Here is a 63,924-nt window from a genome sequence, read left to right on the forward strand (position 1 = left end):
GTGAGAGGATTACCTGAGCCCAGGAGGTTGAGACTACAGTGAGCCCTAATCATGCCACTGTACTCCAACCTGGGCAACAGAGTGAGACCCTGACTCAAAAAGAAAAAGAAGAATAAAAAAGACACAGAATATACCCTAAATCAGTGACCATCATAAATGCTGTCTCCAACTGATCAAATGCTTGTATCTGTGAACCCAAGGGTAGAAGTAGAACAGCCCCCCGACCATCAACCCTGGGACTCCATTTGGAGATTTTATACTTCTCATCCCCCCACGTTGGGCTTTGTAGATCCTGAGGCTTGGTCCCCAGTGGAGAAACACTTTCACTAAGGGACATGGTAAAGGGTCCGTTGAACTGTAAGCTATGGCTGTCACCAGTCACTTCAGGCTCTTTGTGCCAAAAGACCAGTGGACAAGGAAAGGAGTCAGAGTCCTGGCAGGGGTAATTGACTCTGACCCTAAGAAGCAGTTGGGGTTTCTAGAACCGGAGTGAGGGAGAATAAATCTAGTACCCGGGTTGCCCTGAGGCATCTCTTGGTACTCTCCTGCCCAGTGTTGGAAGAAAATGGATGAGTGCAGCAGTTACAGCCTGAGAAGGGTGTGGTGACCGAGATGAGGGTCTGTGTCCTCCTGCCAGGTAAGTGGCCAAGAAATGCTAGCTGAGGGAGCAGGGAATCTAGATTATGCAATGGATGACGAGAATCAGTTGAGACCTGAACATCAACTATGGTGGCAGGCTGCGCTTCATCCCACTAACCTTCCTTCTATCTAACCCAGGAAAGAGACAAACCAGAGTTTGTCTGGAGGAGATGCCTCCAGATGGGGTCGTGGAAATTTTCCAGAAAGAAAGGGGGTGAGATTTCACTGGAGAGCCATGGCCGAGCTTCCTTCCTGCCCTAAGACTTTATCACTTCTCTGAAGCATAAACCCAGCCCAACTGGAGACTTGTTTCAGGCCTTCTATACAAACCAAACAAAGGCTTCGTCAGCTACAAAAAGGTTGTTATGGAAAATGGGTCAGTCTTTTGAAGCCAGTGAAAGATGCTGGTCCCTGGTAATAGGCACACAACACACACATCCACACTGGGCTGTGTGGCTCTAGGCCCAGAGCGACAGGGACAGTCAGGGATCTCCTAGGGTCACATGACCTTGGCCTCAGCATCCCCTAAACTCTGGAGGGACAATTTCCAGTAGAAGCTCTGCCTGCAGTGACTTCTTCCTGATGCAAAGCAGCAAAGGTGGCTGGGCTCTGTTGGCTGTCACAGAATGTCATAAAGGAAAGTTTATCTCTGGAGTTACATAAACACAACCTGAAATCATGATGCCCTGAATATTGAGGGGAGGGAGGAGAAACGGGGAGTAAACAGTAAAAACAACAACAACAACAAAAACTTGGGTAGGATTAGGTGAAGCTCGTTCTTAGGAAAAGGGGGAAATAATTCTTATTTTGAGTGAGTTCTGATCTAGGGGACACTCCTAAACCATAGTCCAAGGTGACAAGGGCTTGATTCCTAGGAATAAAAAAGGCTCCCTTATCCCAGGCATGGGATGTCATCAAAAGTTGCCTAAAGGGATCAATTGTATGATGAGTTTTGAGTTTTAGAAGAACTCAGATTCCAGAGTAGGCCGATAGAGAGGAAAAGGAAGAACGGAAGTTGGGAAACTGGAGTGTGAGGCATTGTGAGACTCAAGTCGCTGGTCTCAAACAATGGCAGAAAGAGAATGTTGGGGTTAGGTGAAGTCCTTTCACATCTTGCGCCAGCCAGGACTCTAATCAGCTCCACCCAGCACTGACAGACATCATCGGTTCAGGACTCAGTGTCCACATGGATGACACATGGAGCAAGAGCTAATTTCACTGATGGAACACATGAGCTCTGGGGAAGGGCAGCCCCATGTTCAAACCTGGGCTCCTCTGGGCGGCAGAGAAGGACAGGGCCCAAAGTGCCTTGCATGCACACTTGATCCAAAGAGCTCTACAGCTTTGCTGGGGGCATCATTCAGAGTCCTGAATAGGGGCAGGGACACCTCCACACTGGTTCAGAAAGAGCCTCAATGCCACATCTCTACCTCAGAGATACATAACCTTCAAGCAAATATCCTTAGAAGGTTTAAAAAAAAAAATCCAGGTGAGAAAGAGAGCACAGGAATTAACAACACCCCCACTTCACCTCACCCTGCAGCCCCCCGCCAAATTGCTTGTATAGAGAAAACAGAAGAATACATGGAGAACCTGGAATACAAATGAGGAAGACACTACCCTCCTTCCACCCAACAGAAAGATATGCTTTTACATATCCCCTTCTGATTTCCACTGGCACGTATTTTTATATGGTTGTACAAATATGATGCAAGCTGAGAAAAGCAAAAATTTTGCTTTTTATCTCAGCTATATTACTACCTCTGCTTTCTTTTTTGTTTCACAGATAGAACCATGCCTGTCACTTTATTTTTTATCTTTCTGTATCATTTTTGCCTTGGCATGACTTCTAAAGACTCTCAAATATTGACTGTGTTCAATCCCATCTGAGAGCTCACAACTCTTTTTTTAGCCATTTGTTTGTTGCTCTCACAGTCATGCCTGGTCTATATCTGTGAAGCTGTTTTCTGTGGTTTGTTTATTTGTTTTGATTATCTGACTTTTGCTCTATAAACAATTTATTTGTTGGTGATTTTTGCAAAGGTTTGGATGATAAATATAAGCTTGGTAAATCTCCAACAATGGTTGTTCAAAATAACATGAAAGTCATATCTAACTATTGAAGACAAAAACTGGGAAATGAATAAAAGTCAAATAGAAATAACTGCACAATATGAAGAATTCAGTGTTTTGCTTTTTACTGCTCTAGTTCTGATTTTCCATCTTAATTAACAAAGCATGCCATTTTAAACTGATATTAAATGTCCTAGTCAAAATAAATGTTTTCTTTTATAGTCAATAATTTATAACATTTAAACCATATTTGTTTTCTAATTACAAAATGCTTATTACATTATATAAATGTATATTATGTAGAATATTAAATTGATATATTATATATAATAAATGCTTAGTATAGAATATTTGAAGGATACTGAAAAATATAAAGAAAACTAACGTCACTCATATTCCACCACCCAGCATACAGCAGTGTAAAAGTTTGGGCAATCCTTTAAGTTTTTCTTCTAAGTATACATTCATACAAACACATCCCCCTAAAAACATAGGCTGTTAATTTAGGTACCTCATCTATAAGGTAAGTTGTATTATTATTATTATTGGAGTTGGGGGTCTCACTTTGTTACCCAGGCTGGAGTGCAGTGGCACAATCAGGGCTCACTGCAGCCTCAACCTCCTGGGCTCAAGTGATCCTCCCATCTCCACCTCCCAAGTAGCTGAGACTACAGGTGTGTGCCACCATGCCCAGCTAATTTTTTGTAGAGAAAAGTTCTCAGTATGTTGCTTAGGCTGATCTCAAATTCCTGGCCTCAAGCAATCCTCCCACCTCAACCTCCCAAAGTGCTAGGATTACAAGTGTGAGCCACCACGACTAGCCAAGTTCATGTTTTTAAAAATAAATTACAAATCTGAGTTTCTCAGGCTAACATTTGGCATGAAGAGCAGCGGGATCTCAGGCTCATTATGTCTACGGCTGGCAACGCTTACCCTCCCTACACCTGTGAAATAATCCAGCATGGCACAAATACTTCTGAGTCTTATGGTGATCTACATCTGGCCTTTGATCCTGAGGGATGGAGTAGGTTTGGGATTAAAATGCTGAAGTCAGCCCAGGCTTTTGACTTGTCTCACTCAGACAGAACCTGCATCCTGAAGTGCTGAGGAGGGCCGGCAAAATGTCCCACATGGGATGGGTCATTTTTAGAGGATGAAACAAGGATTCCTAACAGCCATCCTTCACTGGCATCCTAATGGTTTACATCAATACTTGGGAGAGCCACACTAACCAGGTCCTCATGCAGCAGACAGCAGCCACATTTGTGTTGACAGTAGGTTTTATGGCCACAAAGAAGAGGAGTGGCTTGACCCAGAAAGTTCAGTCTCAGCCACAGTGTCTCAAGAGCAACAATTACAAATCCAAACTGATCATTTTTGTGGATGGCCTCCAATATAAACTGACTTGATTTGGCCAGAGGTCTCAATAACCTTGAGCAGTATTTTACAATGAACACTTTATTGAGATTATTTGGTAACAACAGCCCTTTTAAAAATCTTCTAAACAGAGAGTTTGGAAAAATAGTCTTCTAGATGTGGAATTTTGGGAGATCCAGTTCTCCCTGTGACTGGGAGGATCCAAACTCTATTTTCTAAGAAAACACAGGTTGGCCATGTTGGTTGAGCCCAGAGTGAGGATGGAGGGCTTCTTCTCTTCATGCACGGGGACTTGTTTGGCATCGCCACTTTCATAAGGGGTTCGTGGTGGTAGCTTGAAATTGGCCACATAGCCAGGCTTGGTGGCTCAGCCTGTAATCCTGTGCCTTGGGAGGCTGAGGTGAGTGAATTGCTTGAGCCTGTGGGTTCGAGACCCACCTGGGCAACTTGGTGAGACCTTATCTCTACAATAAATAAAAAAATTAGCCGGGTGTGGTAGCGTGCGTCTGTAGTTCCAGCTACTTGGAAGGCTGAGGCGGAAGGATCACTGGAGCCCAGCAGATCGAGGCTGCGGTGGCCGGGCAGCCACTGCACTCCAGTCTGGGCGACAGAGTGAGACTCCAACTCAAAAAAAAAAAAAAAAGAAAGAAAGAAAGAAATTGGCCATATGGGAGTATTTACATTGTAGAAATTAGCAAATGCTACAAACCTTTTTTTTTTCTTTTCATTTTCAGAGAGCCAGTTGTTAAACATTTACTAGCACATAGCTGGAGTCAGCCCAACAAATGATTATAATCAGTTACTGATGTCCTTGCCAAAACATTGAGTTTTAAATTACAGATGAGTGCTTCTATGCCAATAAATTCTCCTCTAGCCACCGATCTAGCCATATACTCCTCCCCTCCACACACTCTGGAGACGCACTGTCATCTGTGTTCCTTCAGATCTTGCTGGTACATGCTAGCTGTGCAATTCCTTTGGTGAATAGACTGACTCTTACCAGGGCAGAGTTTTTGCCTGCCTATTTCCGCCTGTGTTGAGACCTGACCTTGGTTGAAAGTGTGGAGTCAAGGAGGGGTGTTAAGGGCAGGTCTTGAGGAAAACAGATGGCATCTTGCAGGGCACCTGTTCCAAATGAGATATCTAGTAAGGACAATCTATTCTTGAACAAAAGGGAGGTGACTGCTTCTGCTGGCTTAAAGCCTTTCAGGGAATTTGGAGTTTGAGATTCTCAGTTCATCTACCCAGTTGTGCATATCCATGATCTCAAAATCATTCACTATCTGGCTCTGACCTTGATGTAGGAGGCCTCTCGGGGTTGTAATTTTTTTTTTTCTTTGAGTCAAAATCTCACTTTGTCGCCCAAGCTAGAATGCAGTGACATAATCACAGCTTCTGCAGCCTCAACCTACTGGGCTCAGGCAATCCTTCCACCTCAGCTTTCCAAGTAGCTTTGACTACCTGGCAAATTTTTTTATTTATTGTAGACATGAGGTCTTGCCATGTTGCCCAGGCTGGTCTCGAACTTCTGGGCTCAGGCAATCCTCTCTCCTCGGCTTCCCAAAGTGCTGGGATTACAGGCATGAGCCAGTGTGCCCAGTCAGTTTTATTATTTTGGTCTCCTTTGTAGCTCTATGTCTCTTATCAGACTATAGGCCTGATTGTCAGCAGTGATTTCCTCTAATGCGGTCCATGGTCTGGACCACAATTACAAATCCAAACTGATCATGAGGTTACAGGGGCTGTGAATCTCCTGAGCTGCCAGTGGGCCTTCAGACTTTCAAGCCTGCCTTAAGTTGACAATGAGCTATCTATCAAATTCTTTCTGCAAGGTGTCCAGCTCTAACATAAGGAGTCCCTCTTCTTAGGCATTATTGTTATGTACTCCTTATTAGCTTTATTGTAGTCTCCCGCTCACAAAGCACCACCTCAACTTGATCTCCCAATGTTTTGCTCTCCAGTTGCATCCATCATAACTGACCACAGGCAAAAATCTCAGCACTTATAATGGCACTGTATGATAGGTCATTACCAGGGGTTAGCACACTTTTCTCATAAAGGGCCAGATATTAAGTTATCTAGGCTTTGTGGGCCTTGTATGATCTCTGGGGCATAGTCTTTGGCTTATTTTTTCCCCTTTTTTCCTTTAGCTCACAGGTCATACAAGAACAGACCATGGACCATATTTGGCCTATAGTTTTCTGATCCCTGATCCCACTTACCACAAGGAATGGGGACCTTATAACTTTGAGACAAGTGGGCAGATCAATTTCAAAATGAAACCATGAAAGGGATTCCTGGGACAGAATCCCAAGGATCTGCTTTCTACAACCATTTCCAGCATCTGATGTCTCCACTTAGGTTTCCTAGAAAACAGAGCTGGGATATAGGCTTAAGAACAAAAGCTTTATGGGGAAGGGCAAACTCAGGACAGTGAGAGTGGAGAAAAAAAGGAATAAAATGCAATGTGAGGCATCCCCATGCTGGCCAATGTTTCCCAATGTGTCACACGAGGCAAACCAGACTTTCAGCGGGCCCACACTCAGTCCCATGGACTTCTCTGAAATGGCTGAGTGGAAAACCATACCTTGGATTTTTGCCCAACAGAGGGCAAAGACCAAGGGAATTATCAGCTGGCTCTCTCCTGCCTTCTGCTTTCCCCTGAGGGACTTTGGGAAGAGTCTTGACAGCACCTACAACAGTGACCTTTCTTGGGCCAGCAGTGACAGCCACCTGGGTTCCGCATCTGACAAGTCCAGGACTATCTGGGGTTCCTGCCTTATGTGGCCTGGAGCACATTCTGCATCCCCTCTGAAGGGAACTCAGAGGACAGGGTGTCATTCTTCATCTAATTGTGATTTGAAGACTCAGGCAGGGTGTAAGGAAACCTAGATCAAGATGAGCCTCACAGAGTGGACCCAATAGCCACAAGAGTTCTCAACAGAAATCCCATTTTAACATCATCTTCATTAAAAGAATTTTTTAAAAATCAATGACTCATCTTCTGAGTCCTTTTCAGAGGATTCAGAAGGACATGAAGTCTTTCAGGGTGGACCATAGAGGTGAGAATAAATGACTCTAGTCTTAAAACTCCCATCCTAGGACCTCCTGGTCCCACTTTCCTCTTGTGTCCCTCCTGTTGGCACCTTCTCTAGTTTTCACATAATTCTTCCTGCCCTGTCTCTCCCCTGCCCACACAATCACTTCTGTCCCAGGAATCACTTTCCTACAACTGCCATAGGCCCCTTTGTCATTCCTCCTGGTCCACTAACCTCCCATGGTTTGGGGTTTAGAGGCCACCATTTTCCTCATTAGCTCCCATATCCACAAGCCACAGCCACAGCATGTAGGGTATACATGGTGTGTATGTGGGGGAGGTCTGCAGGAGAAGGTCAGCCTCTGGTCCTCCCTGTTTGTTACTCCTTCTTTCTATCTGAAGCAGAGGTCTAGACCACCTTCTGAGTTCTTTATTTCTGACTTTTCCATTAAGGCCAGGTGCACACCAGCCTGGAAAGATTGCTCCAGCCCCAATAGGTGCCCTGGAGCAACAAAGTCAAAGACATCACCAATGTTATAGCCTACAGTGAGTCACTCGGCATTTGCTGATCCAGCACATGTTGCCAGAGATTATCTCTGGGTTCTCATATAACCACTATAACCTAACGAGCTCACCCAGAGTGGCTATAGCCTCAATGGAGTTGCCAGGTTTATGCTTACAGTCTCAGGAAACTCCCCCTGGGACAGCTATGCCAAATCCCATTGCACACCCACTCTAAGAAGTGGACGGGCATGTCTGCCCATTATTGTCAGTCAGTCCACACTATTGACTCTTCACCAGGGGTCTCATATTGGTACCCAGGGCACCTCTGCCATTTACTTTACTCAGCAGCGCTGATGTCACCCTTCATTGAGCAATCAAACCATCCACACTTTGGAAGACCCCTGGGTGCTGGTGGCAGCAAGGCCAGAGGAGCCCATTTCTCCTTCTTTGCACCCAAAGAGTCCCACCTGCAGAGTGGGACTGTAACAGAGACCCAGCAGTTTCAACAATGGCCTGGGAGTAGGGGGGTAGGGGAGTCTCCTCTTTGCCCGTCCTCCTCCTCATAGGACTCCATGGTTGAGGAGGAGGAGTAGGAGGTTCTGTCTACAGGCAGCCTTCTCTCCCCAGCTGCTCTTACGATGGAACAACTGCAGGCTCCAAAGCTGCTGCCATCACAGATATAAGTCACTTGGGCTCTTGCCTCTGCCTTCAGCCATCAGCACCCCTAGAGGGGATGTTCCCACCCTAAGAACAACCCAGTCAATCACCCTCGTTGCTTCCAACAAGCCTTGATCCAGGGACAAGTGGTGTTTTTTCCTCAAGTTGGGCACTAGGAAGAAACCAGAAGGAGACAATAAACACTACAAGCAGCACGTGGTGAGACATTGAGTAGCATTTACTGCAGGACAAACTTGTAGGCAGAAGATCAGGCAGGATGCACAGGGCCCCCAACTTCTCATCCCCCCCAAAGAGACCACTGTGAGTCAGGCTGTGATTTGCACTCCCAGCCACTCCCACCTGTGAGTCTTTGTGGATTTAGAGAGGAGTTAGGAGAATGCAAGGGAACACCTGGCCAGCCAAGGGGAGCTCTTGGATGAGAAGAATGTTTGGGGAACAAGAAGGACATTGGGGTCAGGTGCGGTGGCTCATGGCTGTAATCCTAGCACTTTGGGAGCCCGAGGTGGGAGGATTACTCAAGGCCAGGAGTTCGTGACCTGTCCAGGCAAAAAAGCATAACCCAATCTCTGCCAAAAAAAGTTAGAAAATTAGCTGAGTATGGTGGCTCAAGTATGTAGTCCCTGTGAGGCTGACGCAGGAGGATCACTTGAGCCCAAGAGTTGGAGGCAGCAGTGAGCTATGATCATGATGCTGAAGTCCAGCTTGGGCAACAGAAAGAGACCTTGTCTTAAAATTGAGAGAAAGAGAGAGAGAAAGAGAGAGAGAGAGGTTGGAGCTAGGACTTTGGTAGCTTCAGACCTTGTGTCCTTCCTAGGCTCCATAGGGGCAGAGCAGTGAGAGTGAGAGTAGCCATGAGATCATACAGCAGACAAAGGTTGTCTCTCTTTGATGACATAAGACACAAACCCATGTGATTTATGTTGTGTTGTGATGTTGAGGACGTCTTTTGCAAGGGGCAGTGGGGATGTGGGCACATACCATGTAGAGTTGCAAGGATTAAATGAAAGACTGTATGTCAAACACTAAGTGTGATACCCAAACACAACAATCACGTGCTTCATCATAGCTCATCCACAGACAAGGGGATGCCCTGAGGGCCATACCCATCTACAAATGTGCAGCTCCAAACTCAGCCTTCTGTATTCTTCTTGGTGTCAACCCAGGATCTGAGAGCCTGCTGATGCCAGGCCTTGTTGGTCCCCAGTTCCAGGAAGGCCATGTGCTGCCCCTAACAATGGTGGCAGAACCATGCTGAGGTGACAGCAATTGGGGACACACACTAGACAGAGAAGGACAGGGCATGAAAGCCTGCTGCAGGGACCTTTCCAGGCAAGGTCTATGGCCCAGAAGACCAGCAGGATAGCACCCTGACTGTGAGAGAGACTTGCACCCTGTGAAGGAAAAGGACCCTCAATATGGGGGATTACCTCAAAAACAGGGTGTCATCCTGGAAATGGGGGATCACCTCAAACAGGGGGATCATCTGAGGCATGGAGGATCACCTCAAACAGGGGTAGCACTTCAGCCAGGGGCATCACCACAGACGGGAGGAGCAAGGTATGTGCCCACCACACAGGGGTATCATCTCAGACAGGGTGGATTGCCTGAGCAGGAGGATCACCTCAGACAGAGGGGAGCACCTCAGACCAGGGAGATCACTTCAGGTATAGGGAATCACTACAGACAAGGGGCTATCACCTCAGATGGGAGATCACCTTAGACTGGGTAATTACTCAGACAGAGTAATCCTTTCAGCTAGGGGACTATTACCTCAGGCACAGGGGATCACTTCTGACAAGAGGATATCTCCTCAGACAGTGGGGAATACCTCAGAGGCAGGGAATGTCTCAGACAAGGGGGATCGCCTCAGACAGGAGGCATCATCTCAGAAAGGAGGCTATCACCTCAGGCATGGGAGATCACTTCAGACAGGGGCATATCACCTCAAACAGGAGGCAACACTCAGATGGAGGGAATATCATAGACAAGAGGGATCACCTTAGACAGGAGGAATCACCTCAGACTAGGGGCTATCATCTTGAATGGGAAGGATCACCTCAGACTTGGGGGATCACCTTGGACAAGAGAGATCACCTCAGACAAGAGGGATCACCTCAGATGGGGGATCACCTCAGATGGGAGGCATCACCTCAGACGGGAGGGATCACCTCAGACAGGAAGGATCACTTCAGACATGGGGGATCACCTTGGACAGGAGGGACCACCTCAGACAAGAGGAATCACCTCAGATGGGGAGATCAGCTCGGATAGGAAGGATCACCTCAGATGGGAGGGATTATCTCAGACAGGAGGAATCATCTCAGACAAGGGGTTATTACCTTGGATGGGAGGGATCACCTCAGACATGCATCACCTTGGACAAGAGGGATCACCTCAGATGGGGGGATAACCTCGGATGGGAGGGATCATCTCAGACAAGGGGGATCACCTTGGACAGGAGGGATCACCTCAGACAAGAGGGATCACCTCAGATGGGGGGATCACCCCAGTTGGGAGGGATCACCTCAGACATGGGAGATCACCTTGGATGGGAAGGATCACCTCAGACAGGAGGAATTACCTCAGGTTGGGGTTTATCACCTCGGATGGGAAGTATCACCTTGGACAGGAGGGATCACCTCAGACAAGAGGGATCACCTCAGATGGGGGGATCACCCCAGTTGGGAGGGATCACCTCAGACATGGGAGATCACCTTGGATGGGAAGGATCACCTCAGACAGGAGGAATTACCTCAGGTTGGGGTTTATCACCTCGGATGGGAAGTATCACCTTGGACAGGAGGGATCACCTCAGACAAGAGGGATCACCTCAGATGGGGGGATCACCCCAGTTGGGAGGGATCACCTCAGACATGGGAGATCACCTTGGATGGGAAGGATCACCTCAGACAGGAGGAATTACCTCAGGTTGGGGTTTATCACCTCGGATGGGAAGTATCACCTTGGACAGGAGGGATCACCTCAGACAAGAGGGATCACCTCAGATGGGGGGATCACCCCAGTTGGGAGGGATCACCTCAGACATGGGAGATCACCTTGGATGGGAAGGATCACCTCAGACAAGAGGAATTACCTCAGGTTGGGGTTTATCACCTCGGATGGGAAGTATCACCTCAGCCATGGGGGACCACCTTGGACAGGAGGGATCACTTTAGACAAGAGGGATCGCCTTAGATGGGGTTATCACCTTGGATGGGAGGGATCACCTCAAACAGGAGAGATCACCTCAGACAGGAGGGATCACACCAGACAGAGGGTTATCATCTGGATGGGAAAGATCACCTCAGACATGAGGCTTCACCTTGGACAAGAGGGATCACCTCAGACAGGAGGAATCACCTCAGACATGGGAGGGGGTCACTTTTGGTGTAGGGGATCACCACAGGGGTGGGAATAACCTCAGTTGGAAAAAATCATCTTGGGTGTGGGGAATCACCTCAGATGAGGTGGGCCTTGTTGGCAAGCTGCCTTTCCTTGGGCCATTTCAGTGCAGTGAGGGGCATTGGTGTCCCAGAACCTCTGGAAGGGACTCAAGCTGCCAGAGACCAGACAACCTGATCTACAGTGAGCCTACACATTCTTGAGATAAAGATTTGACCTGCAACTGAAACCATAAGCACCCTGTGGCATTACTACCCATTGCTATTCCCCTCCCCCACCAAAGGACACAGTTTTCATCTCGGTTAAACTCTTGGTTTTTCTTTTAATGACATCATGAGAAAGGTTGAAAGGTTGAAGTTTTTACCCATAAGAGAAATAATAACAAATAGCTTTTTGGCTTCAGTCAAAACTATGTTGGCCAGGAGCGGTGGTTCAAACCTGTAATCCCAGCACTCTGGGAGGCTGAAGAGGAAGGATTGCTTGAGCCCAGGAGTTCATGACTAACCTGGGCAATGTAACAGGACCTCGTCTCTGCCAAAAAAAAATTCGCTGGGTGTGGTGGCACACGCCTGTAGTCCCAGTTACTTGGGAGACTGAGGCAGAAGGATCACCTGAGCCCAGGAGGTTGAAGCTGTGGTGAACTGTGATCATGTCACTGCACTCCAACCTGGGCAACAGAGTGAGACCTTGGCTCAAAACAAAACAAAACAAAAACAAACAAATAAACAAAAATCCATGCCTTATATTTGCAAAACTGATAAGTCAGTTAGGTACATATTTAATTATTGAATTCTTGTAGCAGTAAAGAAGAGATGTACAACATTAAAAAGGCATAATCTTGGGGCACTAATTATTTGATTAATTTATATTTTTTGTCTTGAGATACAATAAAGGAATGGGCCAGGCACCATGGCTCACGCCTGTAACCCCAGAACTTTGGGAGGCCAAGACAGAAGGATTGCTTGAGCCCACTAGTTCAGGATCAGCCTGGGCAACATGGCAAGCCCTCATCTCTACAAAAAAAAAAACAAAATAAAGGTTACAATAATAAATCAAAGTCTATGCAAGTCTATACAGAGTATTGCATAGCAAAGAAAAAATGTGGCAATTTCAATTATTTGCAGACCTGCAAAAAAATAGATTAGATTTATATGGGGGAGATATTTTAAAAGTAATAACAATTGCTATGGATTTTAAAAGTCCACTGTGAGTATGCATAATATTTTTTTAAAAAGCAAAATGAGGGGGGCACACCTCATCAACAAGGGTACATGCATAATGAACATTTGTATACCTAACCCTGAATTGTACCCTACATCTTTAAAAAACAAAAATTCAGAGAAAAAAAAAAAGCAAAACTGACCAAGCACGGTGGTTGACACCTGTAGTTCCAGTACTTCAGCATTCTGAGGCAGGAGGAGTGCTTGAGCTCAGGAGTTCAAAAGCAGCCTGGGCAACATAGCAAAATCTCATCTCTTTGGAAAAAGAAACAGTTTTTAATTAGCTGGGTGTGGTGGCACACACCTGTAGTCCCAGCTACTCAGGAAGCTGAGGCGGGAGAATCTCTTCAGCCCAGAAGTTTGAGGCTGCAGTGAGCTGTGATCGTGTCACTGAACTCCAGTCTAGGCAACAGAGTGAGATTCTGACTCAAAAAAAAAAAAGAAAGAAAGAAAAAAGAAAAATTCTAAAAACTCTTCCTGGTAGATAGCTAGCATGATAAACATACATTCTTTATATTGGTCCACAGACCACCCAGGGATGGGCACCTGCCCTTGTTTCATGTGCCTGGATCAGAGCCTTCCCGGTTACTAGGGGCAGATGGCTTTTTTCTCATCCTGTTTAAGGCCCTGAACACAGCTGCCCACACCCTTGGGCTCACCTCTGGAAGCTTCTGAGGGTCTTCCTGCCAGGATCTACCACTGTTCCAAGCTGAGGTCAGCCGTGGATCAGCACTGGGTACAAGGGAGGCTGGAGCATGAGGGTCATGAACTACCGTCTCCAATTTCCCTAGAACCGAACCCTAGGAAGCTCTGGGGTTAGGGAGCCTGAACTATTGGCAGTATCCCTTTCATCTCCCTAGCGAGGACTTTGCTGGCCACCAGCAACACCATTTACCGAGGTAATTCTCTTCCTAGCCCCTGTCCTTTGTCTTTCCAGCTAGCCAACTCACAAACCAGGTGATCCACAATGAAAGAAAAACAGTGACAACACAGCACCTGGCACTTAGTAGTTGCTCAGTAAGGAGCTGGCTGACTGGGTGCAAGAGCTAATGAGCGGACTGGCAGTGAGTGGACTGGCAAGGGCATAGAGGTTCAGGTGCAGAGGGGCCCTCCAGGCCCATTCCCAGACATGGATGGACAGGGCTGACTTGGGCCAGGTTCATTAGTGGAAATACACGCTGGTGGGAATGGGCAGGGCGGGGGAGAGCAGCGGTTAGTGGGGAGGCAGGGTGAAGCTGAGATCAGAGGCCACTTCTTACACCAATAGCAATCCCCAGGTAGCTGGGGACCCTGGCTCACCACCCCACCCTCACCCTTAACTGTAGGATTGACTTTCTTCTGGCCTGCCTGCCTCCCCTGTGCCAATAGCAATTCACAGTGTGCTATTGGCACAGCTGTACCTCTGTGCTGTAGGTACCAGCTGGTCACTGTGGGCTGGTTGGAAAAGGATTCATCCCCCCTCCTTCTCCAACCTGACTGCCTGACTCTCTCCCTCTCTCTCTCTCCATCTTGGTTCAGCAAGAATGGCATCCGTGAACTTGACCCGACCCCGAGAGTCCACCCCTTACAGTGTTCTTCTCTGCAGGAGCAGGGATAGAAGCTTCTGCCCTGGGCCACCTTGTTTTCTCAGGACTTACACCCCATCTTAGACAAAAATGCCTCTGAATCTGCCTCATTCCCTCTTCTACATCACAAACTCCTTACAAGCAGCAATCCGGTGAAATGTATTCTTGCATGATCCCCAATACTCAAGTGTCAACAAGTTATTTGTAGAGTGTATGAAAGTTTCCAATAACAAGAAAAAAAAACTATCTGTGAATCACTGAAAATAGATTAGACTCTGAAGAATTCAAGAGGTCTATAGCATTTGATAATTTCAAAAAGAATTGATTTCAATATCTTTCCATCAGATTTACTGGTAGAAATAGAAAAGGCTAACTTGAGGGAAGAAATATGACATTAGCCTACAAGCTGAATGTGGAGCAAGACCCAGGAAAAGTTGAACGTGAAGGAGAATCTCTGTGAGGTATGGATGAGCTGTCTGTTTATTCTTGTTTCCAGAACAATGGAGCTCCCCAGTGACGTCAATGTAAGTGAAGAAACAAAAAGGCCTTTGGATGTGTGCAGGGTGCAGCTGAGCCTGGATTTGCTTGGCGTGTGTGTGTGTGTGTGTGTGTGTGTGTGTGTGTGTGTGTGTGTGTGTGTGTCAGGGAGAAGAGGCAGGGAGTGTGTCGAGGTGTCAGTGTCAGAGGAATAGGAGGAGGAGCCACCTTGACCTCGGAGTGTGAACCACCAGCAGGTCTCCCGGGGCTTCTATGGGAAGAACTATCCCCCTGAACGTGGTCTTTGTCCTGGTTAGCATCTGAGAAGTTGCATGTGCACTTTGCTGAGTGGAGGAAAAGAAGTGGCTCACTCCACAGGAGTTCCTGAATGTGGGTTAGCTGACTTCAGAAACTGCAGGTAAGTTTTCTTACAGACCACCTGTTCCTAACTTTTCCTTCTGTCCCATTCTTTGTCTCCAGGAGCCTCTGAGGAAGAAGAATAGGAAGAGCAAAGGGAGATGCTACTGGCCACAGCTTCTTGGACAACTCCTAACATCTCTTCAGCCTTTCAGCTCCAGGACCCTGTACTGTCAGAGCCTACTTTTGCCTGGGAGCCTGCTAGCTGTTTCATGTCCCACAAGTAAGTCTTATGCTTCTACCCAGTCTAGGGGAAGTTCTACTCTCTCTCCTAACACTTCAGATGGAAGTTTGGGGGGCTTACTGAAAAAACAGACAAGGTGTCCCAGGGTCCAGCGCTGTCTCCCGGGACTTTCTCCCCACTCCCCCAACCATATGTCTCTGTGGCTTGCGCCTTCGGAAGACCTCCTCCTTTTCCAAATGCCTATCTCCTCCTACCAAGTGCTGCTTCTTCATGGAGCCGACCAAGATAGCTCTGGCTCTGGCTTATTTTATAATCCACACCACCCAATTTAATATTTGAATAAGATTCCTTTCTCCCTAATGATGCGCTTGTGGGCAGGAATAGCATCCTCTATTTCTTTCCTACCTCCCCATAGTAACAATGACTCTATTTCTTGAAACAAAAATTGCAACACGTAGTCTCAAAGATAAGGAAGGTCATCTGGAAGCTGACGGGACAAGTGTCAGCCAAAGGCACTTCGGAGGCTTCAGGAGCTCCTGCGGGGAGGTCCTGTCTCCCTCTTGACAGCTCCAGCGCTTAGCGATGAACGAATGTGAATAGGCGAATGAGTGTGAATGAGTGAATGAAGGATGTCCGCAGGGAATTTCTCGCGACCGGTGCCTGCAGACGGTCGCCAAGGGTGAAAGCCTCCCAGAGCCTGGGCTTCTGTGGCTCTCGGTCTTCCAGGCGGGCCAGAGGTGTGAGGGAGCCCGCGTCCAGCTCCCCCGCTCCCGCAGTGGTATGCGCCACTCTGCGCTCCTCGAGCCCGCGGGCCCGAGCTGTCTTGAATGGAAGGCGCCGACGCCGGAAGTGGATGAGACCACTCGGGAGGACGGGGGGGGCACAAACGCTCCGCTTCTTCATTGAGGAACAGATGCAGTGAACATGGAGTTCCATGTGCGTCTTATGTAAAAAGAGCGACGGGCGCCGCCACCAATGGGCACGCGACACTTGCAGGCCCGGCCCCTTCGGTATGCAGATAAGGTGGTGCCGCGGCCAATGGCAGGCGCCGGGGGTGGGCGCGGCGCGCGCGGTCACGTTTTCCACTATGTGACAGTGGCGAGTCGGCCGCGGCGGCGGAGGCGGCGGTGTTACCCGGCCGAGCGCTGCTCTGGGCAGTGGCAGTGGCGACCGGCACGGGCTGGGGAAACGGAACGACCGGCCGACGGAGGGATTGACGGACGGACAGACGACGACGCTGCTGGGCGGTGAGTGGCGCGGCGCGCCGAGCGGGTGCGCGAACAGCCGACCGTCCGGCTCCAGCTTACGTAACCGCCGCCTGCCGGCAGGCCTCGAACGAGTCTGGGGTCCCGGCGCCCCGGTTCTCCAGCCGTAGAGACGCAACCGAGAATTTTCTGGGCCATTTGAGTCCTTGGCTTGAAAACGGCCTGGGGGGGGGGAGGTGCAGGAGATCCTCAATCTTACTCAAGTAAGCGATGACATTAACGCGCACTGACCGCTGACTGTGCGTTGCGCGCGGTGTCTTCACTCATTTAAACCGCGTTGGAACTCTGCGAGGTGGGTACTAGTATTCCCATTTTGCAGGTCAAGAAATTGAGGTCCAGAGAAGTTAGGCGACTTGAGTAAGGCCACAGAGCTACTGAGCGACTACCACAGCGGACTATCGTCCTCCAGACGATTTTCTTTTGTAAACCCTCTCTCCCCTTTCCCTCATGGGGAAGGCCACGGAAACGAAGGTTCAGTGCAACTGGACATGGAAGGCCCCATAGGGAGATGGCTTCCTGCTTTGAAGTCAGAGGGCCAGGCCTCGGGCCTGGGGAAGGGCCATTGATGGGGACTGGCCTGGAAGCTTTCCTGGACACCAGTGGGTCCCCTGGAATGGGTGAGCAGAGAAACAAGAAAGTCCCTGTGCCAATCCAGGCCTGGGAACCCTGAGGGCAGGGATACCACTTGATGCTCACCCCCATTGCCCACCCTGGACCACCCTGTACTTAGTCCCTCTTCCCAGGATGGATAGAGTGGGGGAGTGGGTGGAAGAGGGGGTGTCTACTTTGTAGTAGGGCAGTGGCACCATCCTTTTGGGGTGTGCCCTCCTACCAAGTCCTGGACACGAACCAGGGGGTGGATGGTGGCTCCAGGAGGTACCTCCTTGGCTGACAGGTAAGGAAATGGAGGCCCAGATGGCAGGGCCAGGCTTAGGATTTTGCAGGGTCTTTATATCACCTTGGGTCAAGATGAGCTTCAGAGGTTAAATGAGGCTTGAAATTGGATGCTGAATCCAAAGTGGGCTGGAATTAGGGAGGAGGAGCCTCAGGTCCCCCAGATGCTAAGAACCCCAGCACCATGGCAAAAGCCCCTCCGTGTACACATCTCTTACCTCCTGCATATGGCACAGCAGGGACATGGGCCTTCTTGGTATCAAAGGAGAAATGTCCACTGCCTGTCCCCACCTGGGGTCTCTGGTCCCGGCTAGATGTGGCTGAGAAGGGAATAAGACTCTACCTGAAGGCTTTCATTGGAAATTGAATTTTTAACTACAAGCCTAGTTGCTTTTTGTAACGCATATGAGTGTAATGAAGAAAGGAACTTTTTTTTTAAGTGGAAGCTACGTGATATGCCAATGCTAGAATGGTACCGTGGGTGTTCACAGTTATCTGTCACTGTCATCTCAGTGTGATTCACTGGTACAGAACTAACGCAGCCCTGGCTTTTGTGGAGACTGGAGTGCCAGGCAGGAAGGGGGAGCCCTGCACCAGCCAGCTGGCACTTAAGTCTGGGTGACTGAGCTCCTGCTCTGGGGCCTTAGTTTTTTCGTCTGTATGGACAGGCTCAGATTAGGCAGTCTCCGAGATCTGCTTTAAATCCCAGGTTTTGGAGTTCCTGTTACCCTACAGATGACTGTTCCAGGCATCTCTGTGCAGGAGATGAGAGGTTTCTGACATGCTCTTGCCTTCAGGTCACAATGTTATCCCGTGAGGCATGTCTGCAGTGCTAAGAAGGAAATAGCAAAGGTTCCTCTACACTGCTTCTCATGTACACTGAACTTTCTGAAAAATACTGGTAGGCATGCCTCTGTTTTTAAATGATGATGTAACTTCACCAGGGCTCAGCAAACCACAGACTCTGTAAGGTCATTGAATGACTGGCAGGACCACTCAGCATTTAGTCAAAAGAAAGACTGGTGCTCTGCATGTTGCTTTTACCTTTTGAAAACTCCTGTTTTTGGCAGAATTAACTAGAAACATATAACTCTGAAGCTTTGCAGACACTCTGGCGCCCCCACCCTTGTGAAAAGCTGACCCACCTGCGGAATCAAGGGAAAACCAGAAAGTATAGACAGCCCGGGCCTTTAGTGGGCCTTTCCCCTACGCTGGCATGCTCTCCTCTGGGGACTAGTCCCTCCTTTCAATTCTTTATGCTCATAGTAATCACATTTATAATACATTTGTGTTACTGTATTTTCAAGTCTATAGCAAATTAAAAGTAATAAATGAATGGCAATGACTGGTGACCAGGGTCAAGGCCACTTGGTTTTTAGAGGCTGACAGTTCCCAAGACAGAGTGGGCTGCAGTGCTGCGCCCTTGTGGGCCTTGAGTTCACTGTGCTCTTCCTGTAGGTGACATAGAGAAATCTGAATCTGCTCTCTGAGAAACCAGGTAAAATAAGAACAGTTCAGGTACATGAGGAGCAAATTCCTCGGCTTCCTAGAATTCAGAGCAGCTCAGTCCTTCCACACTGAAATCAGACTGACACATTTGTATTTTTTATTGTTTTAGAATGTTGTACTTCTACAAATGTAAGGATTTAAAAGGCTGAGTTGAGAGCATTTGAAGGCGTCCTAGTGAGGCCAAGACTATGACCCTCCCCCCTGTACCTCCTTTCCCTCCATATTTGGACGACTGTGGTCACATTTTCCTCAGTTACCCAATGGTTACCATGGAGAGCGTGGCTGTTTATTTAGCAGACAAACATTTTCTCGGGATTACGGCAAGCTGGCCTTAGGGAGTTGGCTCCTACCAGGAAGTAGAAAGCATGTTATAATATTTGGGGTTGTAAAATACTGCCAGGCTTGCAGAGACAGTACAGGGTGTGTAAACTCTGTTATGTAAAGTTCAAAAACAGGCAGAGTCAACCAGGCTGTGAGAAGCCAGGCTAATGGAGACCCTCGGTGTGTGGGTGGTGGCTGGGAGGGCCACCAGGAACCTCTCAGAGGCTGGTAGTTTTCTACCTCCAAATCTGGGTGCTGGTCTCATGGGCGTGCTCAGTTTGTGGACACACATCAAGCTGTGACCTTATGATGTGAGACTTTTCTGCATGTATCTATACTTCCATTTCAAAAATGATCTCTAATGTGATTGGAGCATATGCTGATTACAAAGAATGTAAATTCACCTTAGGCTTGGGGGTTGAGTGCAATAAGACGTTTCCAGTCCTGACAGTAGCAGTGGAGACTAGAACTGAAGCCCAGGCTATGTCCCTGTTTCTAATTTTTTTGAACTATTATGGAAAGTATAAATATCTTTGAAAGTAGAGAAGATTGTGTAATGAACCCGTGTGACCCCATCAGTCAGTTTCAAGCATTCCAGCTCCTGGCCCTTCTTCTTCCATACCCCCACACTTTTCTTCCCCTTCCTAATCCCTGACTCTGTGATCTCATCGCAGACTGCACTCTCTGAACGGTCCTCTGTCTGGTTGAGGCAGCCTTCCCTGCCAAAGATGTGACCAAGTATCCCAGTCAGAGTTCATATGTAACTCTTTTTCTTCAGTCTGACTGTTCTCTGGGGGCAGAACCAGTGGGCAGACATGCAAAGGGGATGGCAGGGAGCAGCAAGGGTACCTCGAGGGCAGGCTCACACCCAGCACCTGTTTTCAGCCAGGCTGTCCTTTCCTCTCTGGGGCCCTGCTTCCCTGGGAACATAGGCACACAGTCCTCCCTACCCCCTATGGAGTAGAGACAGGTTTCCCAGGAGCTTCCCAGGGCTCTGGCATGAGCCAGTGCTGGGCACACATTTGTGGAAGGCAGGAAGCAAAGTCTACTTTGACCAGCACATCAGTTTTGCCAACTTGGCAAATGAGGCTGATCCATTAGAGCCACTGGGACTGTGAGATGCATTTTCCGGAATGATGAAGTTTCTGATGATTTGGCTTCGTTTGTTTTTTCACATTTTTGCCAAGCTTGCCTAACCTTCTTTACAAAAACACTTATCTTCCACCTACAGCAATCTCAGGTACCAGTGAATCCTATTCAGACAGGCCCCCAGGGCTAGGACCCAGGGCACATGCAGCGCAGTGACTTGTTCTAGTATTTGGCCTTCCCCCTCTGAGGACTGCCTGGGCTGGGGTGGCGCAGAACTCTGAGCCCTTTAAATATAAGCTGGAGACAATTCCCATGACAATGAAATCTCTCTCTTTTTAAATTACTTTGTTACACTCTGTTCCTGTAGTGATTAGCAGTGATAATAAAAGCTAATACTATATTCCAGATACTTTGCATGTGTTGTGTCACTTAATATTTCCAGCAACCAATAGGAGACAGGAACTATTGTTATCCCTATCTTATAAATGAGGGCACAAGGCACAAGAAGTAAAGGAAGTTTTCCAAGATCACACAATTAAGAAGTGGTGGAACCCACCTAAAACCCCAGCCATCCAGGGCTTGTTCATGTAACCACTCTGCTACTGCCTCTGATTACCTTAATAACTCACTCACAGCAGAGGGGACTGACTGCTTGTCTGGGGTGGGCTATGGGGATGAGATGGGTAATGTTCAGGATGTTGAGGGGTCAGGAGTGAAAGAATACCTTTGGCACCCTGGGCAGCCCCTTAGCAGCTTTACTGAGCGGTAGCAGCAGGAGCTCCTAAGAGGTCTTCTTGCTTCCACCTTGCCCCAAACCTGCAGTCCCACTAAAATGTAAGTCAGATCTTGTTGCACAGAACTCTCCAGCACTTCTACTCTTGCCCTGCGAGGCACCCTATGATCTGACCCGGCTACTGATCTGACGTCACATCACCTTCCTTCCCTTGCCTACTCTGCTCCAGCCTTGTCCATCTTCCTCAGACAGGTCTTACTCGTCTGCCTCAGAAGCTATGCACTTGCTGTCCCCTTGTCTAGAATGTCCTTCCTCCTGTAACCCACTCTCCCACTTTTCAGTTCTCTTCGGTCTGAGTTCAAGTTCTCTTGAGAGCAGAGTCTGGGGTAAGTGCTATACTGGGAGATGTAATCCTACTGTAGCAAGAGGAAAGAAAAAGGGAAGTGAGGAGGAAAAGTCTGGAAAGCACACACAGGATACCTGCTGAGATCATGCCCTCTCCCTCACAAAGACACCCCGCTGGTTGTTCAGTCCCTTGGGACCTCATCAGAAAGGAAGGACAGAAAGAAAAAAGTTTCAGTCCATTTGCGGGAGAGATGGAGAGGGGATTTTCTGCCAGCTCCTTCCTATGTCCTGTCCCCCATGGTCAAAGTTTATTCCAGGGGACCAGTTGCCTCACCAGGCCCTTTGGCAGCAGCTGGGGAAGCAGGGGCCCTTGCCATGATGTGGCATGTTATCCAAGTCTACATGAGGTGGGTAGAGCCAGAGACTCCTGATGGCAGCCTCAGGTATGAAGCCAGGAGTGACTGCATTCCTGGGAGAGAGTGAAGTTAAGGACTCTGAGGCAGCACACACGAAGGCTCAGGTGCAAGGCCTTTGTCAAATGCCACCTATACATAGGGCCTTCTCTGGCCACCCTCCCTAAAACTTTCCCCAGCCCCGCCACTTGCACTTTCTAGTCCCTGTTCGGCTTCTCCTTAACACTTATCACAAATGTACTGGGGAATATAATTCCTTGTTTATTGTCTGTATTTCCCCTAAAAGGTAAGCTCCTTGAAGGCAGGAAAGATGTCTGTTTGTTCTGTTGTCTGCCCTAATGCTAGCCCTCAGTGCTGTACAAGTAAGAGCAAGTTAATTAGCGGGAAACTGCTGGCACATGAGAGCCCTGTGCGAGTGCCACCTGTCCTTTTTGTTTTGTTATTGTTCTGTGACTTGTTCATCTGTGTCCAAGAATCTCCCCACATCAGTGTGTCTGGTCTCCCTCTTTTAGTGGGTGCATTGTGTTCCATAGTGTAGATGTTCTAGGTTTTGTACCTTCACCAGTGTGTGCCAGGCCCTATGGGGATCCAGCAGTGGCCAACTCAAAACCTCTGCCCTCTTGGAGCTTATGTCCAGGAGAGGAGGCAGGTAGTGAGTAGCCCAGCAAGTCAGTGCTGGGGAGGAAAGCCAGCAGAACAGGGAGGAGAAGCAGCCAGTGGAGAGACAGGGCTGCTCATGTAGCTGTGAGCATGGAGGAGCCCAAGTGCAAAGTCCCTGAGCACACAGGGCTAAGACCGAGGGGGACAGAAAACAGGGCATGCCCAGGAGGTCTCTGGGGCTGGACCTTGCAGAGCCTGCAGCCCCTCAGGCCGACTAGGGCTGTGCTCTGAGTGAGGAACTGAGCACAGGCCTGGCATAAGCTAAACTTCCTTTCGCCAGGATCTCTCCTGCTGCTGTGGTGACCACAACAGGCCAGGTGGAGGCAGAAACCCAATCAGGATTTTGAGGCTGGTGCCTGGCCTGGGTGGTCATGTGAATTGGGTGCTCTGGATAGGATGCAATTAGTCTCCCTGATGGTTCTTTCCAGGTTTTTTGTGTGTGTGTCTGTGTGTATGTGTGTTTTTAAGTGACAAGGTCTCTGTCACCCAGGCTGAGGTGCAGTGGCTGGATTGTAGCTCACTGCTGTCTCAAACTCCTGGACTCAGCCTCCCAAGTAGCTGGGACTATAGGTGTGTGCTTGGGTAATTTTTTGGTCTTTTGTAAGCACAATCTCGCTATGTTGCCCAAGGTGGTCTCAAACTCTTGGCCTCAAGTGATCCTCCACCTTCAGCCTCCCAAAGTGCTGAGATTGCAGGCAAGAGCCATCACGCCTGTCCTCTTTCCAGGTTTTTATTATTCCATACACCATGCTGACACATCTCAGTGCACATATATAAACATTTCTGTGCAATGAATTCCTTGAAGTGAGAAGAATGTGCAGATGATAAATGTTGCTGGGCATGCAAATTTTCCTCTAGAAAGACTTTATTATACTACCATACACAAGAGCCACTCTCCTCTGCCCTACATTCGCTGGATGCAATCAGTTCTATTAATTTTTGGTAACTGGATGGGCAAAACAGCCTTATCCATTGTATTTTCCTAATGCTAATGAAGTGGAGCATCTTTTGATATTTCTCTTTTGGGGGAATGGTATGTTCACAGTCTTTTTGCTTAGTTTCTTTCATCCCAGAAGTTATTACCATTCATCTTTCATAGAGTTCGATAGAACTTTCATAAAATGTTAAAAAAAAAAAAAAGAAGAAGAAGAAAAGAAACAGAGTAACAGACTTGCCTATTTTATTCCTAACATTGATTGGAATAACACTGGCATTTTAAGTTTTCTTTTTTTTTTTTTTAGTTGGTGTCTCATCCTGTTGCCCAGGCTGGAGTGCAGTGGCGCACTCACAGCCACTGCAGCCTTGACCTGCTGGGCTCAGACAATCCTTTCGCCTCAGCCTTCCAAATAGCTACCATGCCCGGCTAATTTTTTTGATTTATTGTAGAGATGAGATCTCGCCAAGTTGCCTAGGCTAGTCTTGAACCCCTGGGCTCAGGCAATCCTCTCACTTCGGCCTCCCAAAGTGCTGGGATTACAGACTTGAGCCATTGTGCCTAGGCCATTTTGAGTTTTATGTAATTTGGAATATTGATACAGCCACCTGTGTAGCCCATAATAAGCATTGAGATTCCCAAGTAATGAAAGAATCCTCTCACTGAGATTCCCTCCCTTTGACCATAACCTTTTCCTCTCAAAGTTGTGTATAGACATTACCTTCTGGAAATTTAATATTGCAGAAGAGATGTCCAAGACTATGATTTTCATCCTTTTGAAATAACCTGTTTGTTTTTCCTTTTTGGATGCTGGTAGGATTTTTTATACTTGAAAATACAACTTTTTTTAGGATGTAGTTAGGTATTAGACTCTTGTGTTCAACTGACAGATTCAAATCTGTCTTCACCTCATGATGGTTTTCTTCACATATGTTGTTCTTTATGGTTTATTCTTCATTGTTTTGGTATCTTTTTTGGAAAGAGCTATTATCCTAGGTAAAAGCTCAGCTTTCTTCCATCTCTCTTCTTTTATTGGTCCTTTCTCTTCACATTTTACAAGTTTCTTCCTGTCAGTGAAGCCATTGTCTTCATTATTGACTTTATCCCTTCTAATTTTCTGTTCTAATGTGGCATTTTCATCTCAGTCTATGGCTTTATCTCATCCTTCATTATTTGTTTCATTGAATCCATCATCTCTTGAATCTTAATTTACGATGAAAAGTAGATGCCCTAAATTTGCTTGTTTCCTGTGTGCCCACAAGAGTTGTATTCGTTTGTCTGTTGCACATCTTTTCCAAAGCCCCATGTTGACTGTTTTCTATGTATTAGTTTAACAACACAAGGTCTAGTCAGTCCTGCTGTTTTCCAGGGACCACCTTTCCCCTGGATGCGGTGGAGTGGTCATGCCATCGTGGGCTAGACCTAGAGAGGGAACAGCTGAAGGATCTTGATGGAGCTCAACGATCCGGTTGCTGGGGACCAGTTGTCAGAATCTAGTTCCCTGCTTGTGTAGCCCTCATAGTATTGCCTGTGTGGTTTTTAGACCCGTTTTTGGAATTGCCCCATTGAGGAGGGAACCTCAGGGTGTTTGATGGGGGAAGCAAGTCTGGAGAGCCTCCTTCCCACAGGTTTTCTGCTCCAGTTTCCATCCTTCCCCCACAACTTCCTTATCAAGTGTCTTCCCTGTGGTAGAACTCCCTGTCTTTCCGGTCTCACCCTTGGCTCCAGCTGTCTCCTTCTGCAGCCAAGAGTGGCAGGTTCTGCAACACTGGTCTGCTTCCTAAGGAGGTGTCAGATTCTAATATGCACTCTGTTCTCCTTCCATCTGAACTACAACTAGCTGGAAGCACTTTCCCTTTGTGGCAAACAATTGGGACCCTTTGGAATTCCAGGGCTGCTGAAAATGATCCCCCTTCCCTTAATTTTATAATCCTTGGTCATTTCATGTGAGTTTTGGTGGGAAGGGATGTTTTCCCAGAGCTAGATGGGACCTTGATTTTTCACAGAGATTTGGGGTATGGAATCCAGAAGCCCTTCCTCTTGTTCTGCCCTTGGAAGAGCCAAGAGGATGCCATACAGAAGCAGCAAGGCTATGAGTCGGGGCACAGTGAGGGCTCTGATCACAGGACAGGTGGCAAGAAGTCCCCACCTGAGTGATCCTGGGTTTGGAATGATAGGGAGTCCCATCTTCAGATGCCAGCAGTCCTGGAACCCAGGGTTGTCACCTGCTGCTATGTGGCCTGGGGCAATTTACTTACCCCTGTTGACTCATCTATAGAATGGTGTCCTGCACACCATGTAGACAGTGATTTAGGATTTCAGTGAAGACTGTGTGTTGGGTGCTTAGCATAATGTCTGTAGTTGCCAACATCAACCCAGATCCTTGCTCAGCCTCTCCTAGCTGCTCTCTGCAGATGTCTGCTCTGTTTCCTTGACCACATGGAAGCTGTGAGGGACATTTCCCTTTGGTGAAGGGACCACTGCTGCCTAGTCACCAAGCCCGAGTCAGTAGTTTCCTTTACCCTCTGGCTTTCTGTTGGGTTTGGCAAGTTGTGGAGTCAGCAGGTTGTCTGGGTTCCTTCACTGTTCTTTCCTCTTGCTCCTCCAGGGGTGATAACAGCTTCTCCCTCCACCCCAATGCTTCACAGCTTTGGTTAGTTTAAACACGGCCATACCCTGTCAAGCAGGGCCTTCACCAAACACTCCTCAGTGCTCAGCTTGAGTGGGCATCTGCTTCCTGCTAGGACTCTTCTGGAAACACCATCCTGTATCCCCCTTTCTTCACCAGTGGCATCTAACCATTTCCCCATCCTTGGTTCAAGGCCTCCCACCTGCTAATCAGTCCCACCCCTCCCTACTCACTGCCTCTGCTCACACCCTTGTTTGTCTTCCAAGATTATTTCAGAAGCCTTATTGCTGGTCTGTCTCTAATTTCAGCACACCTCCCCTCCCCTCCGCCCGACCTTCCCTCAAAGCACCAAGGTAAAGTTTCTGTCTAGCTCAGCAGTGGGGGGCCTGTTCAAGTATAAAATAAGTTCCAAGAGTCTGATGATGCTCAGAGTGCTTCAGGGACTCCTAACCATTCCCCAGGTAAAGATGGGGCCACCTAGTACCAGCCCCTCCCCACTCCTACTTGCACACACCTGCAGTGCCTGGGACCCCTGAACTGCTGTGAGGACTCCACACCTGCTGGGCCTCTCTACCCTCTTCACCCAACAAGCCTCATCTTTCCCGAAGTCTCCTGCTGTCCTCAGCTTCTCCTGTAACTTTTGCCATGCTGTGATGTCCAAGATTTCTTAACCCCATTGCTCTCCCACGTCACCCAGAGAAATTTTATAAAATGCAGATTCTCAGTCCCTGCCATCAATTTGGTGGGACCCTAAATCCTTCTCAAAGCTCCCGCATGCTGGGCAGTGATTATTGATGCTCTTGTCTGTCTTTTGATAAGGCCACCAGCAATTCATGTCAGGGCTGTCAATGTCAACTGTTTTCCTAACCCATGGCTGGTAGGAGCTCAGTAAATAAGAACAAATGAGTGACACAATGAAGTAATATACACATGATTGATCCCAACTACTGCAGTTTTGCTTGGTAAAATGTGTAGAAAGGTTCAAACAGCTGCTCTACTTGATGGCTCCACTGGTCACCTGTGCCTGCTCTTATTAATGCTTGACAACATTCCTCTGGTTTGCCAGCTTCATTCCGGAGCCTGACATGAATGGATACGTGGAATTTCCCCCCAGTCCCAGTGACCTTGCCAAGGAGCTCATGGAGCCCATGCCCAGCCAGCTCCCACTCCAGGAAGACGTAGACATGAGCAGCGGCTTGAGTGGACATGAGACCAATGAAAACTGCTCCATGGGGCGGGACTCTCAGAGCAGTGACTATGATGACAGCAGGAAGGAGCAGAGGATGCTGGTGGAGGCGCCAGATGCCCACCAGAGGTGAGTACAACTTACAGGCTGTTTGTTTTTTCAGTGTGGTTCCTTTCTATTGTGATTTGACTGTTAAAATTTACCAGGGTCTGTCCTTCCTTATGATGGTGCCCCATCGGTTTTGCATATCTGATTGCCAGCAGGTGGAGACCTTGTAATATATGGAGCTGCTGGGAGGCAGCAGTGTCAGGTAGCCCAGGCAACAACTGCTTACACTGACACTAAGTAGTTTATAGAAAATGAACTGGCTCCTTTTGTCTTGTGTTTACATCTCCCAATACTTAGTTTTTCTGATAGCTGAAGGTCTTACATTCCAATTTTATACTGTCCTTGTATTTTTTAAACTTGTTTTACTATAGTGTTATCTAGCCTGTTATTTCTGGTAGGATGGGGGGAAAGAAGTGGATAGAATGTACAGTTATCTACATGTTGCTTTTATTTATTGTTCTGATAGTCCAAATGCCTTTAGCCTGATGATGGCAAAGAAGGAACACAACCCTTCTACTAGTGGCTGCAGTTAAGGCCAACTGGAGCTCCCTTACTTGGAGTCTTTAGAGAAATTGAAAGACTTGTTATTGGAGGTTAGTTTTTTTGGGGGGAGTGATGATTTTTTTTAAGCTCTGCTAAAACCCATTAGTCTGCACAGTCACATCAGTGTGAACCCCTGCCGCATCCTGGCCTTTCAGACATCAACTGGTCCCTGTGGGCTGTGCAGAGCCTCCTGGATATTGCTCCAGCAACCATAGCCCCTCCCAGCTCCACTCTAGAAAACCCTTCCTGAGTCTTGGGCATGTTCATCTGGAAAATTCCTTACCCTTTTTAGATGTCTGTAATACAGTTATCCTTGTATCACCTCAGGAATAAAATCCAGCTCCTAGTCCTGGCCATGTGGGCACATTACCATTGCCCGAGAAATCGCCTCCAAAACCTCAGAGAGCATATTCAGAAATCTACCTTCTGTATTTCTTCTCTCAACAGACCCATTTCCATTCATCAGTGTCCCGCTGTTCTGTTTTCCTTCATTTCTGTATCCTGCTTACATTTGAAGACCCTTCTCCAGAATCCCCTCTCCTCTACTCTGCACCCACAGCTCACATTAACGTTCAGGAAGTTACTTTCCTTTCCTCCATAATCCCATCACTCTGCCCTTTTCTTTCTTTTTTTTTTTTTTTTTGAGTTGGAGTCTCACTCTGTCACCCAGATTGGAGTGCAGTGGCCGCTCCCGGCCACTGCAGCCTCGACCTGCTGGGCTCCGGCGATCCTTCTGCCTCAGCCATCCAAGTAGCTGGAACTACAGGCGCACGCTACCACGCCCAGCTAATTTTTTGATTTATTGTAGAGATGAGATCTCACCAAGTTGCCCAGGCGGGTCTTGAACCCACGGGCTCAGGCAGTCCACTCACCTCAGCCTCCCAAAGCGCAGGATTATAGGCTGAGCCACTGACCCTGGCTCACTCTGCCCTTTTGTACCTGGGGCAGGGAAGGAGGGCACAGCTCAGTGGGGGAGTTTGCTCTGCCACACTGTGGGTGGACCAGCAGCCCTTCCTGAGCAAATTGCAGCTGTAATCCTTGGGGAAGAAGAACCTAATTGTAGGGGCTTCTCCAGCATTCACTTAGGTTAAAGCAGTGATTCTTAACTGGGAACAGTTTATCTTCCCACAAGAGACATTTGACAATACCTGCAGACATTTTGGTTATCATAACTGGTAAGGGTACTACTGGACCATAGTGGGTGAGGCCAGGGATGCTGCTAAACATCCTGCAGAGCCCCACAAAGACCTACTTAGACCAAAACGTCACTAGTGCTGAGGTTGAGAAACCAGAGGCACATTTGTTCAGAAGATACCTAGGTAGCTAACATTTGGTCACTTTCTTGAATCTCACAGTAGCGACCAGTCTGCCAAAGCAGATACCCACAAAGAACTGGTAAAGACACTGAAGGAGCTGAAAGTTCACCTTCCTGCAGACAAGAAGGCCAGGGGCAAGGCCAGCACACTGGCAACCTTGAAGTACGCTCTGAGGAGTGTGAAGCAAGTGAAAGGTACGTCTGCCTCACACATCTGCTATAAACCCATAGAAAGACGTTTTAAATCCCCTCAAATGACAGCTTGAATTTCTAAAACTCATTCCTGAAATAGCAGAAGAAAATGATAAAAATCTCATGAAACCTGAACTCATTGTAAGTTTTCCATTGCACATGACTTTTAAAGGAGAAAAAAGAAACACAAACATTTGTGCTCTGGGCTGGGGTCAGGTCATGTTCAGGAGAGTCCAACATCCAGGTTCTGGCAGGAGAGTTTGTGTTTGGGACAATGACTCTGAGTCCAGGAAGGTCATCACTCACTGCTCATAACCCATGGCAGGAGCCTGATGCCATGAGCAGCTCAGAATGGAATTAAACATTAGCATTTAGCTGAGGACTTGCCCTACCTTTAAGATATAATGTGAAGAGATATAAGAGGGAAGGCATTGCCAGATCTTATCCTGAAAGGATCATCACTTTAGAGCCTCTTGATTCAAGACCTCAGGCAGTTCTTTTCTTATTCATCTAGAAACGTGTGAATTTCTGTCCTGGTGGTCATTTCAACTAGGAAGGAAGGAGGCAGGGCAGAACGCTACTTTCTGTCACCCACATGTAGTAATGGGGCCTCCAAAGGCCAGATCCTACTTCCATTTGTGTGTATGTTTGGACTGTATTATTAGATAACAGGATATGAAAGAGCTTTTAGAACTGGTCAGTGATGAGTAAGACTGAGTCTTTTGTGTGAGAACATATGTGTAGACCTCTTCAAAGAAACAGTGTAGGAATTTAGGAACAAGAACTGCAAGGTCCCAGAATATTCACATCATCAAGGTCAGAGGCTGCTGGTCAGTGCTAGTCATACCTAAAGGTACAGCATGGGAATCTGGTGCCCCTGGATGTGCACCTCCTGTGGAGTGCATGGCTCTGGGGCTACGTACCTGGGAAGATCCCCTTTTCCAGAAGGAGGAGCAGGAGGAGAAAGTTCATTCTAACCAGTTGGGCTGCTCTGTTCTTAAGTAATTGTGTCAGGTTAGGGTGCTTCATTCTTGGCATCTGCAGCAGCTTCAGAACCTGGAAGGTCTGCCAAGTGGAGACATTTTTCTCCACTTTCCAGTAGTTTATATCTTTACTTGAGAGCATATGCAACAATCTACTCATTTCTGAAATTCCTGAAGGTGGCAAAATCGAAAGCAGGTAAGACCCAGCTGGGGATTCAAAGGTCTCCCCACCACATTGTAGGAAGCACTGGCTTGAAGGGATCCTGGGTCAAACTCCAAACACAAACCCGTGTTCTATCCGTCTGAGGGCCTGATGGGCTCTGATGGCAGGTGGCAGCCTTGGGATAGCTCATTTGGTTCCCTCTGGAGTGATGGCTGCTGTAACTGGTAAGCACCAAGATCCACAGACAGGTTTTGTCACCCCAAAGTCTTGCCAGATAAGCCCAGAATGATGTGAAAACTCAGATCAAGTGGCCCTCCTCTTCAGATTCTATTCTGAACAATTATTTTCAAATGCCATTTCTTGTGCCCACTTTTTTTTTTAAGTCAGGGTTTCACTTTGTCACCCAGACTGGAGTGCAGTGGTGTGATCATGGCTCACTGCAGCTTCAACCTCCAGGGTTCAGGAAATCCTCCTGCCTCAGTCTCCCAAGTAGCTGGAACTATAGGTTCATACCACCATGCCCAGCTAATTTTTGTATTTTTTGTAGAGACAAGGTCTCGCTGTGTTGCCCAGGCTGGTCTCAAACTCCTGGGCTCAAGCAATTCTCTCACCTTGGCCTTCCAAAGTTCTGGGATTACAGGCATGAGCCAACATGCCTGGCCATGCCTGCTATTTTTTAAGCAGTCGATTCTACCCAGGTGAGAGTGCCTGACATGGTCACTCAGGGAGTTGGATGTAGGAACTGCCACACACAGTCCTGTATAGAAACATGAATGTTGCACCATGATTAAAGACCCTTCTGGAGAAAGTGAGAGTTAGGTAGAACTCTTTTTGAAAATACTGTATTACCTCTTTTAAAAAAAATTCTGTAATCAGAGGCCTTCTGATGTTTCAGGGGGGGAGAAATCCAGATTTCTGATTGTGCATTGTTTTACCTTCACATTTCTGTGTGTTCTATATTCTGGGAAGATCATGTCTGTATCCCACTTTTCACTTGAGTAAAGTAGAGGCCCCAGCTTGTAAGAGTTAATAACAGTTTTCAGTCACACACATGAGCATAAGCATCATTTCTCTGCAGCTAATGAAGAGTATTACCAACTGCTAATGTCCAGTGAGAGCCACCCCTGCGGAGTGGATGTACCCTCCTACACAGTGGAGGAGATTGAAAGCATTACCTCTGAGTACATTGTGAAAAATGTGGTAAGCCTCCTCCCCAGGAAGTTTCTTTTTAAATAGCAGAAGTTCTTTATTCAGGCATGCTAACTGAGCCACTGCAACCACCGGCTTTACAGTGGGAGCCTTTGGAGTTTTAGGAGATGAGTTCACACCTTAAAAAAAAAAACAAAACTAAAAACAGTGTAAAATCGGTGATTCTGGAAGTAGCAGTCATGTTCTATTTCTGCCTCTTTTCTGTGAGACCTTCCTCCTCCTCCCTGGCCAGCTCTGTTCCATAGCTCATGGGGACAAGAGCAAGCTTAACATGACCAAGCTGGGAGGTCCAGATTTTCATGTCCTCAGGATGAGGAGACAGACTTGATGACAGTCAGTTCACTTGTTCAGGGCTTCGTGGTCATGAAGAGGACCATTTGAGGCTCCAAAGCCCATACATTTTTAAGTACCACATAAAGGTGGGACCCCTTGGAGGGGACATGGGCCCCTCACACACTGCCCTGAGTCAGTGAGAACAGATGTGAGGGCCGATGGAGGCCTAACATGTGCTACCCTGAGAACTGGGCTCCCTAATCCTTCCCATCTTCTTCCTCCAGCTTAATCCCCAGGGATTCCTTAGTTCTGAGCCCAGAAGGTTAGCTGGCAAGGAGAGAGCCCATGGTGGGCTGGAGGGGCCCAGCCCGAGACCTCTTGCTCCCTTGGCAGCCTCCAGAACCCTGTGAGAGAACAGGGCTAGCAGAGGTTGCTGTGGCAGGCCAGGAGCAGAGGGTTTCTCCCAACCTCCCAATCACCCTCACCTGGACACTGGGAATCCATGTCCAAGACAGCGGAGTGAATGGCACCTGCCAGGGAGTAAATTTAGTTGTAGTTGCTTCCGGCACAGAACCCTGGTGTGTTGTTTCAAATAATATCATGTTGGACCCCAATATATGTAACAGGGAAAGTAGAATTCTTCTGGTCGGGACTGGGTGAGGGACCCAGAGACACCCCTAGCCTGAACCCTCATGATGGCTAGCTCCCTCCAGCCTGCCTGCCCCAGTCTGATCCACTGTCCAGTCCCATGTGACCATTATCATTATCACCAGAGCCATATTTTTCCTTTCCAGGAGATGTTTGCTGTAGCCGTGTCCCTGGTGACTGGGAAGATCCTGTACATCTCTGACCAAGTTGCCTCCATATTTCACTGTAAGAGGGATGACTTTAGTGATGCCAAGTTTGTGGAGTTCCTGGCGCCTCATGATGTTAGCGTGTTCCATGGTTTCACCACTCCTTACAAGCTTCCCTCATGGAGTGTGTGCAGTGGAGTAGGTAAGGTTCTTATACTGGCACCTTGGCCTTCTCTGGTTTGGTGTTGGGGTGGCTTTTGGTAGGGGTGAGGGACCAGATGAGGACCCATCCCAGATAAGGTGCTAACTGCCCACCTCACCTCTGTCCATGGACCCCATCTGCGGGCACCATCAGCTACTCACTCTGTCAAAGGTGAAAAATAAGCAGTTCGTCTCTTCAGAATAAATTTAGAGAAAAATAAAATGCCTTTTCATACATTTCAGAGAGAGAAAACCACTTAAGAAAATTTCAAGAAATGTTAGACATTTTAGAAATGAAGTTGTCCTGAAAAGTTGGAATTTTGATGTGACTGTAGAATGTGGGAAGGCTAGGGTATCTGGCTTCCTGTGGGCAGGTATTGCCCAACCTTGGCAGTTGTGGTGAGCGATGTGATATGTGCCAAAGCCTCTTCGCCTTGACTAGGGTCAGCTTTGGGAATGCAGAGCACAAGGTCCCTGGGCACAGACTGCCAGCCTCCTAGGTACTGCAGGCTCTGTCCATCCACTCAGTGGGTAACAGCTTCCCCAGGTCTCCTGGCCTGCCAGCACGGCCTGTTCTATCGTGTCCAGGCTTCTTACACTGACGGGTCCCTCCTTGCTCCCAGCAACTAGATTTGTGTCCTCCCAGTCCCTGGAGCCAGCTTTGGGCATGCCTGCCTCTGGGCCTTTGTCTGTACCTGCTGTGACTCCTGCTGTGCATGAGCGCTCCTGTTTCCCCAGCTCCTCTCCTTGCCCATTCAAGTAAAGGTGGTAGTTCGGAGTCAGGACTAGACTCCATCTTGACCCTCTGGAACCGCCCCATTCGTCAGCACCTTTCTTGCTCTTCTGGCTCCAGGGCTCTTGCACTTAACCCTCACACATCCTTGTCCTACTTCTCCAACTTGGCTGGGAAGACTTTGAGGCTGGCAGTGCTTTGAGGCTATCATCATAGCCACCACCACGACCAGTGCAGATTTTGCCCCTAAGGAGGTACATCAGGGGAGACTGGTGGACCAGATGAAAGAGGCAAGACCTGACCTCCTCAGGTCCTTCCCCTCCCACACCCCGCACCCCTCTCCCCACATTCACTGACCAGGAAAGCCAACAAAAGTCCCCCTTTGAAGCACCAAACAATCATGTAGCCTGTCATGGGGCTCTGAGTGCCTAGAGCTGATGTTGAACTGAAGAGCAGAAGTTACAGAGGATCCAGGAGAGATTAAAAGGCAACAGCTGGAGTCACCCAAGACAAACTTAACCTTGCTCAGAATCTTGACCGTGTGCCCACCCTGGCTACATCATCCAGAACTGTCTGCCATTTTTCCCTTGGCTGGCAGGTCAGGTGGACCAGATGGTCATGTCAGAGATCTCTGCTCACATCAAAGGCTCCTCACCACCCTAGATCTGGAAGTGCCCCACCTCCTTCCAGGTCCCATTCAGTCAACAGTGGGGGCCAGGAAAGAATATGCCATAATGTCACCTTGCAACTCGACAGCTGTACCCTTGACAGCAGGCAGCTTGAGGTGTGCCCACAGTTTGTTTCAGAATTGCCTCAAAAAAAGGAGGCACTGGCTCTTGGTTTCAGATGCAGGGCAGCCTACTTCCTCCCAAAGTTCCCAAAGACTATCTAGTCAGACCTTTAAAGTTTGCAGTGCGGCTGGGCATGGTGGCTTACTCCTGTAATCCCAGCACTTTGAAAGTTGAAGGCATGAGGATTGCCTGAGCTCAGGACTTTGAAACTAGCCTGGGCAATTTGGTAAGACCTTGTCTCTACAATCAATCAATCAATCAATAATTAGCTGGGTGTGGTAGAGCACACCTGTAGTTCCAGCTACTTGGAAGACTGAGGCTGAAGAATCACCTGAGCCCAGCAGGTCAAGGCTGTGGTAGCCATGAGCATACCACTGCACTCCAACCTGGGCAACAGAGTGATTTTTAAAAATACACACACACACACATATGCATACATACATTTTTTAAAAGTTTGCAGTACTTCTGGGCATGGTGACTCATGCCTGTAATCCCAGCATTTTGGGAGGCTGAGGCGAGAGGATTGCCTGAGCCCAGGGGCTTGAGACCAGCTTGGGCAACTTGGTGAGAACTTGTCTCTACAATACAGAAAAAATTAGCCAGGCGTGGTGGTGCATGCCTGTAGTTCCAGTTACTTGGAAGATTGAGGTGGAAGGATCGCCTGAGTCCAGCAGGTTGAGGCTTCAGTGGCTGTGAAAGTGCCACTGAACTCCAACTTGGGTGACAGAATGAGACTTCAACTCAAAAAAAAAAAAGTTGCAGTACAAGTTAGGTCAGAACCGGCCTGCTGCATGAAGGGTATTTGCTCTATGTATGGATTTACAGCATGAGCAGGCTGGTGTTATCTACCTGAAATAGTGCCTACCAAGTTTTTGTCTGAATAAAAAAAGACCAGATGAATTCTCAGAGGCCTTTCCAAGCTAGTGTTAATATTTTTTTTGAGTTGGAGTCTCACTCTGTCTCCCAGGCTAGAGTGCAGTGGCAGACTCACGGCCACCCCAGCGTCGACCTGCTGGGCTCTGGCGATCCTTTCCGCCTCAGCCTTCCAAGTAACTGGAACTATTGGTGTGCGCTCCCACGCCTGGCTAATTTTTTATTTATTGTAGAGATGAGATCTCGCCAAGTTGCCCAGGCTGGTCTCAAACCCACGAGTTTAGGCAATCCACTAGCCTCGGCCTCCCAAAGTGCTGGGATTATAGATTGAGCCACCAAGCCCGGCTGCTGGTATTAATAATTTATATCATTTTCTATAACTGGTCATTGTCTCTACTTTCTTCATTTTTGATTAAACTTGATTATGCTTTCATTGAGGTCTAAGTTTTTTTTTTAAATTCCTTTAAACTATTATGGAAACATCTGTTCCCTCACTTCTGACGAGGTTGCCTGCTGTCACATTTCTACTAGATGTTTTAAATGTTACAGTAAGTTAATCTTTTACCAAAGTATTGATGTAAGCTTTGAAATGCCCTGAGTTGTTTGTGTTAAAACTTACTATCCCCAAAACTTGTAACTCAAAATGTTTAGGGCTTTATATGTAAAATATTCTGCACATCAGTGAGTATGTCTTCCAGAGGTGAATTGTTAATTTGTTGGTGTGTTTGTAGCAGTATGAACCATTTGGAAAGTGTAAAGCTCCTGACTGTAAAATGTTAGTGCTGCATAATCTGGTATGCACCACACTCATGAAATATATTCAATTTTAGTCAGAAATGTAGTGAAAGGCTTCTCACCTGAAGGACTCCTTTGTGCTTGGGCAGATTTGCACTTTTACACCTGGGCTATTTATTTCATTGCTTGTCTTTATCTGTGAGAAGTAAAGACTGTATTTAATTGTTTAATTGGATACATGACTTTGGACTTTTTCTTTTAGATTGTTTTACTCAAGAATGCATGGAGGAAAAATCTTTCTTTTGCCGTGTCAGGTAAGCCCAGTTTCATCTTTTTAAAGTTAGGAAATGGTACAAACGCTTCGCTCCAGCACCTAGTACAGGATCTAGAAGGTGTGTGTGTGCTCCCCAAAGTTTCTCACGCTGTGCAAGGCTAGGTGGTACAAGCTATACCTATTCCTGTTCTTTGGGGCAGAGGCTGTGCCTATGTGGACATATAAGTCCCTGAAGTCTACATGAAAACACATATTCATAAGTCACATTTTGATAACATAAGTGGACAGGGTGTTAAGAGAGTATGGCCAACAGTGGAGTGACTAAATCAGCTCCTTGGAGAAAATGTCAACCAGAGGACCCTGCACTTGCTGTCTGTTACCCAAGAAGGGGCATACGCCAGGGTCTATAAGGACCCCAAAAGCACATGCATCTTTTGGTTTGTGTGTACATTTTGGGGGAGAATCCCACAGCTTTCACAACACTCTTGGCACGAAACGGGGTGATTAAGTGTCCCAGATGAGACCTTGGTACCCTTGGGAGTCGGGGCCTAGGATCTGCTCCCCGCCCTACACCCCTGCGGGAGCAACTTCTCTTCCCTCCTGCTTTTCCCTGTTTAGAATGCAAATGGACTGGGTGCAGGGCTCACGCCTACAATCCCAGCACTTTGGGAGGCTGAGGTGAGAAGATTGCTTAAGCCCATGGGTTTGAGACCAGTCTAGGCAATTTGGCGAGACTTCATCTCTTCAAGAAATCACAAAATTAGCTGAACGTGGTAGTGTGTGCCCATAGTTCCAGCTACTTGGAAGGCTGAGGTGGAAGGATCGCCTGAGCCCAGCAGGTTGAGGCTGCAGTGACTGTGAGTATGCCACTGCACTCCAGCCTGGATGACAGAATGAGACTTTGACTCAAAAAAAAAAAAAAAATGCAAATGGCTCTAGAGCATGGCTGGAGCGACCTCCCAGGGTTTTGGCTCTTTGATTTATCCTTAATGTGATGGGCTGAAGGAAAGAACTGAAGCGAGCTGGGTAGCAGCTCCTCAGGCAGGGCAAAGATGCCTGTTACCTCTGGCATGGCCTAGTTCCCAGTGTGAGGACATAACAGACAACTGACAAACTAGCAGATAAAGGACTACTCCTTATGTTACAATGCCAAACCTTCAGTGTTGTTTCTTCTTACAGCGTTGGGAAAAACCATGAGAATGAGATTCGCTACCACCCATTCCGCATGACGCCCTACCTGGTCAAGGTGCAGGACCAGCAAGGTGCTGAGAGTCAGCTTTGCTGCCTTCTGCTGGCAGAGAGAGTGCACTCTGGCTATGAAGGTAACAGCCAAGCCCAGAACCAGGGCAGAAGTTGTCTCTGGCCCCCTCAGTTACTTCCATGGTTCAAACATAACATCTATAAAATTGACTCTCAGCTCCAATTCTCCAGCCTTGTCCTCTCCCCCTAAAGAAAGATGGTAGAGTCTCCATCTTTTTCACAACCCAGCACATCTTGCTTTGTCATCTGACCGTCCCATGGCAGTTCAAGGTGTTTGGTCACCAGCTTTTCTCACCCCTGTCAAGACCACTGCTATGACCCCTTCTCCCCTTTCCTTGGTCACTCTGCCTTTTGTTTATAAAGTGAGAGCAGCTCTGACAGGTCTGAGCTCCCATCCTCATCTCAGGCCCATGCTTTGACCTGTAGGCCCCTCTGAAGGGCAGTGACACCACTGCTTACTCCAGAACCCCAAACAGTCCAGAGGACCCTGCACTTGCTTCACCTAGGAAATAAGGTGCAAGGCTTTCCTCCCTTCCCTCTTTCTCCCTACCTAACATCTCCCTGAATTTCCCTTCCTCCCAGACATGCACTGGTTTCCCCATCGAGTCAGCCTGCTTGCTGTGCCTCTGTATGCCTAGCGTGTTCTGGACCCCCAGCCATTGTTCCAGCCATTTCCTCTGCCTGGCACTGTTCCCTCCACCTCGCCTGTAGAAATCCAGTCATCCTGCCAGCTTATCTCACCAGTAACTCTCCTGGTTCCCCAAGCTCCCCCCCAAAACGAAGCCTGGGTTTCCCTCGAAGCCCAAGGGACCCAAGGCACTGTGCCACCTTGATCATTCCTTCCTGTGATCCATCTTAACTACAGGGAAGCCAGTTTAGTCCATGTTTCATTATACTTATAATCTTTCAGTAGCTAAGGATATCTTTTTTTAAAATGCACTTCTTAAAAGGATAGAAATATTTTAAATATGTATTCCTGCATATAGAATGTTCTCTTCCAAATATTCAGTAAGGATGTGGAGAGGGTACTTAGATTTCAACAAGTTATTCCCCCAAATTATCAGTCTCCTTCAAGAATGAAAAGTTTTGGGTGTTTGAATGTTTTGTTCATGAATTTGGTAGTTGAGCAAAATTTTGAATATGACCTCCTTTATGCAAATTACTCAGTTACCTTTGCCCACCTTAGAAACTGTGAAGTTCTCCAATACAGTGACATATGCTAAGAATTTTTAATCCAAGCATGTAACTAATTTTCTTAAAAATAGTTTTGTTGAGCCGGGCTTGGTGGCTCAACCTATAATCCCGCGCCTTTGGGAGGCTGAGGTGAGTGGATTGCCTGAGCCTGCAGGTTCAAGACCCACCTGGGCAGCGAGACTTCATCTCTACAATAAATCAAAAAATCAGCCGGGTTGGTAGCGCATGCCTGTAATTCCGGCTACTTAGAAGGCTGAGGCGGAAGGATCGCTGGAGCCTAGCAGGTCGAGGCTGCGGTGGCCGGGAGTGGCCACTGCACTCCAGTCTGGGCGACAGAGTGAGACTCCAACTCAAAAAAAAAAAAAAAAAAAAAAGTTTTGTTGGCCAGGCTTGGTAGCTCAGCCTGTAATCCCAGCACTTTGGGAGGCCGAGGTGAGTGGATTGCCTGAGCCCCTGGGTTCGAGACCCACCCGGGCAGCTTGTTGAGACCTCATCTCTACAATAATTAAAAAATTAGCCAGGCGTGATAGCGCGCGCCTGTAGTTCTGGCTACTTGGAAGGCTGAGGTGGAAGGATCGCTAGAGCCCAGCAGGTCGAGGCCGGGAGCGTGCCACTGCACTCCAGCCTGACAGAGTGAGACTCCAACTCAAAAAAACAAAACAAAACAGAAAACGAAAAACAGTTTTGTTCATATCACTCTTGCTTCATCTTAAAAATCATGAAGAGGAACTTTCAGCAGAGGAACTTCTCTTTGTTAAGAGAAGTCTATATGTGATCCATGTGGCAATTCCTTTTTTTACTAGACTAAAACTAGTACACAAATAAGTTGAGAAAATTGGCTGGTGGTCACTGGTCGAGAGTCCACCCTCCTGACTATGTGATGGACTCTGTTGTTCAGCATCCACATTTTAAATTTTTCTTTAGCTGTCTGTTATTCTAGTAGTTTTCATCTAATGTTATTAAATATTTATTTCATGGAATCAGAAGTGTATATAATATTCTCTTCTTTCAGCCCCTAGAATTCCTCCTGAAAAGAGAATTTTTACAACCACCCACACACCGAATTGTTTGTTCCAGGATGTGGATGAAAGGTAGGTGGTATCATCAACCTGTCCCTCTGCCCCTGCTCTCCCTACACTGTCACTTGTTTGGGAATCAATATGACATTCTTCATATCACCAGATTCCCTCACAAGACACTTGGTATTTCATCGTCATCTTAGTAGTTACTTAATAACAACTTAAATGAAGCTCAAGGAATGTTAATGTTTTTTTATGTGAAAACTATGTAGCTAAAGCTGAGACTGCATGTTATCTTTATGATTACATGAATGATAATGGACAAAATGTTTAATTATAAATAGGCAAAGAAATAATTATAGAATAACTGGGTGCAGTGGCTCATGCCTATAATTTCAGCTGTTTGGGAGACTGAGGCAGGAGGAGTCCTTGAGCCCAGAGTTCAAGACTAACCTGAGAAATATAGTGAGACTTCATCTCTTAAAAAAAAAAAAAAGAAGAAGAAATAAGAGTTTCACTATAAACTTCTCAATGTGGACACTGTTAATTGGGGCCTTCTGGAGAACTGTTGATCATTCTCATTAAGCCTGTCTTTATTATCCTGTTGAAACTCATTTTGAGTAAATGATGGTACAAGCAGGGAGCCTGGAGCCAGTGCTAGGACTGAAGCCAGAGATGCTGTGGACAGGATTCCAGTAGAAGCCCATCTTTCATCATGTGTGCCGGAAGCTGCTCTGTGGGAAAGGGTCCTCTCCGTACCTCTGCTCAGAGCTCTGCTCAGGCTCCTCTCTCTGGCTCTCCCACCCCGGGTGCTATAGCAGGTACAAATTGTCCCAGTCAGATTTGGAAACACCCCACTTCTGAGTGGGTTCTGTCCCCTCCGTGTGCCTTCTCCCAGCTGCTCCTCCACAGGTGCATGAAAACATAGAAAATGCTTGGGCTATTGGCAGTACTTGGGGAGATGTGCCCTCAGAAGACACCATGGGAAGTGAACCAAGAAACACCATCAAGCTGGGCTTCCTGAAACGAACCAGGTTGCCTCCTAGAAGCTGTAGAGGATTAGGTCCTCCCCATTGTCTGCACCTGGCCTAGGGACACAAGAACTGCACCCCTGGAGTCAGGCCACACAGCCTCCTGGGGAAGTTTTGCTCTGTTCACCTTCAGCCCCAGATTGCTCAGGTGTGTTCTCCACCACCACTTAGGGCAGAATCACCAGAGAGACAGTTTCAAGATGCAGGTTTCTGGACCCCACCCTGTCCTGCTGAACTAGGATATTGGAGGGTGGGGCCTGGGAGCTGCATTGTAAAGCAATGTCAGGAGATTTTATTCCTTCTGAGTTCTTGGAACTGTCTGCAACCCCTCCCCCCCTACTCCCAGGTGTCTCAGTCTTGTGCAGGGAGTTGGTGAGCAGGTGCACATGGCATTATGGGTAACAGTTTGCAGAACTTTCCTTAGTAAAGCCTGCGGGCACCCCAACTCACAGAGCCCCAAGGCCAGCCGGGGCAGGTAGCCAGGGCTCCCTCTTTCCCTCCCTTCTCCCCTCTTTCTTTCCCCTCCTCTGCTCTTCTTTCCCCTTCGTTGTCCTCCACCTCCTTTTTCTCCTCCTGGGTCAGGCCTTGACCTGGGAGGGTGCCAGGAACATTCTGTATATCTGTTCAAAGGAAAATATGAGGCTTAGAGAGTGCCTCAAACAAGGAGAATATTTTAAAAAATAACGCCAGACACATGAGAAAGTTCTGTACCATGAGGAATAGGGAAGTTTTAATCTAAAGATACAGGGAGGTGGTTCTTCCACTCAAGCAGAGGAGTTTGAGAAAATACCTATATGCAAGGAGCTGGAGATGCAGCTGGGAAGAGGAGACTGAGCCAGCAGAGGGCGCTGGATACAAACAAGCAGAGGTGCTGCAGAAATTCAGCTTGTCCTGCGACTGAGCAGAGCAACAGCTCCAAGAGGAGGTGTGATAGCCACAGAGCAAAGGCCTCAGCTAGTTACTGCGACGCCTGGAGAAGTCACAGTAAACTGACTGGACACACTGGCCAAAGTAATACGAGAAGGAAAACGCCCTGAGCTGGAAAGGGTGCACACAGAAAGTGTTTTCCATGGCTCAGGCAAAACTTGTGAAACAAAAACCCATGCCAGGCCACATGTGACCAAACTAATGAATGACATGAAAAAGAAAAAGATCCTGGAAGAAGCAAACCAAAAATGTTATCATGATTTCTTTCAGGAGAAAAGACACAAAGCTTAAGCACTTAGGTCCTAGCAAATGGACTAAGTATCCATTACACAGGAGTCACAGATTCAGCAATCACTAGGATTTTCATTTGCTAATAAATTGAAAGACTAGCTAGCTGTCTGTTCACTCGGCTACCCATATTTTGATCTCTGGGAAGTTTTGTCTTCTTTTTCCAGTGAATAAGGTAGATTTTAGAGGCCATCTCCCCTGTTCGGAAGCCATATTCTAGCATGTGTGTGCTTGCCTTCCAGGGCGGTCCCTCTCCTGGGCTATCTACCTCAGGACCTGATCGAGACCCCTGTGCTTGTGCAGCTTCACCCCAGTGACAGACCCTTGATGCTGGCCATCCACAAAAAGAGTAGGTTCCCTTTTCATGGTATATCCTAAATCATTTGACAGAGGCTCATATGCTCTTGGGGCTTCTTCCTAAGACCGATCCAAGCACTAACAGGTCAGATCAGCTAAGGATGAGTGGCTGGTGGCTGTTCTGCCTCCCTTCTTGAGGCCTAATGCTACAGCACTAGGTGGAGTCAAGAGAATGGTAAAGTCAGGTGGGTTTCTTTGTGACCAATTGTCCCTCAGCCCTTGGCATATCATTTTTACTGTTGTCCTCAATGGCCAATGAGAGGAGAGGAGATCAATTCAGCCGTGACTGGGAAGGTACTATACTAACTAGGCCAGGGGAGTGGATGACACGTGTCTTCAACAAGCCCAGGCCTCAGAGAAGTAGATGACGCTGTAAAGACGAAACAGCCTCTGCAAGAGACAGCCTCCTTGTTGCAGTTAAAAGCGTAAACTGGCCATGTACAATGGCTCACATCTGTAATCCCAGCACTTTGGGAGGCCAAAGCAAGAGATGTACTTGAGCCCAGGAGTTTGAGACTAGCCTAGGCAACATAGCAAGACTTCATCACTACAAAAAAAAAAAAAAATTATCCAGTCATGATGGTGCATACCTGTAGTCCCATATACTTGGGAGGCTGAGGTGGAAGGATTCTCTGAGCCCAAGAGGCTGAGGCTTCAGTGAGCTGTGATCGTGCCACTGCAATTTATCCTGGGCAACAGAGTGAGACTCTGACTCAAAATAAATAAATAAATGAGAACAGAAATGGGAGATTGAAAGCATTGGCTTTGAAGAAATATTCACGTTCCTGAAGTTTGCAAATGACCTTGGACCCAAGTATATCTTGACTTGGCTTGTCTTTTCTCTGTTGCGAGCCCTGTTTGCTCCTTTTCCCCACTGAGCACTGTTTTTCACTCTCCTAGTCCTGCAGTCCGGTGGGCAGCCTTTCGACTATTCTCCCATTCGGTTCCGTGCCCGGAATGGGGAGTACATTACGCTGGACACCAGCTGGTCCAGCTTCATCAACCCGTGGAGCAGGAAAATCTCCTTCATCATCGGGAGGCACAAAGTCAGGGTGTGAGTGCTCCCAGGGTCGACTCAGGGGTCTCCATCTGGCATTCCAGGTCATCCTCACCTCCCATCTCCCACCTCCCACCAGCAGATGGTAGAGGGGTTGGGAGGCCAGGACCAAAGGCACCTCCCACCACCTACCTGTGGAGGAGTCCAGCAGCAGGCTAGGGATGTCCTGCCCCCTGCCCCCAGGTGGGAGGGACCCCACTCAAGCAGAATGAGGGACTGCAGGGGGGAGACAGAGAGCCCACCTGGGCATGCTGCGTGTGGCAATTGTACTCTCAATGCCAGAGAGGCCCTGCTGTGGGGCCCTGTCTAACAAGACAAATTAAAACCGCACAGGGGCCCTTTGAATGAGGATGTGTTTGCAGCTCATCCATGCACAGAGGAGAAGGCCCCATACCCCAGCATTCAAGAGCTCACAGAGCAGATCCACCGGCTGCTGCTGCAGGTAGGTGTGGTACCCACACGCCCTACCCCATGTAACAGCCTGAGCGCCCCCATGTCCTGAAGTCCAGACTCCTCCAGAGGTCATGGGCTCTGCCTTACATCCTAGTCCTGGCACATCTTCTCAGACAACTCCTGCTGTTTTCTGAACACCCTCAAGTGGCAGGTTTGGGCATAGTCTGTCCCTACCTAAGACAGTCCAATGCACCCTTGGCTGTTCCCACCCTAGCATTCGGATGTCTGTATGAACTACAACCTTGAATGAGCCGCAGAAACACATGTCCAGGCTCTGCACCCCTACGTGGCTGCACAGTCCCTGAGTGACCTCCCATGGGTGTAGGTCTCAATTTTATCCAAAGTGCTGGGACTTGGGGACATTGTAGTCAAGAAAAATCAATGTTACCTTAGTCAGCCCCGTACCTGAAGAGATTTCTGCTACTTGGTACCTATAGGCTATGGAGTGAAACTGTTGCAATATTTTTTGCTTGTAGGACCCTTCAATAGACCCATAACTGGCCATAGCTGTGAGCGGGTTGAACAAATTCCCTTTTAGTGGAGTCTCTACAGTGACTGCATATCTGGGGATGGGGCACTGTGGGTGGTGCCCAGGAGTCCACCATTGGAAGACCCTGGGCTGTAAACCCTAGCCCCCTTTGTCCTTGCTATGTGACCTTGGGCAGGTCACCGGCCTCCGTAAAACAGGACATGTTGGGAGGATCACCACGCGCTGCAGCTCCAGGGAAAGCTCACCTGGCTCCAGGTGTGTCCGTAATGCTGTCTGCTGTCTCCCCAGCCTGTCCCCCACAGCGGCTCCAGTGGCTATGGGAGTCTGGGCAGCAATGGGTCCCATGAGCATCTCATGAGCCAGACCTCCTCTAGTGACAGCAACGGCCACGAGGATTCTCGCCGGAGGAGAGCCGTACGTCCTCTTTGTTCTTTTTTCTGAGAAAACAAGTCTGTAGATGCATATCCAAAGTTAAAAATCACATTAAAAGATAACCCTTGGCAGTCACCAAAGTCTTTCTAATCTCAGCCATTTCTGCTAACTCTCTAAACTTTCTTCACTTGGGACTTATTTTATACTCTCTTAAGAGTTGAAGCAGCTAGAAACTGTAGCCAGAGGTTGGATGAAAATGATTTAAAGCAAGCAAAAGTGAAGATTTAACTATAGGATAGAAAGAAGAAAATGTAATGCGCCATTTCGCTTTATTTTTAAACTGTTCTTCAGGATCTTCAATTAAGTTTCATCTAGCTCTGCATCTGTCAGTTTTCATTCAGAATTTACTTTTGTGTGGTGCTGGGATTATCTCAGCTGTTTTCTGTTCTCACTGTGCAGGACAAACTAAAGAAGGTCTCCTAGAATGAATAACATGTTCATTTGTTTTTCCTCAAGGAAATTTATAAAAATGGTAGCAAGACCAAAAATAGAAGTCATTATTCGTATGAATCTGAAGAGCAAAAGAAAAAATCTTTTTCAGGTAATTTTTTTTAAAGGTAGTATTTTATTGGTAAAACTTTCATATGGCCAGGTAAAAAGAGGGATCTGGGTTTAATGCTGATTCTGGCAGGGTATCTATCATTCACATGCTTGCTGCACCCTCACCCTTGTTCTCCAGAGTCTACTCCTTCTGTGAGAGAAGGGTATCTAGGCCTTCACTTGCTCAACAAATGCACATGCTAATGTCCACACTGGGCATCTGATGCCCTGCGGGCCTGTCTTGGTATGGCCAGATGTGCCTTTCTGTCCCCAGGCCTGCCTGCTGATCATGCCTAGGAGCTATGGCCTTGGCTGTTCTCATTCTATAGAGTGGCTCTGTGGCCATGTGCTTGCACTCATACAAGCTTAATTCACACACATACCCAAGCATCTCAGGAGTCTGCCCAGCTGCAAACCTGTCTGAAGTGTAAGGTACAGCCCATCCCCACTGCAGCAGACCCTTCCTCATCACATTGCCACACTGCTTAGGTGGTTTCACATGCTTGGCTCATGCTGTCCTCTCTGTCCAGTGTGCATTTCTCACACAAGCATGCATACCCATACAGGTACACACACACACGTGAGCGCGCACGCACACACGCACAGTCCTCTCAACCTGGTAGGCTCACCCCTTCTTTGGCCTTTGGAGATTTTTGGCCTTTGGGAGATGTTGGTGAACATGCTGCATGCTGGACTCTGTGTTGGGTGTTGGGGATATACAAATGAGCTGGTCACAGCTCTTTTCTTGAGGTCCCTGAGGAGGATAAGCATGTGGTGTGTGTGGTGAGGACAAAAATAGAACCCACAGCACAATTTAGGAGGTGGTTACCATTATGATCATTAACATCAGGGAACACGTGAAAACACTGACATGCTCAGGAAGAGCAAAAAGCACCTGGGATCTAATTTGCCCCTAAAGTTTAGGGCCTCACGTGAGAACTGGCCTTTCCCGCTGCTGAGTTCCTGACCCCTGGGGACAGCTTGAACCCCAGGGAAGCATGCCTTAGGCCCAGATGACAGTTCCTTCCAAGGTCCCTCTGCAGAGGGCACCGAGGTGCTCACAACAGAGGGCTGCTGGATATTGAGCTGTCACTGGGTCTCCGTACCTAAAAGCATATGCTGAGTCCCCAGCCTTATCTTTTGGTGGAATTAAAATGCTTTCCAAATATAGAGTGCTCTTTGGGTGAAGAAGTACTCAATGGAAGTATAATTTTGTCATTTTTTTCAGAAATGCAAAGTGGTCCCCCGGCTCAGACGAAAGCTGTCCCAGTCACAGAAATGGACAACTCAGGGGCCAGCTTCCCCAGAGTCAGCTTTCCTGAGGAGCTAGCCTGCAAGAACCAGCCTGCCTGCTCCTATCAGCAGATCAGCTGCCTGGACAGTGTCATCAGGTATGCTGGCGGTTCCAACCCCTCTGCCGTCTCACGCACCTTCCTACCTCTTGTGTTGGATAGCACCACCGTTCACATCCTCCATGCAGGTACTTGGAGAGCTGCAGTGAGGCCACCACCCTGAAGAGGAAGTGTGAGTTCCCGGCAAACATCCCAACACTGAGGTCCAGTGATAAACGAAAGGCCACAGTCAGCCCCGGGCTGCACACAGGAGGTATCTGGTCTGTTTTGAGTTGTTAAATGTGTGCTAACTTAAATGCTATGTAGTAGAACCAGATTAGATGTCAGAGTGGCTTCTATGGATACAGTGTCAAAGTATAGGCTATTTTTTCAATGATCAAAGTCGTTCAAAAGTCAGCCTGCTTACAAGCCAAAAGGTTAAGTTGATTCTGGTCTCAGAGCCTTGGCTTTGAGAACAGGAACCCAGTGGGGCTGCTGGAGACCTGAGGATATCCCCTGAGCCCCCTCCTGCAGATGCACTGGTCTCGAGTTGTCATTCTAGGGCAGGGTCCCATTTTCAGTGCATCTTGGAGGATCCCTGCCTATGCATGTTAGCACTCCCCACAGATCAGATTCGATTGTAGGCTGTTCAAATGTTGTTAGTGTTGCTGATGGTCAGTACTGGGCTGAGAAATAATGTCCCATTGTTGAGAAAAGCACAAGAGATAGGACACTCATCCTGTGATTGGACAGACTCCACCCTAACCCACACAGAGGTAGAGTCAACTGTTTGTTGATACTGCTCAGATTATGGCTGGTGCTTGACAGCTGGAGAAGCCCTTCCCCACAGGCCTGCAGAAGGGCTGCCTGGCTCCAGACAGAATCCCCTTACCCAGAGCTTCCTGCAGCTACGGAGCTGCTGTGTTTAAGAATGTAACTGTTCCCTTTTCAAAACTCCTTCTTCTCCACCTTTCTCCTAATGAATAAACATTGGGGGCAAATTGTTACATGCCTGGCCAAAGCGTCTGGGATGGGTTGTGTGAAGCCTGGTGTGGAGGCCGTGCAGTCACCTGAGTAGTAGAGTGCCGTCTAGACAGGTGGTGTTCCTTATCAGAATGGTTCGTTTTAATTGTTCTTTTGTGTTTGCTTTCATTTTCTTTTGTGAAGAGTCAGTGTTGCCCTCCAAGGAGAACAGCCACACGGAAGTTAGCGCTCACCTGACCTCACTGGCATTGCCTGGCAAGGCTGAGAGCGTGGTGTCCCTCACCAGCCAGTGCAGCTACAGCAGCACCATTGTTCATGTAGGAGACAAAAAGCCACAGCCGGAGTTAGGTATGACTGGGAATTTGGCAGAGGGCAATCAGATTTTTAAAATAAAAGTGAGTTTGACTTTATCTTAAAAATTTCTTTAAATTTCTCTAAGTGCAGAAGAACCCAACGTAGCCCAATGAGGGGGGATTCCAGGACATCCAATTACATAAAATGCAGAGATGGGGTGCAGCCAACCAGGGCTCAGATACCAACCTTTCCTGGTCCCTGCTGCGCCACCCATTTGCAGTCGTCTGCTCCGGCCTTAGTATGGAAGGGCCGATTGTGGTACAGGAATCCCCCTTGATTGATGCTGAGAGAACACTGTAAGCAAGTCCCCCCACACCACCACCCTTTTCCCTGGTGGGGCTGAGACTCTTACCTCTGACCAGCAGGAGGAGGGACCGTTAGCTCTCCCTGTTTGTAGACGGAGCCAGTACAGGCTGTAACAAGATGTGTGACGAAGGGCATTCATGACTGAGTTTCCTTGTTCTTCAGAATACTGTGATTAAAATGCACCCTGAATTTGTTCTCTACTAGGAAGAGGGAGATGATGAGGGAAAAAGTGCCAGTCAGAGATCCAGTCCCCAGATCCTTCCTTTCGGGATGGTCAGAGGGCCTCACCTGTCCCGTCATGTCTATCCCTATGGGCCCTTGAGACCCCAACTGTCACTGCTTGGTCCCAAACCAGAAAGATGCAGCACATGGACTTTTGTCTGTTGTGTTCTAAAAGCTAAGGACAGCCTAGGAATATCTTTTTTTTTTTTTTGCGTTGGAGTTTCACTCTGTTGCCCAGCCTGGAGTGCAGTGGCACACTCATGGTCACTGCAGCCTTGACCTGCTGGGTTCAGGTGATCCTTCCACCTCAGCCTTCCAAGTAGCTGGGACTACAGGCATGTACGACCGTGCCCCACTAATTTTTTTTATTTATTGTAGAGATGAGGTCTCGCCAAATTGCCTGGGCTGGTCTTGAACCTGTGGGCTCAGGCAATCCTCTCGCCTCGGCCTCCCAAAGGGCTAGGATTATAGGCATGAGCCACCGTGCCCAGCATGGAATATCTTTGAGAACAGAGTTGAAGCTGAGGTTCCACTGGTTCCTGAGCCACCTATAATCGAGGCCGTCCCACCCTGCTTCTTGCCTTTTACTGTGAGCTTTCCTAGAAAGCTAAACAAAGACATCCTTGTGCCCCTTGTATCAGGGAGCGATTTTACATGTGAATGATTTCTTTTGTTCATAAACACAATGTGGGTTTAAAATAAAAGGAGCAGGCTGTGCATGGTAGCTCATGCCTGTAATCCCAGCACTTTGGGAAGCCATAGCGAGAGGATTTCTTGAGCCCAAGAGTTCAAGACCAGCCTAAGTTGGCAGCAGTGAATTACTGCCAGGGGAAGGGGGGGCACATAACATTAATAAGGGTACCTGATCCCAAATAAGGTAAAGTAGGGACCAGTGGGAGGCCCAAACTTCATCTGTACGATGACCACTTATGTGATTTGTACCCCTCATGTTTAAAATAATAAAATAAAATTTTAAAAACAAGAAGTAAACAAAAGACCAGCCTAGGCAACATGGTGAGACCTCGTCTCTATGAATGAATGAATAAATAAAAAAATAAATACAAGGGACACATGTGGATCACCTGGGATCTTGTGTTACAGAAACAATAGAAGATGCTGCCAGTGGGCCTGAGTCCCTCGACTGCCTGGTCCCCTCCCTGCACTGTGGCCTTAGTCAGGAGAAGGAGGCCTTCAGGAAGCTGGGCCTTACCAAGGAGTTACTCGCCACACACACCCAGAAGGAGGAGCAGAGCTTCCTGCAGAAGTTCAAAGAAATAAGGAAACTCAACATTTTCCAGTCTCATTGCCATTACTACTTACAAGAAAGGTCCAAGGGGCAGCTGAGTGAACGAAGTAAGTGACAATACATCACTTTTTAAAATACCTTATTTCTAATAGTTCAGAGTTCCAGCTCTTGCTCATCTCCTAGACCAGTAGTTTGTGTAGTACAGACTGCACAGCTGTCCAGGGCAGCCCTGCCAGACCCAGATAGTGTATCCCAAGAGCTCAGTGCTTCAACCACTAGTCCCACTAGGGTACAGATTTCTTCTAGGAAAAACACCAGATAGAGAGACTGAACTGTAAAACTACCACTCACATAGAAGTTTGACTTGGGCTGACATGTTTGTCTTCAGTATGTCACAAATGTATGGCACCCTTTTGGCACAGTTGACAGATGTCCCCACACACCTGCTGCAACAGCCCCCAAGTTACTCTGCATGATATGAGGAGAAAACTGAGGTCCCTTGGACTCTCCTCCAGGGAGGCACTAGGGATATACTCAGAGTTCCTCCTGTTCTGGCTGAATCCCTCTATCCTCCTGAAGAAAGCCTTGGTCCACAATATGGAGAGGAAGAATTTGAAGAATTTGGTTCTGAGAGCAAATGTTCCCCTCCAATCTTGCACTCAGAGTTTATTTGAAAGGTGAAAGAGGAAACATTTCTCTTTAAGGAATGTAGTGATAAAGCTTGTAAAATTGAAAAATAAGAAAGCTAGATGAGGTCAGCGGTTCTGTCTTTCAATTTTCATAAACCAATACCCCCCCCATATTTTGGGGAGCAGCAGATACTTGCCAGCTTCTTTATTTATTTTTACAAATAGAATCTCTTAAATGCCACTTATCATGTTAGCATTTCATGAAAGAAAGAACATTTTAATACCAGAATGAAAGAACAAATGTGATCTTACAATTAGGGTCTGTCCTTTAAAATGATTCAATTTAGTTGTGTGGAAAACCTAATATTTTGCACTAATTTTTCTCACTTCATCGAGAACCAGGGAAAACCATAAGGTGGACTACATAGGCCCTGGGAGGGCATTTGGGCATAGAGGATTGTTGAACTAAGAGGTGCCTTCAAGTTTCTGAAATTCTATAAGTCTCTGAGAATTGACATAATGAGAATCACATACATTTTTAAAAAATTTTAACTCTAGTTGTTTTCCATATGTTAGCTGCCCCTGGACTAAGAAATACTTCTGGAATAGATTCATCTTGGAAAAAAACTGGAAAGAACAGAAAACTAAAGTCCAAGCGGGTCAAGCCTAGAGACTCCTCCGAGAGCACTGGGTCTGGGGGTCCCGTGCCCCACCGGCTCCCACTCATGGGCCTGAACACCACAGCTTGGTCACCCTCAGACACATCCCAGTCCAGCTGCCCAGCTATGCCCTTTCCAACTCCAGTGCCAGCTTACTCCCTGCCTGTGTTTCCAGCACCAGGGATGGTGGCAGCACCGCCAGCAGCTCCCCATGCCAGCTTTGCAGTGCCTACCGTGCCCCTGGATGCCCAGCACCAGTTTGCGATCCAGCCCTCGGTCTTACCCACCCCCTTGGCCCCTGTCATGGCATTCATGTTACCCAGCTATTCCTTTTCCCCAGAGATCTCAAACCTACCCCAAGCCTTCTTCCCTGGCCAACCTCACTTTCCAGGCCACCCCACACTCGCATCAGAGATGACCCCTGCTTCACAACCCGAGTTTCCCAGCCGAACCTCACTCCCCAGACAGCCGTGCACTTGTCCAGCCACCCCTGCCACCCCACCATCAGCCACGATGGGCAGGGCCTCCCCACCACTCTTTCAATCCCGTGGCAGCTCACCCCTGCAGCTCAACCTGCTGCAGCTGGAGGAGGTCCCTGAGGGAAGCACTGGGGCCACAGGGACCATGGGGGTTACAGGGACAGCAGCTGCTGCGCCGGACTGCAAACCTGGCACTACTCGGGACCGGAAGCCAAAGGAGCCTCCAACAGTAAGAATTTCCTGATGCCCTTTCCCCAGAGCATGCAGCGAATAGTACACCATGCTAGGCTACACATCCTCAGCTCAGACACAGTGGGGTACACATTGAAGGTTTCTACCAGACTAGATTTTCACATGAATATATGTGCCAGAAAATAGTGCTTCTTAGTTAAGCCATTCTATCAGAGTAGATTGTTTGACGCTTTTTATTGTCTTGAAATCTGAATGGAAGAGAATAGATTGTGGGACATGCAGAGTCTAACAGTGGCCTGTGACTTCTTGATAGCATTTATGGGCCTTGAGTTTTTAAATGACTCTTCAAAGGTAAAGCACAATCAGGTTAAATATCAGAATGAAGGCTTCTCAGAGGGCAGTACCAGAGAGTCTGACTCAGGTGCCACAATGAAGGGAAGAGGAGGAGAGCATGTGCTTTTGAGGCCCTGAAACCAGCATCACCTGAGTTTCCATCCTCTGAAGGCTTATGGATGCTGGTGTAGAATTCTTAATCACTTGATACAATTGTAATTTTATTTCTGATTAAACACTCGTGTGTTTCTGAATGAGCTTAGGTGTACAGAGAAGCGTTAACTGAAGTGCAATCATAGGCGCTCAAAGGAGGAAACCATCTTGGGGGCTCCCTACCTTTGTCTGAGGTCCAAGCCCTCCTGTGTAAGAAGCAGAGCCTTGGAAATATGGTATATTGGCTCCCTCAGTCTGTCTGCCACCTCCTGACTCCTGTTTCTGGGGTCCTGGGCCTCTGATCCGGGTTTTCAAGGATCTGAGGATCAGGGATGCTTCTGAGGCCAAGCTCCTTCCTCATTCCCAAGGCAACCCCCACTTGGGGGTGCAGAGCCACACCCACTGTGAGAAGCAGGCCTGTGAGGTGCTGCGGGTGTTTTCCTGATTCCATATCTGCTGCACATAAGGAAGAGGCTGTGGCCAAGGAGCAGCATAAGGCTTTCCCCACTGTGGCCCAAGCACTGCAGTCTTTGGTGTGACTCTCCTGAAATTAAGTGTAATTTGATATTATTCATCAAGCACCAGCAAAATGCCACCCCTAGTCCAGTGACCACATGATCTCATTTGGTCTTTTTCTTGACAAGTGAACTTTGCAGATTGCTGGGCAGCTCTCTTCCATCCCTACCGTGCATGTGTCTCAGTCTAACACACACTAGTATGGGTGGGTGTGATGACTGAACCCCTGAACAGTGGTGTATTTTTCCTGTCCCTGAAGTACAACGAGTCTTCAGACACCCAGCACAGTGATGCCCTCTCCACATCCAGCGGCCTGCTGAACCTCTTATTGAATGAAGACCTCTGCTCGGCCTCAGGTTCGGCCCTTTCGGGGAGCGGAGCTTCTGCCACCTCAGACTCTTTGGGCTCCAGCTCGCTGGGCTGTGATGCTTCCCCAAGTGGGGCAGGTATGTTGGCACTGGGGGCGTGGGTGTGTTTTAGGCACTTGGGAGATTCCCACACGATGGACTTCTCCAGAACCGCAGGCCAACCTCTGTGTTCAGAGCAGGCATCACACTGGTACTCCCTGAGGGGTCCCTCGAACCCACACAGGAGACACTCTCCCAGCTCGGTGTGGCATGCACTAGCTGATCAAAATTCCATACCCTAACTGTTTGCTTCTGATTTTGGTGTCACTACAGACCTCACGCCCTTTGGTCTCCCCAGGTGGTTTACTTTTCTGAGTTAGTTCACCCTGTAAACACAGGGTACAAACCACCTGCAGGCCTTTACTGGCTGGGATCTTTCAAGTGTGATCTAGAATCATGATCACCAGAAACACACATGCTATCCATAAAATATAAGCTCCCACCAGGTGCAATGGCCCACGCCTGTAATTCCCGCACTTTGGGAGGTGGAGGCAAGAGGATTGCTTGAGCCTAGGGATTCAAGACCAGTGTGGGGAACATAGCAAGACCTTGTCTCTACAATAAATTTGAAAATTAGTCAGGTATGGTGGCGTGCGTCTGTAATTCCAACTACTTGAAAGACTGGGGTAGAAGGATTACCTGAGCCCAGCAAGTTGAGGCTATGATGGCTGTGAGCATGCCACTGCACTCTAGCCTAGGTGACAGTGAGACTCCAACTCAAAAAAAATTTTTTTTTTAAATTGAAGCTCTCCTATTTCCCTGAAGTGAGTTTTCACTCATCTCCATTTGCAGGCCTCTCTGCCTGGGAGAGGCTGGCTGGGGGACGCTCCAGGCCAGCTGCCTCCCTTCTTACAAAAGCACAGTTGTCTTGCAGTCAGCACTGAGTCAAAAGTAGTGCAAACTTGGGAGAGAATATCAAGATTTCTAAGACATAGCTCTGCCCGAACTTCTCAGGACCTCCTCAGGAAAGAATCACCTCCATGGCACTAGCATATCCTGTTTCCTAATTATCTAGATCATTCAAGAACTGGAAAGAGAAGGGAAAAAATCCACCAACACTGACACTCATTACCTAATAAAACTCTTGAGCTCTCAAAAGTTGTCATGACTTTACATAAGCACATTATGCAGGGTTTAATTTTATATTTCAAGGTTTTGATCCTCTATTTTGTATTTTTAAAGGAAGTAGTGACACAAGTCATACTAGCAAATATTTTGGAAGCATTGACTCTTCAGAGAATAATCACAAAGCAAAAATGAACACAGACATGGAAGAAAGTGAGCATTTCATTAAGTACGTCCTGCAGGATCCCATCTGGCTGCTGATGGCAGACGCAGACAACAGTGTCATGATGACATACCAGCTGCCTTCCCGGTAACCATCCAGTCTTTCCTAGGAACCCGGGGAGGTCTGGGGTTAAGGAGTGCCCCAACACAGCATCCAGACAGGTGGGACATCCTCTGAAAGATTAGGATTCAGTTGAGTGCAGCAATAGAGAAGCAGGCTTCCCTCCGAATGACTCAGGTGGGCCAGTGCAGCCCTGCAGTGTGGCCAGGGTAAGCCAGGCCTTGTAGAGTAACTTCCTACAGCCTGCAAGGAAGGTAGGCTCTTGGTACTTTGTCCAGGGTGCCCCACTCAACTTTTATGAAGCATTTGTGCCAGCCTTTCCTCTTTTGCTCTGTTGCTCAGTAACTCTGTGGGGTAAATGTGTGTGTTTGTCTGTCATGGAAATGAAGAAACCAAGGGTCAAGGTGAGTGACCAATCCAAGGCCCAGCTGCTCTGTAATGACCCTGGACCTGTGCCCAGGCTCAGGCCATGTCAGGCTGTTCTGTGGAACTAGAAATGGCCTTTGCCATTGAGGAGCACCCCTGGTAGGAGAAGCCAGGAAGGTAGGAAAGATTAACCCTGAGGCCTCTGATCAGTCTAGGGAGACGGGCTCATCTCCAGGGCAGCTGCAGTCCAGACAGTGTTGGCCAGTGACAGGTTATCCTACATGTGGTCTGGTTGGTAAGAATCTCTCAGGTGAACCATGCTGTGCAGATCCAAGCCCAAGGGGGGACAAAGTCACACCTGCTCCCAGGTCTAGTTTGAAATACAGTAAAATTAAATCTTGACTCAGATTATCATTTTAATAGAGAGGCTATGGATTATTTACTAGGGAGATTTAATTACCTTAAACACAGTAATTTAAGGAAATTAAACAAAATCATCTAAAGCTACTTTATTAATATTGAAAGAGTTGGAAGAAAATGAGTGTATTATTTAAAAGGAACAAAAGCCTTTGAGACATTCTAAAGCTTACCTATGTACTTTCTGAAGAAATTTAGAAACAGTTTTAAAGGAAGACAGACAGAAGCTGAAGGTCTTGCAGAAATTCCAGCCCAGATTCACAGAGGGTCAGAAGCAGGAGCTGCATGAGGTCCACCCGTGGATGGAGAGAGGTGGCCTGCCCACAGCTGTGGACGTGGTGGTAAGCTCTGGGAACTCTCTGTACTATCTTGGGAACTTCTCTATAAATTTAAAACTCTGAGGCTGGGCATGGTGGCGCAAGCCTGTAATCCCAGCACTTTGGGAGGCAGAGGCGAGAGGATTGCCTGAGCCCAGGGGTTTGAGACCAGCCTGGACAACTTGGTGAGACCTCATCTCTACAATATATCAAAAAATTAACTGGGTGTGGTAGCACACACCTGTAGTTCCGGCTACTTGGAAGGCTGAGGCAGAAGGATCGTCTGAGCCCAGAAGGTCGAGGCTGCAGTGGCCGTGAGCGTGTCACTGCACTCCAGCCTGGGTGACAGAGTAAGACTCCAACTCAAAACAAAAAAACCCTCTGAAATTAAAAGTATATATTTTTTTAAAAGGCACTGCAACACCGATAAGTCTACTTCAAAGAACTTTCTTCCAATAACTTTCCATTGTTTCCAAAAAGGCTGAAAAATCTAATCTCAATCACTTGCCAAAATCTGAATGTTTTTCCTTTCTTTCAGTTCCATTTTCTGTTTTACAAAACATGTCTCCTGTCACAACCCTCAGTGTCCATGGAGACCATTACATAACTACATAATGGTGGAAGTACTGAGTCACTGCTGTCATGCTCTTCCAGGCACGTGTCCTTTCAGACGTGTGTACTCTAGCCTCTCTCCCTTGCTCTCTCCTAACACCTCCTCCCCCCAGGCAGTTTCAGCCCCACCTTCAGTGCCTTCAGTGTAAGTGCTCTTGTCAAATCTCAAGGTACTCCAGCAGCAGGATGCAGTGTCACTTCTCAGCCCTCTCAGTCCTCAGCCTAGGAATTGGTACCATCAGTGAGTGAGGATGACTGTCCTGGAAGCTCTCCCTTCCCTGGCCTTCGGGCCCCGTGCTCTTCAAGCTGTCTTTGACCTCCTGGTCTCCCCATGGGCTCTTCCTCCTCTCCCCACCCTTGGGTTCAGTGTCTGCACCTCTTTTCTTCATTTGCAATCACTCCGGGATTACCTCCTCTTATCTCCTGACTGGAAATAGTGTCTGTGGGGGGGGATTCCCTGACGTCCATCTCCAGTCCAAAACTGAGCTCCTGATTATCCTCAGAGAGAATAATCTATTTTCTCTCATCCCATCTTACTCAAGGGTGACTCCATTCTTCCATTGCTCAGGTCGCAAGCCTTGAAGTTGCCCTGGACTCTCCTCTCAGACCCCTCTAGACCATTAGCAAGTCATCTGGGCTTGCCCTTGAAGGTGGATAGAAGCCTGCCATTTCTCATCCCTCCAGCATCACTATCCAGGTCCAAGCCATGATGATGCTTCCCCTGGATGTCAGAGTGGCCTCCATGCTGTTCTCACTGTTTCCCCATGTCCCCCTCCAGTCAGATCATATCACCCACAGCTCAGATCCCTTCCAGCACTCCCCATCTCAGTCAGAATAAATGGTCGCAGAGCCTCCTACACCTCCTCTCCCATCTCCCATTTGTCTTTCCCTCACCCTCTCCTCCAGCTTCGCTGGCCTCCCCAAAATCCCCAGGCCATCTCCTACCACAGAATTTTTACACTTGTCCTGCCCTCTGCTTGGACTCCTCTTTCCTCAGATAAACACATGGCTCACTCTGGCTTCCTACAGGTCTTTTTTCCACATGCCGCTGTATTTGTTATCTATGACTGCATAGCATATAATCCCAACACTTCAAACAATAAACACGTGTTACATGTTTCTTTGGGGTGGGAATTTGAGAGCAGCTTAGCTGGGTGGTTCTGGCTCTGAGTCTCTCCTGAGGTTAAAGGCAAGATAGTGGCAGAGGATTGCTTCCAAGGAGGCTTACTTGCAGGCCTATCAGGTTGTGCTGGCTGTTGGCAAAGGCCTCCGTTCCTTGCCATGGGTCCTCTTTGTAGGGCTGCCTGGTTGTACTCTTGACATGACAGACAACTTCCCTACAGAGAACAAAAGGAAGACGGGGTGCTTTGATGACCTAGAACCACAAGTCAGGCACTCTTTGCTAGAGGCAAACTCCTAAGTCCAGCACAGGCTTAAGGTGAGAGGAATTAGGCTCCATCTTTTGGGAGAGAAGGCACAAAGCATGTGTGGACATGTTTCAAAACCATTGCAGTCATCTTTTCTGTGGCCTGTTCTGAATGTCCACTTGACGATCACAGATGTCTTCCACACATGCTTTCTGCATGCCCTGCTCCACATCCACATAGCACTATTCCTCTTCCAGTATGCTCGAGAACACCTCTTACTTATGTTACTGACCCACTCCTCGACTCGAATGTCAGCTCCCTGGGGCAGGGATTTTTGTCTTTGTTGCCCACAGCTTCAAATGAGAAGGTCACCTGCACCTTACTCAGTTTGAATGACTTTTTTGTAATGAAGATTTCAGATCTCATGCTTGTTTTTGATCTCACATTTTTTTATTTTAAGCAATGTGTTTACTGTGAAAACAAGGAAAAAGGCAACATTTGTGTACCATACGAGGAAGATATTCCTTCTCTTGGACTCAGTGAAGCATCAGCCACCAAAGAAGAGGAAAATGGACCCCCCTTGATTCACAAGGACAAAGAACAGACATAGCTCCTGCCATTCTCAGTTCCAACAGTCAATGATCTACATTAGATGGTGCTTGGAAGAGATGAAAGATCTTCATGCTTGTTTCTAATGAAATGGACACGTAACACGTTACTTTTTTTGTTTTAGAAAAAAAACATAGTTTTCTAAAGGGGTAACTTAAAACTGGAGGGTGGGGAAGGTTTGGGAAGAAATACGTATTTATATTTAAAATATAAATATGGAGTTTTATGGGATGGTTGAAAAGATTTTAGTTGTTATTTAACTTGAGAAAGACTAAACGCCTCTTTGTGTCAGGGAAGTTGCCTCAGCACTTTCTAAAGTCCTTTGATGTGATGAGATCTCTGTCCAGTGTACCACTGCCTGCTGGCCTCCTTTGGGCTGTCCCGAGGCCTCATATCAGGCTGTGACAAGTGGCCAGGATGCCACATGTGATTCCAAGCTGAGGACTGCAGCCTTCCCAGAGTGTGTTTGGATCTGATCAAATTTTGTCCTCTCTTTGGGACTGCTTTTTATTTAAATTATCATTTAGTCAAGGTAAGTTTTGGTTTTTGTTTTGTTAAACATACCAAGTGGAGCTAACAGCCTCTTCTTATTTTCTTTTAAAAATCGATTGTGTTTAATGGTATGAAACATAGTTTGGCAAACCAACAGCTTTGGCTTCAGGTATTGTTGTGGTCAATATTTCAATCTGACGTAGCTTTTGTTTGTAGTGAACAAAGTTGAAACATTTGCTCTGGAGTAAAGCAGCCTAGTTTTTTGTGTAACCAACTCCATCAGATTAATGCACACCCAGACCCTCTGTGTATTTCCACATCATTCATGTCCCCTTTTCAGACCATGACGGCCTATATGTAGATAAACATATGTTATCAGTCATCTCTTTATGGTAACTTCCCTCTGCAAACCAGCACATGTGGGACCCAATTGTGTCTGGTCGTCTTCAGTTGGAGCTGTCCAGACATCCACCCCCACCCAGCCACGCCCACATCTTCTGGCTGAGAGCAGCCACTGCCACTGTGAATCCCACAGCTTCCGACTGTGTCTGTGCTTTCAGCTCACCTCTCCCACTGAACCCTGGGCTGGATGCCTGGCCCTTATTCTTTCCATGAGCCCAGCCTTGCTTGGTGCAGCTTCAGGTCTCTGCCAGTGTCACCGGCATCTTCAGGTCATTTGGACATTTGGGGAAAAGTGAGGCCAGTCTGCCCAGCTTTATGTAAAACCTATTGCATCGTATATCCCAAAGATTGTTTGGAAAATGCAACGTTGATCCCTGGTGTGAATTCGAAGTTACCACTGATGAAATAATTAACTTAAAATTGTACCAAGTCTATGAAGCTTAAAAGGAAGCAGGGTTGTCCTTGTTCTTTGATGGAAAAACAGTTAGAGAAAGGTGAAGTCTCCTTGTAATCCAGTTGGTTTTCATGGTAAAACCACTTGATGCCTGAATATTAAGCCTATTTTTTATAATCATATGAACACTTTAATTTTTTTAATTTACCAAGTAACATCACTGTTAGATGCCGAAGATAAAGTAGCAGTCTGCATTTTTATGGGAATTAGATGTTACAGACTGCTTCCTGCCTGTAAAGTCAGATCATAAGCGGATAGTTGATAATCTAAGGGTACATTTGTGTCACCTAAACACAAAACTGCCAAAACGTTCTCACTCTACTGTTATGAATGTTTACCATCAGCATTATTTTATTACTTAATATATACTCATTGATTGTTAACTGTGTGGCTTCAACATGTGCTGAGAAGTTGACTTCGTAGGATTATTTTGTGAATTTGTTTACATGATGCCAGGCATCAAGTCATGTTTTCTTCAGTATGTATGCTTACACGGGTGTTATAAAAACTTTCTATTTTAAACTGAGCCTCCTTTTTAATATATTCCTAAAAGATATGTAAATAAGCTCTCAGAGTTTGTGTGATGATTTGTTGAGCCTTGCCAGACAAGTGGTTTGTTCACATGCAAACCAAACTTTCTTCGCACAGTGCAATATATTTGTTTGACTGCTTGTGTCTTTTTATGACCTTTTTGCCTTTTAGAAAATTGGTAAATAAAGCAAGTATATTTTTATTTTCAGTTGTATGTATTTTTAATATAGTACAGAGGAAAACCTGAACAGAGATCAAAGATTGTCAAAAGAATTTTTTTTTTAATTCTGCGTTAGGGAATCTTCCATCCCAAAGGCCTCCTGATAGCTTTCCTTGTACTTTTTGCTTCTTGCTGGTTCCCTTTCTCTTTGTATCTGTGTGTGTGTGTGTGTGTGTGTGTATGTGTGTGTGTGTGTGTGTGTCACACACACCCTCCCTCAGACTGCAGAAGCAAACTGTCTATAATATAAACCTAATTGTGTCATCATGCCCCCATAGTCTTTCCATTGGGAAACGGAGGGGTGTGGCTGCCTGGCTCAGCCCCCATAGTACCTCAGACTCTGACCCCAGGCACCAGGTTATCTGGCCCTCCAAAGCTAGCTGCCTGTGTTCCAGCCACCAGGCTAAAGGAAGGGAGGTCAGGGTGCTCCAACAGAAAGGCCTTGTGTCTCCATCAGGGATGATATAGACAAAGCGGCACAGTTCTCCCACCCCAGCCCTTCTTTTATAGTGATGAACTCTTGTGAGGCCAAAACAGTGGAGGCCTGAAGAGCCTGCTCACCCCCTCCTCCCACTTTTCAAACCAAGACTTTGGGGATTGGAGTAGAGAGATGAATGGATCCTGGACCCAATGCACAGCCTCTCAGAAGCTCTCTGAGCAGGAGGGAGGGGGCTTGATTCTGTCTCCTGGCCCGACCCGCCTAACTCCAAGTTCTGATGGGGGATAAAAGGCAGAGTCCTGGCAAGCACAGAGGCCTCTGCAAACTCCCCTAAATGACCAGATATGTCTGTTTCACTGAACTTCTGAGTGCCTTTGGGAGACTCTTAATTGCATTTTTATTTACCATATAACCCCAAGGGCACCCCCTCTTTAATTTCCAAACCAAAAGGTGATTCTCTGAGTCTCCTGGGCAGACTGCCCACAAGAGGCCTGAATGTCTGCAGGCTGGCTGCTGCCTTTGTTCCCCCAGGGATTTATGGCCTGCCACCCCTGCTACTCACTGGTCCCCCTCGACAACCACAGTTCTATTCAACCTCTGTTGCCCTCTCTTACTGGCTCTGGGGGGATCAAAGGGCCCAAATGCTCAGGAAGCTTGTCCTCAGGCAAACTGAAGGCAGGTTTGGCCCAAGGGACAAATGGCAGGAAGTGTTGGTTTGGGGAGGCTATACAAAGAAGGGAAGGAGAGCTTGGTAGCCCCAAAATAGGGTAGTCAGGCTTCTGAGACAAAAAGGCCATGCCAGCCAGTCAATGATCACTAAAGGAAATTGAAGCTGACTGCAGTGGAGACCCTGGGCAACTTCCAGTTCAGTCAAGGATTTTGCTGACTTACACAGTCTTCTCTACTTAGGCTCTTTTCCTTCATGTGTATTTGGTCACTTGAGGCATAGTTGGTGCTTAATTTCTGTTTCCTCAACTCTAGACATCATTCCCCAACCTCCCCGCCATTGTGTCAAGACAAGGCTTTTGAAGTTCTTAGTCCCCCTTCAGCCTCCTCCCTCTCCTAATTCCTGTCACCCATTCTTTTTTTTTTTTAACAAAGCCAATGTTATATTTTGTCCTATCACCATAAATAAGAGTTGCCTTCTCTACAAATTAATATTAAATGTTGAAACTCGATGAATAGTGTTACATTATTGTGAATGTGAAAGAATTGTTGGCTCCTGAGCCAAGTAATGTGCTAAGATTGCATTTGTTTTCTTGGACAGCCTTTTGTTTTTCCTGGAGTTCCTAGTTGCCTTTCGTTTTTTGCTTTCACCATTTGCTTTTATCATGTCCTCCTTGCCTTCCACACCCAGTTTCCCCATTCATTCAGATATTCTATAGGGCTTTTCCAAGAGGCCTCCCCCAGGTCCCTGATCATCCTGTTCCAATATGAATTGCCTCTCATGAAGAACATTCTAAAACATCTGCTTGGTCTTGTTCACTTGGGGTGGTATAAATCCATTTGCAAACTCAGAAGTACAAGAAATATCATTGAGCTTTTCTCTATCTCAGTTTCTCCAAGTAGTGGAAAAATCAACTGTAGTCTCTTGGGGGTCTCCTTCCCTGGGGTGATGGCTAAGTGGTGATAGAGAGTAAAATCATAGGCCAGCTAAGGGCTTCCTTGAAATCCACCACTCCAGCTCCCACACTGTCAGCCCCACCACTGGGAGGGGTAGACAGTTGAGTCTTTGAGCAACCCAGGGAGGGTGGGTTGAACAGAGCTGTTTTTTGGCTTTTAAGAGAGACTAAAGACAATGGAGTGCCAAGATGAAATAAAGGGGTAGATTCCCACCCAGATGAGTAATGGTGGGCTGGGATTAGTCTCAGGGGCCTGCTCACAGAGAAACAGCCAAGAGGCAGAGCAGGGACAGGTAGGAGTGGAAAGGAAGAGACTCCCAGGTGGTTGTAGAGGTCAGTGAGGTGACTTTGGGAACCTTCAAACCTCACTAAATTCGCCTTGCCTGAAACCTACAGGGGTCCCTCTGGTGGGCAGCTAGAAGTAAAGGAACTCCAGAGAGCTGTCAGACTCGTCTTCCTGAGAGAGGGGTGCCATCTGCAACCCAGTCCTGCCACTTGGCTCAACTGGCACAATCCCTCAACGTCTGGTTCCCATGACCTTCCAGCCATTCCAGCTAGGGACACCTTCTCACCTTCCTTACCCACCCAGTGCTTCTGTGCCGCCAGGCTCTGTTCTGGGGATGCTGGGAGGTGGATCCGGGTCCTAGATCAGGATGCTCGTAGCCTGGAAGGGTTCAGAACAGGCCCTGAGAATCCCAGCCCGAATTATTACTGCAGGACTGGGTAAGGGCGTGGTGCTGCTGCGGGGCAGCGCATGGGCCCATCAGGCAGGCTCCTAAAAGGCATCTCAGTGTCCTCGCTCTGCCAGGCAGCGTCTGCACCGAGGCCAGTGGAGCTAGAGCAGGGCCTGGGTCCCCAGGGTGCTACCCCAGGATGCGGCCCCACCACCCACGCACCCCACGCATGGAGAGGTGGGGCCGGCAGATGGGCTGCCCGCGGTGGGGGTCGCGGGCGTCTGGCCGACACAAGCGCGCCCGCCGCCTGCCTGCCGGACAAAGCGGCCGAGACAAAGGCTCGGCTAACACCTGTCGCTCTTGGCTCAGCCGCCGCTTTTCTCCGCCGTAGCGGCTGCAGCTGCCAACTGTCACGGGCATCAAGTTACCGGGGCCAGACGGCAGCCTCCGCTGGCCG

The 63,924-nt window shown here is 47.7% G+C and overlaps 2 protein-coding genes across 2 annotated transcripts in view; both read left to right on the top strand.

Annotated features, from left to right (window-relative positions):
• The first annotated feature begins 16,709 nt into the window (after positions 1 to 16,709).
• On the top strand, positions 16,710 to 60,720 carry PER2 (period circadian clock 2). The gene is made up of 23 exons (XM_021712172.1): positions 16,710 to 16,820; positions 27,432 to 27,680; positions 28,126 to 28,185; positions 29,555 to 29,712; positions 31,934 to 32,055; positions 33,132 to 33,333; positions 36,727 to 36,778; positions 37,918 to 38,060; positions 40,205 to 40,283; positions 42,700 to 42,806; positions 43,715 to 43,868; positions 44,205 to 44,313; positions 45,103 to 45,228; positions 45,703 to 45,787; positions 47,015 to 47,177; positions 47,267 to 47,391; positions 48,285 to 48,449; positions 50,085 to 50,336; positions 51,435 to 52,225; positions 53,450 to 53,636; positions 54,780 to 54,972; positions 55,919 to 56,069; positions 58,485 to 60,720. Exons 2-23 carry the CDS (start codon positions 27,451 to 27,453, stop codon positions 58,632 to 58,634), a joined length of 3,804 nt encoding a protein of 1,267 aa, XP_021567847.1. The 5' UTR covers positions 16,710 to 16,820; positions 27,432 to 27,450; the 3' UTR covers positions 58,635 to 60,720.
• Positions 60,721 to 63,446: 2,726 nt separating this feature from the next.
• HES6 (hes family bHLH transcription factor 6) overlaps positions 63,447 to 63,924 on the top strand; it is a 3,068-nt gene continuing 2,590 nt past the window's right edge. The window contains exon 1 of the mRNA XM_021712165.1: positions 63,447 to 63,516. Within this exon, the coding sequence (XP_021567840.1) occupies positions 63,447 to 63,516 (70 nt within the window). The remainder of the gene's footprint in view (positions 63,517 to 63,924) is intronic.

This window comes from Carlito syrichta, unplaced genomic scaffold (genome assembly GCF_000164805.1).
Source record: "Carlito syrichta isolate Samal-C Ts95f unplaced genomic scaffold, Tarsius_syrichta-2.0.1 Scaffold303113, whole genome shotgun sequence".
Classification (NCBI taxonomy): Eukaryota; Metazoa; Chordata; class Mammalia; order Primates; family Tarsiidae; genus Carlito; species Carlito syrichta.

What these genes read in the sequence shown, in the direction of transcription:
- PER2 (XM_021712172.1), top strand. Translation starts at nt 27,451, where the DNA reads ATGAATGGATACGTGGAATTTCCCCCCAGTCCCAGTGACCTTGCCAAG. An exon ending in TCCACCGGCTGCTGCTGCAG is followed by an intron (nt 44,314 to 45,102) that starts GTAGGTGTGGTA and finishes CTGTCTCCCCAG; the next exon opens with CCTGTCCCCCACAGCGGCTC. An exon ending in GGGGCAGCTGAGTGAACGAA is followed by an intron (nt 50,337 to 51,434) that starts GTAAGTGACAAT and finishes TCCATATGTTAG; the next exon opens with CTGCCCCTGGACTAAGAAAT.